Source organism: Triticum aestivum, chromosome 3B, assembly GCF_018294505.1.
Source record: "Triticum aestivum cultivar Chinese Spring chromosome 3B, IWGSC CS RefSeq v2.1, whole genome shotgun sequence".
Taxonomy (NCBI): domain Eukaryota; kingdom Viridiplantae; phylum Streptophyta; class Magnoliopsida; order Poales; family Poaceae; genus Triticum; species Triticum aestivum.
The window spans coordinates 16,671,504-16,743,592 of NC_057801.1; the positions used below are offsets into that span (position 1 = coordinate 16,671,504).

Sequence of the window (72,089 nt, forward strand, 5' to 3'; positions counted from 1 at the left end):
TCTCCGGTGGCTGAATATCCCCAGCATTCTTAGCCTTTAACATTTTGAATTCTAGCTCTTTTTTGAATTCACCGACCTTTGTATCTACGAACCGTCTCCAAACCCTACGAGGCAAAGAAAATTAAATGAACAAGAGAGTTATTAATTAGTTACTTGATATTAGGAAATGAACGAAATAGGCCGATCGATATAGAGCGCAAATGAATGAAAATAATTACTTCTGCAGCATTCTTCTCATGCCGCCCCAAAGCTTTGGATCCATATTCACAGAGTCGTGGACGAGACATTCTGAGGTGTTAACTTTAATTACTAGCAGAATCCAGTGGAACCTGCGGACACGATACATGCACAGTACGTCATGCATAACTCATCGATTAGCCGGCCACATACCATGCATGGAGTAAACAAAAGAGAATGTGCTCAAGACAGAAACACTCACTCAAAATGGTAAGGAAATAGAATATCACTTTTGAGTTCCTGCTTTGTAAGAAACTGCCACAGGTCTGCCTCCACGTCGGCGGGGTAACGCTCCAACACATGTCCATTAACGATGTGTGGGTCAATGAACCCAACATCATGGATGTTCCTTACTCTGCATTCCTTAATCTTCATTCTGCATGTATAATAGCGGACACAACAATATAGTTAGGACATATATATAGTGCAGGCAATATGAACGAGATGGGGTAGAAATTAATAAATCACTTACAGAACGTAGCAACTGATGATAGATTTATCGAGCTCGCGCAGATTGAAAAGCTGGAACAATTCACTCAGTTCAATTTGTACATAGTAATGTTTGAAGTGATGCTCATGTCTAACTTCCGCATAAATATATTCTTTGGCGTTTTTATTTTTTATGTAACCCTTGTACCATTTCAGCAGACCTTTCATTTGTGGAGGTAGATCATTTTCCTCCGCAGGCTCGACGAGAGGCCCATTCTTGACATATTTATTACTACCTCCTTCACTGGCGCCTCATCAAGGCCTAACAGTTCACGAAGAGTAATACCTAAGTTGGCCGCTTGTTCTCTGGCACTCGTTACAGTCAATCCCTGTGCTGCCGCAGCTTGTATGATCTCGGGGTCATCCGGACAGAAGGCTTCCACTATAAGCGGGGCAATCGATTGTTTACTTTGTTCCCCGAGCTGGGCAACTTGTTTCCCGCTTTTTTTACTTTCGGCCTTCTCCCGCTCTTTGTTCTCCTTGAACATGAGTGCCTGCCTGCGAAGTTCACGTGCATAGTCGTTAGGCAGATTCTTCGCGGCTTGGGACGGTGTGCTCAAAAATGACTTAGCCCACTTCTTTTGCTCATCAGAAAATACTGGCTTGGGCTCGGGCTCTCTTTTCTTCTTGCAGTCCGCCTTCCATTTCTCCAAATCAGCAGCCGCGGCCGCGTCGACTTCCTCGGCACTACGTTCCCAAGGCCTTGTGGGGAGAGGCTTCAGTGATGGCTCCGGTACCTTTGTGGTCTTAGGTACATAAGGGTCCGGGTTAATAATCCAGGACTGCTTCTGCTTCTTTGCCGGAGGTGGATTGGGGGGCGGCGTCTGATCACCCGCCGGACGAGGACTGGGGGGCGGCGGCTGATCACCCGCCGGACGTTGTGGACTGGGGGGCGGCGTCGGCTGACGTGACGGAGGTGTAGGTGAACCGCCGCCACCACCACCACCACCACCACCACCACCACCGCCACCGCCACCACCACCACCGTAGGGGGGTGGACTTGTTGTCCTTGGCGCCTCGCCTGGAAACTTGATAAACTTCTTTTGCCATAGAATGAAATGGCGCTTGACATCTCCAAGTCTTTTCTCCCCTTCAGGTGTAGCAATGTCAATCTCCAGGTCCTCAAACCCTTGGACTATGTCCTCCACCGTGACACGAGCATAGCCATCTTGAATGGGGTTGTTGTGGTGGAGTGCTCCAGGTAAACATGGTAAAGCACTGCCGATGGCTACCTTCATGGACATGTTCCCGATAGGATAATACAGATGACATTCTTTCATCTCCTTTATATCGTCCACGGGGTAGCGAGGATGCTCCGGTGAAGTAATTTCGACCACCAGAGGCTCCGGTGCAGTAATTTGGACCACCAGAGGCTCCGGTGCAGTAATTTCGATCGTCGGTGCATCTGCACCAGCCGGTGGGGCCTCCGTGGAAGCCACGCTGCTTCTCCGCTGCTGGCTTCCGAGATCCGCTGGATGATCTTCATGCTGCACCCGAGCTGCATCTCTTTCGGCTACTAGTACACTCATGGTTTTCTTCATCACATCCATTTCCGATGCCAACCGCGCCACAACATCTGCTTCCCGATCCATCTTTCTCTTACGGCTTCTGTAACCGTACGGGTCATCGTTCTGGGGGAACCCTATTTTCCACGGAATGTGCCCCATGCCTCGTACACGTCCTCCGTGTTCAGGATTCCCGAGGGCTTTTGTCAGCGCGTCGTTCTCTCTGTTGAACTTGATCTTCCCCTGTTGAGCATCCCTCATTGCGTTAATAAGGGCTTGGGTGGGTTTAATTAATTTGCCCCGGTAAACACACTCCCCTGTCTCCGGGTTCAGCGTTCCCCCACGGGCGGAGGGTGGAGGACGGCAGGGCACGGGCGGAGGACGGCAGGGCACGGGCCGGCGGCGGGCGGAGGACGGCAGGGCACGGGCGGAGGGCGGCGCTCACTGGGGACGGGGGCGGCGGCGCGCAGGGCTTCGGCGTCGGCGTCGGCGTCGGGGCAGGGCTTCTGCGTCGGCGTCGGCGTCGGGGCAGGGTTCGGCGTCGGCGTCGGCCGGGGCAGCGCTTCGGCGTCGAGAGAGAGGAGAATGGGAAGTGGCAAAACTGCTAAGTGCAGTATTTATAGACGCACCTTTAGTCGCGGTTGGTGTGGCGGACCGCGACTAAAGGTACCCTTTAGTCGCGGCCCGCCACCCCAACCGCGACTAAAGGGTGCCCTTTAGTCGCGGTCCGCCTCCCCAACCGCGACTAAAGTGTTTTGGCGCCGCCTCCGTTCCCGCGCAGAAAGACCCTTTAGTCGCGGTCCTCCTCCCCAACCGCGACTAAAGGTACCCTTTAGTCGCGGTCCTCCTCCCCAACCGCGACTAAAGGTCCGTGCTAGAACTGGCGCGGTGCGGTGGGATGTTTAGTCCCACCTCGCTAGCCGAGAGGCTTCGACAGTGGTTTATAAGCGCGGCTGCGCTCACCACTTCGAGCTCCTCTCAAATGCAGGCTTACGGGCCTATTCTGTCACTATGTGCCTGTGGGCCTACTGGGCCTTCTGCGGGCCTGAATCCTGGCCCTGTAATGGGTTTCTAGTCGTATTCAGGCCGTGGTGGCCCAGTAGGTGGCCTGAATCCTTTTTTCTTATGTTTTTCTTCTGTTTTTTTCTTCTGTTTTTTTCTTGTGTTTTTTTCTTCATTTTCAAATCTTAAAAATACAATTATATATCAAAAAAATCAGAAAAATAAAACTAATTCATTTTAAAACCCCTTGAAGGTTTGACAAAAGGTTTGATACAATAAATTATTACACATCATTTCTTCCCTTGTGTCCCTGCTTGCTTACGATTGTGCCGTATCCATGGAGCATCCTCATCATTTAACTTAATGCTTGGGTCGGTGTTCACTTTGAAGGGCGGAATTTCAGCAAACATATTATAATCTTCTGACATGTCTGTCTTGTCCTCCACTCCCACGATGTTTCTTTTCCCTGAAAGAACAATGTGGCGCTTTGGATCATCGCATGATGCACTGATCGTTTTCTTATCTTTCCGTTTCCTCGGTTTGCTACTCATGTCCTTCACATAGAAAACCTGAGCGACATCTTTCGCTAGGACGAATGGTTCGTCAAGATAACCAAGATTGTTGAAATCCACCATTGTCATTCCGTATTGCTGGTCCACCTTTACCCCACCTCCTGTTAGCTTGAACCATTTGCACCGGAACAAAGGGACCTTAAAGGAGGGTCCATAGTCAAGTTCCCATATCTCCTCTATGTAACCATAATATGTGACCTTTTGCCCATTCTCGGTTGCTGCATCAAAGCGGACACCACTGTTTTGGTTGGTGCTCTTTTTATCTTGGGCGATCGTGTAAAATGTATTCCCATTTATCTCGTACCCTTGGAAAGTCGTTATAGTCGAAGATGGTGTCTTGGCCAACATGTACAGCTGATCTACAACATCATTGTCATTCATTAAATGTTTTCTCAACCAACTGCCGAAAGTCTCCATGTGGGCCTTCCTAATCCAGGATTCAGGCTTCCCCGGGTTGTCCGAGCGTAAAATATTCTTGTGTTTCTCAAAGTACGGAGCCACCAAGCTGGAATTGGTCAGTACAGTGTGGTGTGCTTCAGTCAGAGAATGGCCGTCCATACATATCGTTGATTTCCTTCCGATCGTGCCTTTTCCACTTAGTCTCCCCTCGTGCCGCGATCGAGGAAGACCAATCGGCTTAAGGTCAGGAACAAAGTCAACACAAAACTCAATTACCTCCTCATTTCCATAGCCCTTGGCGATGCTTCCTTCTGGCCTAGCACGGTTACGAACATATTTCTTTAATACTCCCATGAACCTCTCGAAGGGGAACATATTGTGTAGAAATACAGGACCGAGAACGAAAATCTCTTCGACTAGGTGAACCAGGAGGTGCGTCATAATATTGAAGAAGGATGGCGGGAACACCAACTCGAAACTGACAAGACATTGGATCACATAGTTCTGTAACCGTGGTAGAACTTCTGGATTGATTACCTTCTGAGAGATTGCATTGAGGAATGCACATAGCTTCACAATGGCTACTCGAACATTTTCCGGCAGGAGCCCCCTCAAAGCAATCGGAAGCAATTGCGTCATAATCACGTGGCAGTCGTGAGACTTCAGGTTTTGGAACTTTTTCTCCGCCATGTTTATTATTCCCTTTATATTGGACGAGAATCCAGACGGGACCTTCATACTGCTCAGGCGTTCAAAAAAGATGACCTTCTCTTCTTTGGTCAGAGCATAGCTGGCACGACCTTGAAACCATTCCGGATGCCGGTCATCAGGGTCTTTCAAATGTTGCTGGTCCTGCCGTGCTTCCTTTGTATCATTTGTCTTCCCATACACGCCCAAGAAGCTTAGGAGGTTCACGCAAATATTCTTCGTAACGTGCATCACGTCGATTGCAGAGCGGACATCTAGGACTTTCCAATATTCTAGCTCCCAGAATATAGATTTCTTCTTCCACATGGCTGCGTGCCCGTCAGCTCCCTTCGGAACTGATTGTCCGCCAGGACCCTTTCCAAAGATGACTTTCAAATCCTTGACCATATCAAATACCTCAGCACCAGTGCGTTCCGCAGGCTTCGGCCGGTGATCTGCCTTGCCGTTGTAATGCTTGCCTTTCTTTCTTACTGGATGAATTTTCGGAAGAAATCGACGATGCCCAAGGTACACGTTCTTCTTACAATTTGGCAAATGTACACTTTCAGTCTCATGTAAGCAGTGCGTGCATGCATTGTATCCCTTATTTGACAGTCCCGAAAGGTTACTAAGAGCAGGCCAATCGTTGATGGTTACGAAAAGCAACGCTCGTAGGTCAAATTCCTCTTGTTTGTGCTCATCCCACACACGGACACCACCCCACAGCTGTAAAAGTTCATCAACTAATGGCCTTAGGTACACATCGATGTCGTTGCCGGGTTGCTTCGGACCTTGGATGAGCACTGGCATCATAATGAACTTCCGCTTCATGCACAACCAAGGAGGAAGGTTGTAGATGCATAGAGTCACGGGCCAGGTGCTATGGCTGGAGCTCTGCTCGCCAAAAGGATTCATGCCATCCGTACTTAGAGCAAATCTTATGTTCCTTGCGTCAGCTGCAAAATCTTTGAACCATCTGTCGATCTTTCTCCATTGCGTTCCATCTGCGGTGTGTCTCAACTCCCCGTCCGACTTACGGTCCTCTTTGTGCCATCGCAACAACTTGGCATGCTCTTTGTTCCTGAACAGACGTTTCAACCGTGGTATTATAGGAGCATACCACATCACCTTGGCGGGAACCCTCTTCCTGGGTTTCTGGCCCTCAACATCGTCACCAGGGTCATCGCCTCTGATCTTATAACGCAATGCAGTGCATACCGGGCATTCATTCAAATTCTCGTATTCACCGCGGTAGAGGATGCAGTCGTTGATGCATGCATGTATCTTCAGAACCTCTAAACCTAGAGGGCAGACAACCTTCTTTGCTTCGTACGTACTGGCGGGCAACTCGTTATCCTTTGGAAACATATTCTTCAACATTTTCAGCAAGTTTTCAAATGCCGAGTCAGCTACACCTGCCTCTGCCTTCCATTTCAGCAAATCCAGTGTGCAGCCCAGCTTTTTCAGACCATCATCGCATCCGGGGTACAGCGCCTTTCTGTGATCCTCTAACATGCGATCCAAATTCTCCCTCTCCTTTTCAGTTTCGCAGCGTCTCCGTGCATCAGCAATGGTCCGACCAAGATCATCAACGGGATCATCACGTGCCTCTTCTTCACCTTCCCCTTCACCTTCAGCATCCTCCATGAAAGTATCACCGAAATGAGCAAGATAGCTTTCATCGATGAAATCATCCCCTTCTTCATCTTCTTCCATTATAACCCCTCTTTCTCCATGCTTGGTCCAACAATTATAGCTTGGCATGAAACCGTGCCGAAGCAGATGCATGTGAACATCTCTTGAGGAAGAGTAACCCTTCTGATTCTTACAGATAACACATGGACAGATAACAAAACCCCCCTGCTTGTTCGCATTAGCCACTACGAGGAAATCTTTCAAACCCGTAGTGAACTCGCCGGAGAGTCGGTTACCGTACATCCATTGCCGATTCATCTGCATTATTATAATATAAAATATATAATTAACCATCATGCATTTGTTAAACTAACTAGCTACAAACAATATAAATTAAACAATGAACTGCACACATGCATATTTTATCAATGACACACATGCATGAAAGGTTCAAGTTGCTAACCGCGATCGAGGAGGAAAAAATAAATGAGGAACCTCAAGTGTGGCTCCAACACTTCATATCATGTTTGTTTCACCCTCTTAGGGTATTTCATCAAACACCTTGTGTGCATAAGAGGAACCAAAAGCAAACCTACACCCCCTTGTGAAGCTTGTGAAGAGAAGTGACACCAAATGGCTAAGTGAGTGTGCTGAACTGGTATATATAGGGGAGGAGCTTTAGTCGCGGTTGGCCTGGCCAACCGCGACTAAAGGCCTTTGCGCACCTTTAGTCGCGGTTGGCCTGGCCAACCGCGACTAAAGCCCCTCACGTGCACCAGCTGGCCACCGAGCGCCCTGGGCCCAGGCCTTTGGTCGCGGTTCGTCTGCCGAACCGCGACTAAAGACTTCATTAGTCGCGGTTCCTACACTTTCGCGACTAATGGGGCTGGACGGAAGCCTCTTTTTCTACCAGTGTAATTAAGTGGTCATCAAGAAAGCAATCACTTTTAGCTGATTTCATCGTCATTTAGTATGTCGATGACATTCTTTTCATACGGCAAGTTGATGGCTACCAACTGCAACATCTTAATAGTTAAAGGGATTTTCCTCCACACCTATAGTCTCTCTCTCTCTCTCTCTCTCTCTCTCTCTCTGTGTGTGTGTGTGTGTGTGTGAAAGGTTAATTATTCCAAATCCAATATCTACCCCATCAACACTCCTGAAGAAAGAATACATATCTACACCAATTTCCTACAATTAATGGCAGCTTGGCTCCTTGCTTTCTACTTATCTTCCTGGACGGATTGACGAACTAGCAACCGTGAGCACAGCCAACACCACCGTCTCTTCCACAGTCCCACTATATCTATACCGAAAAAGGGTTTCCTCCTGCTTTGTATTTCAAAGCAAACCATCAAGTACACATCGCAATACTGGGGCAAGCAGCACAACAAACCCAAAGAAAAAGAAGAAGAAAAAATGCTAACAACGGCAGCTCGACAAAGCGCGGATGACCCGCGACCGCTGCGCCCTCCGGAAACAAACCCCCACAGCCCGAGGCTCCGAACTACCGCGAACTAATCAGCACCTCCAAGAAGGGATGCGACGCCGACGACGCTGCTGCCCGGACAAGTCCTAGGGTTTCCCCCAATACGCGAAGGGAGGTGGGGGATAGCTACTGCCGACACCCTCCAAGAAGGGATAGTGGCACCCGCCGGTGTCACCGCATCGGAGCCGGACGAACCGGCAAGGATTTCATGCCAAACCCCACCAGCCAATCGGAGCCGACCAGCCAAACCACCACCCAACAATGCGCCACCACGGTTGCGCCGCCACCAACACCGACTCGCTGCGAACACCACCACGAGGCCAAGAAGAGCGGAGAGAAGATCTGAGCGACGGGAGCAGCAGCATCCAGGCCGAGCGGGAGGGAACCACCTCCACCGCCATCATGCGGGAGGCCCGCGCCTCCGGTACCGTCGCGGTAGCCGTCCGGACACGGCAGCGGGGCATACTAGGCCACCCTGGCCCGACCAGGCCCGAAACGGGCCCGCTAGGCCCCGCCGGCCACGCTGCTGCAAGCTGGCGTCGATGCCGCCACCCCCGCCGATCATCGCCGCTCGCCACCGCCTCCTGAAGGCCACGCCGACGCCACGCCTGTCGCCGGCCCGCCCCGACCCAGATGGAGCCCGAAGTGCCCAGATCTGGGCCGGGCGGGCGCCGCCGCCGCCCAAAACTCGCCCCCGCCGCCGCGCAGGACCGCCGCCGCCTGAAGACACCGCCCGGAGCCGCTCTGTCCCACGCCCGAGAAACCCTAGACGGGGAAGGGCTGGGGGCCGCCGCCACCAACGTCGCCCGGGCCAGGCCCGAGGCGGGCGCCGGTGACGGCGGCGGGGAGGAGGAGGAGGGAGGGGGGACGGGCGCGGGGACGGAGGGAAGGAGTGGCCGGCCGCCCGCGGGGGCGGCGCGGTTGCGGGCGAGGAAGAAGTCCACTATATCTATATCTAATGGCATGGAATGTATGTTTAGATATAGTAGTCTCAGGCCTCCTTTGGTTTGGAGGAATTTTGCAGGATTTTCATAGGATAGGATTTCTATAGGAAAAATTCCTTCAGAGCTCTTTGGTTTGTAGGAATGAAATCCTATTTCTATGGAGGAATTCTTCCTATCCTCCATATTTCATAGGAAAACAAACATTAGCCTAGACTCAATGGAAAAAAATCCTATGGTGTGAATCAAAGGGCATCTCTTTTTCTATTCCTATGCATAGGATTTGAGATGCATGTCATCTCATTTCCTATGACTTTCCTATTCCTATGATTTTCCAATCCTATGAACCAAAGGAGGCCTCAGTGGACTATATATCTTAGTGTTGTATCTAAAACAATCTCATTTAACGTCTTTTGTGAGAGAAAAATTATGAGCAGTCTCAATTGCTTTCTTTTTCTCCATTAAAGAAAAGATATATTTTAAAACTTCTTTAAAAAGAAAAAGAAGTAACCTTTTTTGATCCTGCAGGAGGGGGAGACCCAATATTATACCAGGTGCCACGTCACTTTTTTACCTATAAAACTATGTTAAGCTATAAGCACTGGAAGTGGCGTAGTATGTGTAGTAAAATTATTTACCACGATCGACATGACAAGGACCTACCCCGGAGCTCGATGAGGTTTAAAAACACACCTAGCTAGCTATAGATGATGTTTTGAGGTGGAAATTATGGACAATTTTAAAGGCTGTGTCCCATTACCTTTGAAAATAGTCTTAGTGCATGCATGCATGAATGTTAGGTAGCCCACGTCTTTCCTGTCACCCACTTGCTTCATTTCCAAGTCATTTTGAGAGAAAACCCAATGAAGAAAATCACTATATGCTTAAATAAACAGCTTTACATCCAATGTATTTCTTATGCAGAAAAACCCGACAAGGCGTATAATTCTTCATCTTAGGACATGAGTGGTTCACCTAACCAAACCTCAAGACTGAATTGTGTTAAGTTCTCTGGTGGAGCACGTTGTAGATGCCAGGCCCAACCACCGCATCGCCCGAGCCGGGTGACTAGGGGAACCATAGTCACCACCGGCACCCACCCTCCGCCTACCCCTGCGCGGCCGCTGCTAGAAAGCCGGCCAGCGAAGCCACGCCGGGCCATGAGATGGCGGCAGCAGGGCCACACTAGTAGGAAACAGGCCATCGGTCCCGGTTTTAGAGGGCCTTTAGTCCCGATTCTGCAATCGGGACTAAGCAACCGGGACTAAAGGCCCCCACTTTTAGTCCCGGTTGTGTTACGAACCGGGACTAAAAGAGCTCCACGTGGCCATTGTGGGGAGCCCATGCATGATGACCTTTAGCCCCGTTTGGTAACACTGGACTAAAAGGCAGCCACGCGTCAACACCTGCAAAGCGCTGGTGTTTTTGTTTTTGAAAGGAGGGGTTTAGGGTTTTGGAGGGTTTAGGGGTTTCATTTTGTGTTTCCTTCTTTTCTTTTTGTGTTTACCATTCAATTCTTTTACATGTAGGGTTTTCATTTTCATTTTATTTTTTCCATTCAACTCGACGCTAGCTAGCTACTACATATAGCAATAAAGGAACCATTACATCAACGTCGTCATGAATATAGAGAGAAGTGACCTCTCTTTCTTCATGCTTGGTCGAACAAAAAGTTTTCGTATATCTATTTCGACGCTACTACATATAGTACACATTCATGCATAAGTACAATATAACATCTCTTACGATCCTAGCTAGCTAATATCTAATTACCAAAATCGAACTTCATATCCCGATGGTATTCTCCGTGTGTAGGTATGACCTCTTCAACAAAGAATCCCGCCAATTCCTCTTGAATTGCTCGTATGCGATCATGTGGTAGGAGTTCGTCCCGCTTCCGTAGGATCTAATTTAAATGGGGGGGGGGGTCAATATATATATGAATGAAACTCAACACAATTGATGGTAGTAAAATAAAATTGTGAATATTGTTTAGGTACTTCAAGTTGTTGAAAAGATTTGCCCTGGTCATAGGTCGTCTGGCGAATGAACTCACAAATGTAGTATCCCCATAAATTATTCCCGGGTGCCTGCCTCAAGCACTTTACGAGAATAGAGTTCAATCAAAAATAATAATCAAGCATGATAATGATATTGAAACTAGAATCAATGAGAGATGCGCGGAACTAGCTAGTACTACTTACTTTGGGGGTGTGAAAATCGTAGCTCCTTTTTCGATTCACCCCTAGCTTCTTTGTGAACTTTTTCCAAACCCTGTACGGCAAAGAAAATGATTACTTGATATCAGGAAATGAACAAAAGTTGCCGATATGATGCGATAATGATTAATTGAACTTACTTATGGAGCATTTCGGTCATGTCCACCCACTCCTTAGACTCTTTACATCTCGAGTCCAAGACAACTACTAGTCCCGCGTCAAGCTGAATGACTAGCAGAATAAAGTGGAACCCGCGCACGCATAACTCATCAATTACAGTTAACCTTGAGTAAGCAAAACAGAATGTGCACAAGACAGTAATACTCACCTAAAGTTGTAAGGAAATAGTATTTCCCTTCTGGTTTGTTGTCGAATTAACGCCTTTAGGAAGTATTTCTCTGTATCCTCGGACATGTGTTTTACTGTATATTCATTTACCATATTTGGGTTAATGAACCCAATGTCATAGATTTGTCCTCTTTTGCATTCGATGATTTTCAATCTGCATAATTAGTGAGGATAATTATACATGCAATGAACGAACTGAGCTAGAGACTTTACTTACAAACAATAGCAATTGACGATAGTTTTTTCGAGGGCGTCTTGATTGAATAATTGAAAGAATTCATCAAATTCAATGTATAACGACTCGACTCCATTGGAAAAAATGGTCATCTTTAATTCCTAGGAAGATACTGTTGCTCCCATCCTTGCAGGCTTTCATGTACCACTGATGCAATTTTAGCATTTGTGTTGTTAGATTTGGGAGCTCCTCAGGTCTGACGAGAGGCTTCCCGTGCTCGAATCTAAAGCCTAACTCAGCCATTTCGAATTGTATCTCATCACCTAAGTAATCATCAAGAGTGTAACCAGGATGAGTGGCCGCTACCCCCGGATCATTAGCGATATCGGTAAACACCTTGAGCGGAGGGCATGATTGTTTTTCCTATTCACCGAGCTAGGGAATTGTTTTCCCACTTCTTGCACCACTGCTACTTCCCGGCCGCTTCACTTGATCAAATGTCTTTACAATACATCGGTCATAGTGTGATAGTGGCGGCGGTGGTGGTGGTCGCGTAAGGTTATCCAGACAGCGGTTCGTTTTTATCGGATCAATTTTCTCCTTTGGATCTGGATGTTTCGGTGCAAGCTGGTGTTTCACATCGGCACCCACAATCCCATTGTTTTCCTCCTCAGTCATGTCGTATGGTAACTTGGCAGGAGCCTTCTTGATGCTTGTACCTGCTCTAGATTTCTTCCTGTTGTATTGCTAGACGCCGGAGCAGCGGCAACTCTCTTCAGCCGGTGCCGAGGCGGCGGAGGAGGCGGAGTCAGCTGACGCGGCGGATTCTGCTGAGGGGCCTACTTCGACGGAGTCCGCTGACATGGCGAAGACAGTTGAGGTGGCAAAAGATTCTGCTGAGGAGCCTCCTCCGGCGGAGTCCGCTAACGCGGCAGAGAGATCTGAGGTGGCGGAGTGTGCTGACGTGGCGGAGACGACTGAGGCAGCGGAGATAGAGCTGGACTATGAGGAGTCTGTTGAGGGGCCTCCTTCGGCTGAGTCTGCTAGAACGATGGGCAGTGTGGAAGCACGATGTGTTCCTTTCTCCATAAAATGGTTGTCCTTATGGCATCTCTCAAATGAGTCTCCCCTTCACCTGTAGGGTACTCAAGCTCCTCCAATCTGTTCATAACTCCATCTACCCAACAACGGCAAAGCCATCTGGAATCGGAGAGCAATGGAAAGTTCCATCATGTCCACGAGGTAAGGCATAACCGACCGCCACCTACAAGAGGGTCGGTTGGAATACACACCTCCTAGATAAAAACAAAACATCTATGTCATGTTGGTCGTCATAATTGTCATAAACACTAAATGAAATTATAAAAGATAATATACCACATCGGAACCATAGACCGGACGAGAGCTAACAGTGGCGGATACCAAAACCATGACACTATATAATAACAGACAATAATACAAGTAAGAAAATTATACAAGTAGCTATATAAATCATACAAGTAAGATTTTTTTCTTTTAAAAAGGAGATAAGAACAAGATGCTCATCACGGTGGTATCGGCGACGAGATCGGCGTGGGCGATTGACGGCGGTGAGGACGGGGACGGGACGGCACCCTACACATGTGCAAACTCTAAGAAGTTAATTTAAGTTCAAATTGTGCATCTAAATCAAAAGAACTCCCACATACACTCCTCCACTAAAAACCACAAACCACTCTACTTCTAGAGTATTTTATATGAGCTAAACTAGCAGTGAGAGATAAAAGGATGAAGTTGCTAACCTTTTAGAACACTTGTATAGTTGGTGCACCGCGAAATCTAGACAAATCTTGGGGAAAATGGAGCTTGGAGGTCGAGCTTGGAGAGGAGAAAGCTTAAGTGTGGCTCGGGCATTTCATCGAACACCTCATGTGCATAGGAGGTGAGAACAGAGTAGCACACACCTCCCACACGCTGGTCGGCTAAAAAACAGAGGAGAGGGCGGGCAGGGGCGGGGTATATATAGGCATTTTTTTAGTCCAGGTTGGTGTCTAGAACCAGGACTGAAGACTGACCTTTAGTCCCGGTTCCAGACACCAACTAGGACTAAAGAGGTTACGCCAGGAGCGAGGCCCTTTAGTCCCGGTTGGTGTCTGGATCAGGGACTAAAGGTCCCAGCCGAACCGGGACTCGTGCTTGCTGAGGCCTGGCCGGCGTCTTGGCCGCTCAATACGGGACTGAGGCACGCATTAGTCCCGGTTCGTAGGTCGACTGGGACTGTTGCTCTGGTCTGGCCAGAACCAAAGCCCTGTTTTCTACTAGTGCCATCTTTCCTTCTTCCTTCTTCCGCCCCAACCCACCTCAGATCTAGTTTGGTGGTGGCGGCAACGACCTACCCTGGCTCCCCTACTCGTCAGCGGCGCAGGTGGCCTGCCTCGACTGCAGCTACCCCTCGTTGGCTCCCGTCCAGCTTGGACACGATTTGGGTGGCCTTTCCATCTAGTTGCAATACGTTTGGCCATCCGGCTTGCTAGCTGCGGCTCCTGCCCCTCGACCCCCATCCTTCTGCTCGATCTTCGGGTCGGCCTCTTCCGGAGGTGGCTGGTTGTGGTTGTACCCAACGCTAGCTACCTCTTCCACTGCGCCGGTTGGTAGTTTGGCTGCGCACGAGACCCCTTTGATACCACCCACCCCACCCCCAGGGGCGGTTATGGCTCGGCGGGCATGGACCTACGTCCCATTTCTATGTTCATTGTCGGCCAGTGTGGCTTTGGACCCGACCAGCCCTAGGAGCTGCGCTCTTTCCATCTCCCTTGACTCAGTGGCTCCTCGACGTATTCACACAACCACCACACTACGAGTGCCTTGGTTGGATGTCCACCCCAGTGCATCTTCGTCTCTGACACGCTCTGGGAGCTACATCCCCTTCCAACTCCTTAGGCCCAGCGGTACCCCTCCTGATCCGATCCTGGTGGCCCAGATACGTGCTCTCGTCCATATCTTGGCTCGTCTGGGTCTACGACCACCGTCCCATCCCCGCTGCCTCTCATTCCTCGCAGCCCCGCAACCTCGACCTCCTCTCAAGTTCGCACGTACCGTGAAGGTGTAATCCATGGTGAGTTGGATCTTAGCTAAATCCATATCCGCATGGTACGTGAAGAGGAGGTCGGCGAAGGCGAGCCTCACCTAAATTTGCGCCTCCTCCGCGAGATGCCTCTACATCGACACCTTGCCTACCATGTCAGTATCCCACAATGACGAAGGAGGGAACACCCGCATCGGGGATGGCAACGAGGAACCTCTGGAATCTGAGGTACATGACGAATCCGGCGAGGCAGCCATCGGGAGGATGACGAGGGTGGCGGCCAGGGGAGAGGGAGTGGGAGGAAAAATTGGGGGGGGGGGGGGATTCGTTTGTAAGAGGGTCGATAAGAACAATTCACTATTGGATTGAGGGGGTATAATAGTGCCAATCTCGCTTCTTTTCTTTTTATCAATTCTTAAAAATATATGTAAACGTCATCTGTACAAATTGATACGTGACAACCATTAACATGATTACGTAATTAGACAGTTCACATGAATCACATAAGAATATGTAGGATGGCATGATATGACGTGACAACTGGCAACACGACTTTGGATTTGAAATTAAACACCCTCAAGACACCATCACACTTGGCATGATCATGTTCATTGTTGAAGTTACATGCATGATTACATATATGAGTCATACTTCTATATATATAGGGAAAAGCATGGCAAATGTGTTTCTTAGCAGAGAGTGTGCTATCTCGGCCACATGCAAGCATTGGGATCTGTTCCACCCCTTTCCCCGTTTGTATTTTCGTCATTTTTATGTCTAAACTTGATTTCCTCTTTGAGCAGAAGTTAGACCACATGCACATGTGCATATGCCATAGGCCCAGCTTGTAGGATGGCACTCGGCCTGCACGCTGCAGCCATCGGGCCGTGCGTAAGGTTCTGAAGATGGTACAAATGCGACACTACAACCAAAGACTCTTCGATGAAACTGCGTGCGATGCAGTAATCGCAAATGGTGTTGTAAGAAAACCGTCAAAAATGATACAAACTGTCTGCGATGCCGGAGACATCAAACACAATTCAGATTATAGTGCGATACGTGGCATACATTTCACTCGAATGCACTGTTTGCGATGAGCATGACAATAGAAACGGTCGGCCAGATGAAAATGTGTGCGATATACGGCAATACAGTTCACTCGGATGAACTGTTTGTGATTAGGCAACACGACAGAAATGGTCAGCCAGATCTAGGTGTGTGCGATAGAGGGCATACAATTCACCTCGATGAACTATTTGCGTTGACGCAAGAGAACAGAATCGGTTCAACTTAACAAGATGCGTGTGATACGCGGCAAATAGGTCCATAATCATAAATGTGTGCGAAGACCGATAATAACAAAGACGATCGCTACTAATAAACCGTGTGTGTTGTGGGCAAATGTTTGCTAGTATACAATTGTCAACGATTGATGAATTCATTACCGACGGTTTCCCTAGTATGGTCCGTATGCGAATGTGTTTGCATAACAACAACATATATACTTATAAGTACGTGATTGCATAATCAAATTAAAGGTCCAATTATATAGGTGGCTAGTACACACATGACATGTGCACACACCAAAGTAAACTAGTACATGCATAATTAATTAGGATAAGTGATCATCTGATCATCATCTACTTCATCTTGTGATGCTTGTCGCCACTGCTCTGCTGGTGGCTCGATCCCTCGTCGATTAAGGGAAGGAGGCACTTTCTCATGTCAATGATCCGCCTGTGCATCTCGTAGCATGCGTACACGTTCTTGGCCGCGAACTTGAGGTAAGCTTCATCTAGTTTCCGCATCCAGGCCCCGTGCCAGGATACTGGATTTCTCTTGGCATCCTCCTTCATTTTTTCGTAGTAGGGGTCGATGATGGCCGAAGCGAGTTCAACTAGGGAGTCCTTCTTCGTGCTGCCCCAGACCTTGTAGTGGCCACGGATTTCGACAAGGTTCTTGCATGCCAAGCCCGTAACCTTGAGCGCTTTTACATCATCGATGGTTTCCATCGTAGCAAATTTGCAGTCGGTGTTGTTGACAAACCTGGCGAAACAGTCACAAGGCTTTGTGGTCATGCAGTAGTAGTAGATGAGGACATGATGGCGCACGCACAACTGGGCGACGACAACCTTCTGATATATCCCGAGAGGACCGTCGGTGTACTGGAGTCAATTCCGATCACTTAGTACTTGTCCCGAGCAAGCAAGTGCTCCACGGTGTCGATGCAGTCCTCCACCACGGTTGGGTCGATGGTGTACACCACCAGGAGATCCGCCTCCCTCGTGTGGGTCTGCACTTGATGCACTCTGAACTCCATTGTATTGCCGCTAGATATCCTCCATGTATGTGTCGTCGTGGGTGTGCTTATTGTGTTGTGAGGTGCAATCGAAAGGTTGAAGAGACTAAGATTATAATGGCCCTGGGAATTAATGGGGAAGCCGGACGGCCTGGAATATCGGCACGCCGGAGGCGACGCGTGCAGCGCAATCGCATGGAGGGACGCGAGCAGAGCGCGTCGCGGTGCCTAACGGCGAGCATAGCGCACTGAGGGACGCGAGCAGAGGCCGACATGGTGAGGTGAACGCGGACGATGGACAAGGGTGCACCGGCTAATTGTGTGGGAAGAACGATAATAACAAAGACATTTCTTGCTAATAAGTTGTGTGTTCTTGGCATACGACGCTTGTTGGTAAATTATTGTCTGCCATTCTTGAAATCATCATCGATCTGTTCTTTAGTTTAATCATTTGCCATGATTTGCTCAGTCCACACAACAAATATGCACTTTGTGTACAGAACAATATTCTTTACTGTGAATACTGTGCTCGCTTGGGCACACAAGTATATGGATCATAGTCTTGGCTTATAAATGTCCACACAATAGAACACAATAGAACATCTAGAATCAACCAAAAACAATCCTAGGGTACAAAAGATTTAAATCTAGTTTAAAAATATGGGTTATTTGAATCAAATAATGCGACTAATCGAAAGCTATTTGACTAAAACTAATTTGAGGGATAAGAGGAGATTACTTTTCTCGTTTCGGGGCCATCTTGATCCGCAAAAAACGGTGAAGAAATGAAGAAGATCTGAAGGGGGGAGTGGAGGAGATAAGCGAGGGGGACGAGAGAAAGAACTCCTCTGTTCTTGGGGGCGGCTGGATGGGGGAGAAGGGGGTGGGGCGGGCAGCCCGCGGCTTATAACTGCCCACACCCTACCGCCAGGAGATCAGACAGGCTACCGCCAGGACCAGCGGCGGTAGGGTGGGACGGAGGGGGGCGGCGGCCGTTTACGCTGCTGACGTGGATTAGTCTCCTATGGCCGAAGGTCATGGCGATAGGATATGTAATCCTACCGCTGAGCCCTATGACGATAGGAAAAAGGGTTAGATTTCAAACAAAAAAAATCGGGGTCAGATCTGGATAAACTTCAACAAAAGGGCAAAACACGAAAATTTGCCCTGAGGCGCCGCTCAACTCTACGGGCTTCGCATGCCCCCTCCAAGTCTCAACTATCAAGAGCTACCATAGCACGGCCCATTGCTTGCCGGAGCCCTTCTTCCCCGCTGGAAAATCAGCCGGCCGACCGTCCGCCACAAGGTAAATCCTCTTGTCTCGATTTGCAGATCGCCCAAGCAATTCTTTCTTGCTCTCAATCCGTCGTCGCTGCTCGCCCCATCTCCTATTTTCGTTTTCTTTTCTACTATGTTATCGCCGACGCTAATTTTTTTGCTTCATCTTCTTGCGCCAAATCCGTGCTAATACTTCTTTTTCTTTTTTATTCTCTTGCCAACGCAGCGAGCAGCCAGCATGCCGGACAGCAGCGGCGCCACCGTGCTGGACGACCTCCCCAAGTGTCTCGTCGCCGACGAGATCCTGGTCCGGCTGTCGCCCAAGCACGTGCTCCGCTGCCGCGCCGTCCAAAAGTTGTGGCGCGCCGTCACTTCCACCGACAAGTTCATCCTCGACAACCACCGCCGCCAGCCGTCGCTCCCCATCATCCAGCGACACAAAGAGGGCATCTCCCGTTTCGCCGCCGCCGGAGATCACAAGATATGGCCCGTCATCCGGTACACCCGCCGCCATACAGCTTCCAACTTCTCCACCATACACCACGCCGCCTGCGATGGCCTCCTCATCCTGTCGCGGCACTCCAGCTTCTACATCTGCAACCCGGCCACCCGCAAGTGCGCTTCCTTGTCACATCCTCCACTGCGGCCAGGATTCAGCGCCGCCACCGTCGTCGCCTTCTACCGGCACCAATTGTCCGGAGAGCACCGCGTGCTCTGGGCGATATACTCGGCACCCATGGCGAGGGGCGCCGCGGTCAAGCCGCCTGCTTACTTCGTCCTCCCGGTGGGATCGGACCAGCCAAGATGCGTCCAATGGCCGGCAGTTTTAGAGATTTTTCCGGCTACCCGGTCCTCTGACCATCCACCAGTACACTATCGTGGTGGCCTGCACTGGGCACTGGGCCTTAGCATAACGGTATTCGACACCGTGACCGAGACATTCCGGCAGATGAGCCACCCGGCACAGTTGCCAGGTGACATGGTGTTATTGTTCGATCTTGGTGGCGACCTTGCTTTGGGCCGCACGTCCGGTGACTGCGTCACTCTAGACCTGTGGGTGCTGCAGGAGTATGATGCCGAGACGTGGGCATTTCGATACCGGATTGACTTGCGGGTGATGGAGGCATCACCGCCGCTTAATTTGAGTGTGAAGCATGACCCTGTGATGGCTGTGGTCAATGGCCGTGAGCTGTTGATCCAGCATGGTCCTTACCGTCTATTGCACTGTGGCATTGATGGTGTGTTTTTAGGAAATGTGGAAAGCAAAGACAATGCAAACATTTTGAGTCAGTTTGCAAAACCTTTGACACTCACTAGGCATCGCCTCCAGGAGAGCATGATTTCGCTTCCATTGTTTGAGACGCGACAAAAAGATGCCGTGAACGAGGAGCCTCCGTTCACCATACTTCTATAAGATGCCGTGCTCCTATCTATAATACTTTGGACTCCTTGCTTGCTGTGCCGCTGGAGTGTCTTATCCCATATATGGGCCATGTTCTTACTATGTCGTAGTAGAACTGAACTATTAGGACTGAGGAGGTGGCGCTTGTGCTATCAACATTTGGTACTTGTTATGCTATCTTCAGTATAATGTATATGTTATAAACAAAACAATGGAGCTTATATGCTTTAGAACTGTTCTACACTTCTACAATTTTCTCCCCTGTTTACTTTCAGTTCTCCATTGTCCAAAAGCACAAAATTCTGCTATCATCATTTGGGAAGCAATCAGTGTTTTGGTGCTCAGCGTAGTTTTGTGTTTGATTGTTTACTACAGCGACAAGTAATTTGGTCACTAGCTACCACTGTCATGTGTCTGATTCCTACTTCAGTACAGCTATTGTTGAAAAAGTTAGCAAGAACTTTGTTGCACTGGCTTTCACCATTTCAGATAAAAGAGCTTTGGCTGCTACATTTATGTCCAGGATTTCGAATTTATTTGTAGGAATAGGTTATTGGAGTGCTATCTTAACCAGCATGCTGTGGTCTGTTGGAAGGCTGGTGACCGTCTATTTATGCTGCCATTGGCTAGTGTAATATGGCTGTCTCTTTTGCCTTTTTTTGTGTGGGTTTATCGGTTTACTGCTGGCGCTTGGCTCTTCTGTTAAGCTGTTCATTGTCAGTTTTACTCAAAATCCTATCGTTGCAAGCTTGCAGCATCTAACCAAAATGAGTGATGTCTTCTATTCATTCTTCTTCCTATTTTGTAGTAGAACCGAACAATTTCGATGGCGGAAGTAGCGCCTATGCTTCTTGTTATGCTATCTTGAACACCATGTTAGTGTTATGAAGAATCAATGTAGCGTATATGCTTCAGAACTGTTCTCTGTTTTCCCCTGCTTACTTTCAGTTTTGCATTGCTGAAAAGCACGAAAGACATGGTTTCAGTTCGAAATGCTAATTATGCATCATTTGGGAAGCCAGCTGTGAGTTTTTTCTTTTTTTGAGGGAGGAAGCCAGCTGTGAGTTGGTGCTCAGCAATGCCTTGTGTCTGATTGGTAATACAGTGACAACTGACAAGTTATTTCATTACTTCCAATGTCTTGGGTGTCAGATTACCACTTTAATACAGCTATTGTTGAAAGAGTTGGCAAGTAAAATAGATACAATTGCTCTCCCACATGTATTTTCCACGGGAGCTAACCCCGTAAATGATTTTTTACGCCCTCCCACCATTGGTTCTTTCGTGATTCACATATATTGGAAATCTCTTTCTTAAGGAAATAGAACGGCATCCAATTATGAATTAGGGATTCTGTTCTTCATGGTTATTCATGAAAAGAAGAGAACGCCTCTTCAGCGCTTCAGGTCCTCCCACCGAAGGTGGTGCTCGCGCGGTATAGAGGTGGTCCGAAGCACGGTAATAGTCGTTGATTACCTACGCTCGTCATTCCATCGCTTGGTACTATTTTGTGCTTTTCCTCATCTGGCTTGCTCTAATTGATGAAAAAACTGGCCCGAGTTTTCCTATGGGTTTGAAGAAAGATACCACGTGTGCGGTCGCTCGACCAAACTTTTTCAGGAGTTGCTCTGTTGCTTGAAAAACAGCTAGAGGAATTATAGTAAACAATTTCACAATTTTCAAAAAGGGTTCATAGATTTGAAAAAAAATGGTCCAGAATTTGAAAAACTTGGCGAATTAGATAAAAAAGTGCACAAATTTTTAATAGATTTTGAATTTGAAACAGTTCATGAATTTGGAAAAGTACATGAATTCAAAAAAATCATGGGTTTCAAAAAAATTACCGGTTTTGAAAATTGTTCATGAGAATTTGAAAAGCTCACATAAGAAATTCATGAATTTGAAAACGTTCATGCATTAGGAAAATTTTATAAATTTTTAAACATATTGGCAAATTTGAAAAAGTTCATCAATTTCAAAAAAGTACATCAGTTTGTTCAAATCTGTAAACATGTTTTTTGTTAACAGTTTTTGAGTTCATGAATATTTTCTTAATCCATGAACGTTTTTGCAAATTTGCCAACAATTTTTTAGTTCATGGACAATTTTGAATTCACGAACATTTCGGACACTTTTTAAAATGCACGAGGAACACTTCTTAAAATACAAATCAAGTAACCTATGATACAATTAGTATAGGAGAAATAGTTTTTCTAAAAAAATAGTCCATCCATTCTAAATTACTTTTTGGAGAAATTAATGTATCTAGACGTATTTTAAGTTCTAGGTACATTGACTCTATGACAAATAATTTGGGACGGAGGGGGTAGTATTTAGAACATTTCTAAATACTATCGAGAGAAAAAAAATGACTTTTCTTTCCTCTCTTCCAAGGCGAATTGGGAAAGCCTTCCTCCCCTCACTCTCCACCAGGAGCCCGTGGATTCTCCTCCCTCTGCCTGCCGCTCCGGCGGTCGATGGCGGGGAGGAGAATCCTGGTGTCTCGACTACCGCTAGTAGATAGGTAGGGTTTTAGTCCTCGTCGGGGCGGCGTTTGGATTGATGGCGGCACTCCTTCTTCGAGTCAGTCTTCTGGGCTCTGAGCCTCCTCAAGCTCATCCATTGGGACGTATTATACTAAGCTCCGACATAGATTCCTGCCAGCTCTTTGGGACGACGAGGTTAGGGTGCCAGGCTCTTCAGATCGATTTAAGGATTCAACGATGACAACTGCGGCTCCAGGGCGCTGGTTCTTAGGGGCGTGTGCACGAAAACTTCCTAGCTGTAATCGACAAGGTCATGCCGGCTCCGGTATGGGAGCGGCGATAACGGCGCGTTAGCGGCTCATTCTGGCAGCGGCAATGGTCGTTCGATGGTCCATGGGCCTCGATGTTGCTTCATGTTTGAGATGCTTTGTACGTTCGGTGAATCTTTATAATAGGTATGATTTTTTTGCAAAAAAGAAGAGAGAAAAACAGAAAAGTAATAATTATTAGAAAATGAGAAGTGGACGCATGGACCGGTCTAACGCGAGTGAACTTAGTGACAGCTTCGACCCGAGCAGAAGTGCGATGAGCTCAAGCAGCAATGCCCGAAAGCTTCACACCAAATCACCAGAATTTCCATGAGGTGATCGTCGATCCACACCCACACGTACTGCCGTGGAAGAAGGCGACCTCAGATCCGCCTCCGACCGAAAGGCGCGACAGGAAGGCCTTCCATATCGATCGGTTGTACCAGCACATCGACGACGTCGGTCCATCTATCGCTGCTGCCCGGCCGGCCGGCCGGGTCCTGTACGGCGCTGCCGCGAATGTCGGATCGATGGATCGATCGACGACATGGGCGCGCCCGTGGAGTGTGATAGATAATACAGTCGTCGTCTTCCTTCAGAGGCCAGACGTCCATGCCGGATCGCTTCGAGGGTGACAGGTCGTAGGAGCCTGCCGGGCTAATATCCAGCGGCCCTATCCTAGCTAGGGAGCAGGGTCCGTAACCTGTCAGTGTCATGCCATCCTCGCAACAGGAATGGTACCTGCACTTGCTAAACACCAACAAGATCATTGCAAGGCTAGCACTAGTACACCACACTAAGTCCCAATCTGTATTGAACTCTTGTGGTTAGCATATAGCTACGTCCAACGTAACCAGACTCCAGAGGCATGGCAATGTCGCCGTCTTTCGTCATGTATTTTCTTTTTTAAGATCCGGTGAGCGCCGACTTCATTGATTTAGCAGAGAGCATGTGGAAAACATGGTGATCAAGCTATCATGGTACACGGACAAAGTGAAAGAAAACAGAAAAAGGGCAGGGGAAAAAAACCCTAGGGTGTTATCTCGCGATCTTATCCCTAAACGTGGACTCTACGTCTCTGGTGCCTGCGGTTCCCCATTGCTCCATGTTGCGTCTAATAGCTTCGGTCATGCTTGATGAATTTGGTATCTTGTCTCTAAAAACAGCAGCATTTCTTTCCTTCGAGAGCTCCCAGGCCATCATGATCTTGAAGCCTCGCTTGCGATTGGGTGTCGCCCTGCGGACGATGGCTTGACAAACTCTTATTGCGGACATAAGCCAGTCACCTCGGGCCAATGCAGAGCAGCCCATCCATGTAGCCACCTACCGCCATTTGTCGTCATGTCTTGAAGTGATCTTGGTGAAATGCTGCCATTCTGGTGGACGGCTATCATTACACATATATTACCTTCGTCCAAAATTGTTTGTCTTAAATTTGTCTAGATACATTCATATCTAGATAAATATAAGACAAATAATTTGAGACAAAGATTATTAAGCTATGATACTAAACATTACCTCTCCATTTGCAATGCTTAGAAAGCATAGGAGTCCTCCTATTGGACGCTTGCAGGCATCAAACAGAAGATGTGACGCCTGAGGTGATTCGCAAATCGGGCGGCCCGCACTCCTTCAGGTTTGCTTTCCTTTTTCCTCTTCACGTTTCTAGTCAGAATTTTCCAAAAATCCGACTATTCATTTTGTGAGCGGTCTAGATAAAAATAACTATGTTAAAAAATGTAAGCAATATTAAGAAAATATTCAGTGTGTATTTTAAAAAAGTACAGTGAGTTGGAGACAAAAGTCCACCGTATATTGAAAAACTTTTACCGTATATAAAAATGTTTAAATATATTAAAAACATTCAATGTGTATCTCACAAAAATGAATTCACTGTATATATTAAAAAACAAATCTGCGTGTACTTGAAAAATGTACACCATATATTAGGAAAATAATTATAATAAATAAAATGTGCAAGAAGAAAAACTGAAACGAAAAAAAATGAAACGGAAAAAGAAAAAAAACTACACAAGAAAAAGAAAGAAAGAAAAATAAGCAGTAGCCAGCCACCAAAAACAGCACAAAAAATGCATGTGAACAGGGCAGCCCACTTCGGTCCGCTGCAAGCGTGGCTGGTCTATGTGCCGCCTGTGCGCGACAAATAGGTTCTACCAAAGCATAGGTAACATAAAGGCTATTGGATAATCTTAGGGCGGGCCACTGCCCACCTCCCCCCCTCCCCTCCCCCAGACCCGCCACTAGAAGGCTGTCAATTATATATGACACGATGTTATGCGATATTTGGATTTTATTGTTGTGCATAAAGTAGTCGTATTACTCAACCACGGACATTGTGGCCATAATTACAGAAGTTCACGGGTTCAGTAGGGCCAGAACCTAGCCAAACAATAGTTATAGGTCCTGATTCCTGCAACATTTGAAACTGGCATCACTCCCGGGCAAGCTTAACGCCTTCCATTATAGCCATCAGTTCAGCTTCCAGAGGATTGTGCCATGTAAATAATTGGCGACAAGCAAAAATCATGATGCATCCTATATGATTCTGCCCGATCATCCATATTTCCTCATTGGCACAAGAAAATAAAAAAAAATGCTTTGCCCACCACTCGGGTGGAGGTTGCCACGATGTAGCTGCCTGCAACCGAAGATCCTTCACCACATGCGATCGACGTGAAGCCATCACCATATGATATAACACCTCTGCCCTTGACCCCATCCTTCAAGGGATGTTGAGCGATGGATAGAGGCGAGTCAAGGAAGCTGCATAAAAATCTTGTCATTACTTCAACTAGTGGGTTTAATTTGTCATGAACTATCTCGTTTCTGCGGTGCTAACTACGCCATAAGACCATGTAGAGTATGACCACCTCCATCTCCGAAAGATCACCGGCTACACAAAATAACCATTCAACGTCGGTGTTCCTGACTTGTGTTGGCATTGGGAGTCACCAAAGTTCCACCATCACACGCCATAAAATGACAACATGGGGGGGGGGGGGGGGGGGGGGGTACCACATGTATGGCATACATTAATATTGTTTTTGCGGGGAAGGGCAGACATTATCTATTTCCATACTCTCAGAGAACTTTATTTCCCAAGTGGGGAGGGAATTGGTACCTAGCCACGAAAAAGGCGTACCTTATGTGGAGTAGGGCACCTCCATTATTCATTATTCAAATGGTGCCTATTTCAGGACATTTAATTCCTGTAAATTAACCTCGACAACTCTGAGCACGAGATGGCTTGTTTTTCATATCAACAGACATGATCTGATTCCATGATCCATAGCAAAAGTCAAGGCCATGCTCAACACCGCCTCTTCTCATGAAATTGCTAGATTTGTTATACTCAGTATGAGCTAGGGATGAAGCTCGGCGTAGCATGGCCGGCCATCCATTGATTCACGCATGTCTCATTCGTAAATCGACGATGTTGTGACGAAATTCGTTGCGTCGAGCTGATTTGGTACTTCTCTTAAGAAAACTGATTTGTACCTTTGGGGCATCATTCTTTGAGTCGACGTTGATCGATGTCGCTGAACAGCATGAACATGTTGGCAGGTGGTAGGAGCCTGTGGGCGAGCACCCTAAGGGAACACGGCCCGTAACCTGTCCTTCCATCCATCGTCACCAACAGAATTGATGCAAATCAGTACCACCGTTAGTTAGTCTGTACGCACTCTTGTGTCCCCGTTGCTGTTCTGAGACAGAGGTAGACCCACATGACAATGTCGTCGTCAAGAACGTCTTAATTGATTTGGGTGGTATACATGTATACATTCTTATAGACAATCGACCATGAAGAAGGTGCAGCTAGCAGCATTGGCAACCGGCGTTATGCTGATAAAGATGGACTCATCACGGTACTCCAAAAGGTGAGCACATCCTTTAATGCAACTATATAAGCAAGCATATTAGTTTGTATACTATGAAATCTTATTGGATTATTACATATTCTCTTGTGACAAAAAAAAGAAGTAAAACTGAAAACGTTCACCTAAGGGCATCTCCAACGGTGATCACCTATTCGCCTACAAATGTCTGGACCTGACGGTCCGGACTCTTTTGGCCATGCAACACAGCTCATAGAAAATGTCTGGACATGTCCAGACGCCCGAAATTCCACAAACCATCATCAAGTGGACGAGGTTTGGGAGAGTCTGGACGTCCGTCACATCGTACTCTAACAGAGAGGACCCATTCGAAACCACACCCGGAGCCCACGCATTTTCACAATCCTACTACCCCTTCTGCTCAAAAGTCGCCCCTCTCCCGTTGACCATGCCACGATTGCCCCCGCTCTAGCCCGTGCCCATTCCACCGTCCGCCGCAATGATGGAGCCCATTGCAATGCACAAGGATCACTTAACCTTTATTTTAAAGTTTCTTGATTTTCCTTTTTTGTTTTTGCAAAATCATCTAATCATTCAAACCCCAACCATCATTAATTAAGTGTTTTTGAACATAATTAAGCTTGCTCTTTATTTTCCCTTGTCAACCTAAGCGTACATCCCTTGCATGCAAAGGGAGGATGCAAATCCCATGACCAATGATGATCAGACCAGTGATGAAGGCCCCTGCCCCTACGTACCAAATAAAGCGTACGTGGCCTTAATGGCACACGAGTGAGTAGCGCATGCGTGCACCTGCGATACTACAGCTGAAACAGTGCTTAGCTTTATATGTACAGCGCGCGCGAAGGAATGGGGGTGGAACAGGAGCGTAAATGCGGTGCGTCACATACAGGGATGCACCGCCAACCCGATCGGTCGCACGCTCCAAGCATTGATCGCCATCAGGTGATCCCATGGCACCAACCCACCAGCATCGATTGTCCATGCATGCATGCATTTACGTACATGTTCGTCGCGCCCATTGATCCATCGATCCATCCCCACGGGCCCCATGCATGTTTAACACCACGTACGCACCAACAATCTACAGGACCTGTGGACCTTAACCTAAAGTAGTCTGGTCTGAGGAACGAGTACCGACAATCCGACTGTATGGGGAAGACATGACGTGTGAGATGGGTGTCGCTGCGGCCGTCAATCATTTAGACTAGGTTAAAACAACCTAGTCCGATATACTTTAGTTGAAGTATGTCGACAATGTAATAAATGTGCTCTGCTTTAGATGAAAATCATTCGCTTTACATGTAATTCATCTGGTTTATTGAAACCCGATTTGAAATGTATGCGAGCATGGTTGAACGAATGGCCCACTGTCCACGGATGCAACCGTACGTGTCTGCGGATGAATACGGTGTCTGATTTAGGGTAAGTCATTGGAGATACCCTTACACAGCACTCATACTACAACAGTACACCACAACAATGCAAGGCTCGGACAAGCACACAGAGCATATACTCCCACTTAATAGCTAAATGTCAGTGGACTAACTTTAGCTATTGTGGTCAATCGATTTTGAAGGAAAGGGAAGGAAGGAGAAGGAAGGGGCTTGCTGGAGGGCTACCCCATTATCTATATTAGGGTGAGGGGTGAGGGCGGAAGAACAGCGGTGGTGGGGGCGATGGTGCAACTTCGCTGGAGAAAATCTTCGTCGGTGCTAGGGCTAGAGGGATGGCCGGGGCCGGCGGCAAGACGACCGGCAATGCCGGGTGGTTCCGTGAAGGGAGGGGCGGTGAGGCTGCGCGGGAGCGCCACTGGCCATGGGTGGTGGATGCAGGCGGTTCGACTGGCGGCCCGTGCGGAGGTCTGGGAAAGAAGAAGAAGAAGAAGAAGAAGAAGAAGAGCTCTAGGAAGAAGAAGAAGGGCCAGGCTCCGTTGGATGTGCATCGTACGTCCCAAAACCATCGAATGGCCCAAATTCAAAAACCAGTCGACTTACATCTAGCCATTCCCGTACTCCCAACTACAGCAGTACCAAGGCGCAAGGGACAAAGGACAAACCAACAACCTGATGGTAGCAAGGATGATCGCCATGAAATCCATCATGCATGGCATCCACCCAATCATTCATGCATTCACGTACATGTTCATCGCAGATCGCACCATTCATCGACCCCCATATTTAGCTTGCCCCCTTAATTTCTTCAACAGACTCATATTAAGTACTACTGTGACAAGAGGTCTAACCTAAATTAGTTTGGTCTGAGGAGTACGTACGTGAGATATTCCATCACTCCATGAGTTAAGTACGTGAGGCAGGGCCACACGCCATGTGCTAGTGTTGCACGCACGTACGATCGATATGACCTCATTCGGACCTAGATAGCAGCTCTCTCACCAGCCAGCATCAATGCTAGTTATGCTCCACGAACGCACGGCACAAACCAGCTTGATTATTCATCCATCCATCCACTTTGTGCTTGCTAATTATGATATCAAACAACTTTCACATAACAGAAGAACTAATATGCGTAAAGGTTACACTCACTTTATTATATAATTTCAAGTATGTTATATTTTTACCTTATTTAGGCATATATCAAATACTAATGCTAAAAAGATAAAGGGATAGCAAAGCAATAAGCTAGCCTCATGTTCTACCAAAAAGGAGCATTCGTCTAGTATTTCAGGTTGGGAGTCTCTCATCAAATATCCATCAAGGGCACCCGTTAGTGATCGGTCTTTGTTTCTTCCTAATTCTAGTAGACATGATGAAGATTCAGAAACAAAATCTAGCAAATTATAAGTGATCATTGATCAAAGGGAACCTAATCAGTTTCAAATAGTAATGATTGCTGCATGGCAAGATCATTCAAATACAAAGGAAATACATTAAAAAGAGAACCTTGCTCTTGTGGAGATTAAAACACATTCCGTAGTCTGGCGTCGATGTATTCCTCAATCCTGATCAAAGCAATGAACTGAACCACAGTCCCCACCTGTTGCGTCTCCACAGTAGCAAGATGATCAGTCGATGGGATCATTGTTCATTGTTTTTGAGATAGCTCACCACGCGTGTCAAGTGGTATCAGTCGATGGGATCAGATGGGAGGCAACTGCGCGGGCGCCGGCAAGATTGCTAGGGCCTCGTGTAGGGCGAGGGTTTGGTACTTCCTCAATCGCCGAGGCGGCAGTTCACTGCTGTTGTGCTGCAATCGCTGGAATCGGACGAGCTGTATCTACTCTTTTCATGGTGCCATTGGGCCTCTAACCATTGTTGTAGTCTACAATTTGGGCCTCTAGCAGCCCAGACGCCCAGTAAGCAACAAGGAAACCACGTAGTCACGACTCACGACTCATGTACACGTACTTTTGGCTAAAAAAAATGTACACGTATTTGGTTTCCTGGTTTTTCTTTTTTTTGAGAACTGGTTTCCTGTTTTGTAGCGATCCTTCAGCGGGAGGGAGGCATCTCTATCTCTACTACTATTAAACAATCAAACATAAACTTTCTTAGATGCACCCCGTAATTAGTCCCACAACATCACACGAACCAATAAGCACCACACGATTAAGCCCACAAGTCTAAATCTAACCGCCATCATTGATTGAATATCTTTTTGATGTGCACTTAGCAATTTCCAATGACTGACCGTACTCCACCACGACGAGAGGAGTACTCGAACTACCGGTCCTCCGCCCCCAAATCCCGCATCCCCTACAATCATGGAAGGCAATCGTCCCGATCCTCAAATCACACAAATGATTTCCTTCCATGCATCATATCCTGCCTCCTGCCGCTTCTAAACTCAAACACACGCACAAGAAGCCTCATCGTGGATCATGTAAAAATTGCAGGTGCTACAATCAGGGGCCCAGCTGCCGTCCTTGGGAGCGGCTCGCCGCCCGGCGCTCCTGCACTCGGCCGCCGCCTAACGCACACCGGCCCCTCCTTAAGGGCGGAGTCTGCGACTGCTAGGCCATGTGGGAGTGCGGGTGACTCGACTCGAGGCGGTCGGGATGCGGGATCCAGGTGTCGGCGGCGCATCTCGCGAGATCAGTGGAAGGCGCCGACGGCGACAACGAGGCGACATGGAGGAGCTCGGGGACGACGCCGGCACTTCTGTAGATGCTGGGAATAGGCAGAGGTGACCAGATCTGGGGCGGCGGCGACAGTTGCAGACGACTTCGGTGGTGGCGTGATGCCTCCTGCACGGCTGCATCGGTGGTTAGAGAATGAAGGAGGAGGAGAGAAAAGAAAAGAGGAGGGCGTGGTGGCGTGGCTCACCGTTTGGTCGCCGGCGGCGGAGGAAGACCCGTGTTTTACCTTCGACGGATTGTGAGGCCCAAGAAGTTTCAATGAAAAGAGGAGATAGCGTTCGTACACATCACCAGAACCATAAAGGTAAACATTCATTTATGCATTTCCTCATAAATTTGTTTCCTGGCAATTTTTTACATATTGTTACGAATCATTATAGAATTAGCTAATTAGTGGATCATGTCTTTACAGTTCGCTGGATATATAAGTGTAACATATCCATTACAGTGGGGAGCACAAGCTTTTGATGCTGGTAAATTCTTTATCCTGGTCACTACTTTTTTTTCTTGCTCTTTTGGAGGTACTGTGAATAAATGATGATAATTAGGAGGTACAGATCATTGCTAGATCAGAATATGGGATGACATGCAAGCATCTTCCTTCATTTGTTTGTGTGCTCTACGGTGGGGGTAGTATTTTGCTGGCAGCCTATTTGGAATCGATAATGGATCGTCTGTATCTATGTAACTAAATGGGTGTTTGTTCTTACTTGACATTTGTGTTCAGCACCATAAGATTAACAAACCATGGTGCTATTATTTTAAATTTAGGCCATGTCTCCTTCAGTCTGCAGTTCACATTGTCGTAGTATATGTAAACACTGTTTCTAAATGCCAAGCTAGATAAATGTACCTATACCAACTTTGTTGTCGCACTATTTTGTTGCTTAGGGACAAAACAACGATGAAGCCCCATGCTTTTCTAACCCAGTGACCGCTTCTGGCCTCGCCAAGGTGACGGGGGATGAATTATCCATGTTAGTGCTGTTAATTTTGACTTGCAACATCTAAGATAGATTCTGATATTAAAACTCCATTGCTCAAATTTTATCTTTTCCCCTAAGATGGTCAGAATCTGTGATGCTGAATTACACCCAGTTGGTATTTCTTCCTTATATAGGTGTGTCATCAAGGCTTAGATGTACTAGAGATGATGCGAACAAGCTCCTTGATCCCTTACGAAGTTACAATTATATCTCACAGGTCTTGGCATTTGTTGGCCTTGCTCAACTGAAGTCTTCTCCGGCATTGTGTGTGTCTTAAACTCTTAATTTAGGTCCAACATTTGGTACGCTCACAGCTACTTCCTTTGCAGCTTTCATGTTGCATGCGATTAACCTGAAGATCTCCATGTACACTCTATGGCATGGTTTGCAAGAACTCATCTTGCAGTTTTGTTTACACTAGAATACGCTATATAAAAGCTTGTTCCATATTAATTTTTAAATTCAGATTGTCACATTCCGATATTTTTTTTTTTGTTAATGATGAGATATTTTGCCATGGTCAATACATAAAGAAACATGTCTTGATTTTTCTCTTGAATCGTACCTGCAAGTTTGTCAACTGTTTAGTGAAGCTTTCCTTCAAAATAATTCTAAATACTACAGGAAGTAGAGTAAGACAGTGACAGTTACTTTCCTTGCTGATGTTATTGCTCAGGTGAAGGTATTGCTATCCATTTTTTTAGGTTGAATCTATGTTCCGAGCACTGGTCATCAAAATGGAGTTTCTGCGTTTTCTTCGTACTGGTGATCACGTGTTCGACCTAATGCTTGATCGCTAGCAGTTCTATTTAACTCCACTAATTAACTTCTATGTCAATATTGGCCTGCAACTTGGCAACAAATGGCAGAAATGACACAACTATGAGGGCGCCATTTTATCCTCCGTGCTTTCTGTTTTTGATGATCATAGGTATGTGGATCACACTCCTTTGTATACTTCTTTCCAAGGGAAGTGAAGATTTATGTTTTTTAATGTCATCCAAGCTGCATTTCGGTTTTGTTAAGAGAATGTTAGAACTGGACTATTTGTTTGGACAAAAACAACATGGGAGCTTCTTATTGCACAGATAAAAACTAATTAAGCATTACTTTTTTAATGTCATCCAAACTGCATTTTGGTTTTAGCATTACTTACTCATAATATGGGACCTCGAATTTGTGATTTATTGCATGTCTGTTTATGTTCCTTCTCAAACTTAAGCCATTTTTTCTCCTAATGCTATATGCCGTATCTCAAGATTTTGTTGCTCTTCGTTCCAATTTTTTGATCTGCAGAACAGTGAAAGGGGACAAGGCTGCACATAAATTTCATGCTTAGGAATGATTTCAATCTTTCCATTCCTCATAACAGTGAGAAGGGCAATAAGGCTACACTTACAAACTGTGTTCATGAAATCAATATCATCAACCAGCAACTCCAAGATTCAAGTGTGGATGCGAGGTATAATAATTACAAATGTGACTGGCCCTACTTTGGTCATGTTATCATTTTCTTAGCATGAGCATTTCTTATAGGTTGTTTTTCTTCTTCTCATTGACAAGATGCTATTCAGTGTGTTTCAGATTTTAGTCTTCATACTCCCTTCAGGCTGTTATCTCTACAGTCTGACGCTGGCTGCTTCTCACTTTTATGGATGACGGACTTGGTTTTCTCATAGTGAAAGTCATTTATTGAATTTTATTGGTACTGAAATGGTATTTGCATGTGTGTCTGCGCAAATGGAGAATAGTGGTGAACCCTTTAAATTATTCATTGTCCAACAAGGGAATCGAGCTTCTATTGGATAAAATTGTAATAATATGACTTGCAAATTTTGAATGATTGTATATTTGACGAAAAATACGATTGCCTGAAGTCTTAATATATGTATGTTTGTCTAGACGTGCGTTGCACGTGCATGTTTACTAGCCGAACGAAGCGGTTTTCCCCTCGACGGTGCCCCCACGCTCACTTTGGGGGCCTGTGCGGTCGCTCACATCCGCTCCCCCTCATCGACGGGCCTGTATTTAGTTGATCCAACGGTTAGTATGGATCAGTCAAAATTTTGCTCTAGGTTATATTGGTAATTCCCTATCAGGGGTAATCGCATCCGGCGTCGCGTGCGTATGTCCTCGATGAGATCGGATCAGCGTGTGTTCTCGATGCCGACTGCGTTCTGTGTATCAATCAACCTGCTTGTGCTCGCTTCGTACATGCGTTCTTTGCCAGAAAGAAATTGCCGCGATGAGTCGCGCCTGCGCCAACATTTCAGTTCATCCCGGGCAACAAAGTAAGCTTCAGCCCCCCAAGCCCATGGAGTTCTCCGTTGACATGCATGCACGCCCTTCTTGGCCGGCCGGGCATGGACGACGGCAACGAGGAGGATCCCTTTTGTATGGAGGCGTTGGGCTTCATCCAGCCGATGAACGTAGACGGCAGCAGAGGAGCGGACGGCAGGGCGGACCCAGCTGGAGATCTACGCCATGCGTGCGGCCTCCAGCAAAGAGCCCGAGGTGTCCGGCCGGCAACATGCTCGACGTCGACTTCGGCTTCTCAGTTCACCTCAGGCCACCTCCCGAGGAGGCCATCATGGGAGCTCGCCGTGGCTGACAACGAGAGGTCGCATCTCAAGCTTGGCCATAGCAACTCGTTAGAGGATGACACTTGGACAATGGGAGGAAGGCTTGGCCATGGCGGGAAGAAACCTGCATGCGTGAACCTGCCTAACGAGATTGATGAACAGAGTGAACTACCTAAAATGCCTCTAATTGATCAATATACTACTGAAAATCTACTGTAGTACCAGCTAATCTGGACCCTCAACCCACAAAAAAATGAACGGCCCCCATAGACCTGATGTACCGTAAAAGATCTTGAGAATAGATTTTATAAATAAAGCAACATGAGACAAGTACATTTGATTACCAAGCTCTCGTTAATTACCGACAGCATTAAGTCAGAGAGGTATATGGTCAGTATCTTCATCGGTGAATTCATCACATAGCAAGAAAGAAAGTTAGGGTTCGTGCCTCTCGCCGGCGCCGGCGCAGGTCCGCCTCCTCTCCGGTGGCCCTAGGGCCATGGAGGCGCGGTGGATCCTGGCAAGGGCCGGCGGGAGGGCTCCGTTTTTAGTCGGGTTTTTTTTAATCTTGTTAGGGTTTGTGTCCTACTCAGGAAGGCGAGACGGCGGCGGCTTTCTGAAGATGGAATAAAGGTCTCCCCGCCTAGCCCCCCGTTCCGGCGGTGCGTTTAGCATCGTTGGTGGGCGTGTGGAGGTGTGTCTCCAGCAGATCTATCTTTGGTGGATTTGCTCGGATCTCGTCGTTGTTCATCTACGTTCGTGTGTCTTCGGTTTGGATCCTTCCGATCTACGTTATTTTTCATCGACGGCGGTTGCTGTTCCGGGGTGCTGGTCCTTTGGGGCCTTAGCACGACGACTTCCCGACTGTCTACTACAACAAGTTGTGCCTGGCTCCGGCGATGGAGGGGCGATGACGGCGGCGCGCCTGCGGCTCGCTTCGGTGCTTGTAGTCGTCGCTAGGTGGTCTACGAATCTGGATGTAATTTTTATTTCTGGTATTCTTTGTACTGCCATGATTGAAGATGAATAGATTGAAAGTTTTTCCGCAAAAAAAAAGTTACCAACAGCATTGACTCAACTAGTGTGTATTGCAGATTTACCGCATTGAACAAAAAATATTCGGTTTATGTGTTTCAATGCGTTCTTTAGTTCGTTCGAATCATTAAAAAACAGTAATGATAACTCCCGAACGTTCGGGAGTTAAGCATGGCAACCCGAATGGGTTTAGATGGCAAGTTTAGTTTGCGTGAGACTAAAAAAACATGGCAATTTTCTGGAAAAAAACCCCGAAAAAGGACGAAGTTGCCATCCCCTATCAACTAAAGTTGCCATCCTCTATGAACTAAAGTTGCCATGTAAAAACGTTCGGGACGAAATGCTCAAAATCCGAACGTTCGGGAGTTATTGGATTCCTTAAAAAAAACATGGAACATCCACTCGTTTGGGTTAAGATTTACCTGGTTGAAGCTTGGACTAATTTCACACTTATTGGCGATGAACGCTACATCCTGGTCCATTGCGTTTTATCAGTTAGAGCATCTACAACCGGCACTTTCAAATCCTCCACAAACGTCCACAAACACGACTGGTCAGTGACCGGATAGGGGAGAGAAGGAAAAAAATTGACACAACAGGACCCCTCATATATATCATTCCTATACGTTCGGGCTGTCCGCGAACCCTCATATTGAGGACAAACTTTGGGAGAATATGAGAGCTTGTGGACGTGCCCGGCCAGTCCGCTACATAGGACGCGGCCCACCGCGGATCATTTTTTTTCTTTCTTTTCCTTCTCTCTCTTCATTTTCCACCAATCATGTGCAAGTGACCGGACATATGAGAAAGAAAATGAGGAGTGTGGTTATATACACGGACAAATAGGGGCTCAAAACAGACACACCTGGTCACAAGACACACCTGGATAGATAGGGATCAGGTTTGGTAAGTCCAGCTGTAGATGCTCTTATATATAATTTTTTGACGCAAAATAGATGCTCTTACATGCTTAACTTGTGTGTGCTGCCCTGCTGGTCGTTATTATCTGCCACAGTTTTGACCTAAAAGTTTGTGCTTTCTTACGTGGCCACCTCACCCATCTTGTGATTCTCTCTTCATTCATCTTAACTGAGCAAACACAAAATAATTATCCACGCAGGGGAAAAGTCCACATAGCTACTACCTATTCGATCCATATATTTCTCGCCGTCCATGTCATCGGACAGACCACTCATGCACAGTCACGATCACACACCATGCGTCTCGAGCTAGTTGATCCCAAGAGAATCACGCAGGGATTGCAAGACGATGAAGAGGATAATCTAAAATAGACCATTCCGAGAACGATGCAGGAAGCATCGAATTCAGGTCGATGCTAATCCCTCTTAATTTCTCCAACGGACCCCTATGAAGTAGTAGTGTAACAACTAACAAGAGGTCTAACCTAAATTAGTTTGGTCTGAGGAGTACGGACGTGAGATATTCCATCACTCCATGAGTTAAGTACGTGAGGCAGGGCCACACGCCATGTGCTAGTGTTGCACGCACGTACGATCGATATGACCTCATTCGGTGGGGCTGGGACTTGCTTTAGAGCCCAGGCCTTTATTTTCTCTTAGCGACACTGCTTCTGGGGGCTTTAGGAGGGGGAGGGATGGCTCCCCCTCCTCTTCATTAGTATAGTGCGATGCTTGTCTCAAAAAAAAATTAGTATAGTGCGATGCTAAAGGGAGTTTATTGCTTTAGTAGTTTAGTCTGGTTTCTTAGTTGTACGACTGAATGATTTCTTTTAATGAAAATCGGAGAGGACACTCTCTTTTATAAATAATAATAATTGTTGGATCACTCGATCAGTTAAGTACTGGTGCAGCCCACTAGCATGCATGCATGCATGCTGCATGGGACCTTCTCATCTGATGATCTCTGTCTGCCACGCAGGAGGCCTTGATTGATCGATCCATCCACCATCCTACCTTGCATTAGCTTGCTTAATAATCATGATAAAAATCCAAGACACAAAGCCATGAAGAAAAGAGACGAGCCAGAGGAAGAGAGGTCGCAGTTGCATGAGGTGTTGCCACCGGAGGATCATGCGCTGTCGTCGCACAGTAACTATATATATATATATATATATATATATATATATATATATATATATATATATATATATATATATATATATATATATATATATATATATATATGCCTATGAGACTCAAGCAATACATCAACAATTTCACCAATTCTCTTTATCCCTTCTAACATGGTATCAGAGCACCCTGTGAGCGACCTGAAGCGGCGGGCGGCGGATATCGACCACGGCGTTCTTCGCACGGCTACTTCGAGCAACAGGTTGCCGCTACGTCGCCCCGTTGGGCAACAACGCCGCCGCCCCGTGGTTCTTCTCCCGGCTGCACTGACCCACGTCACCGCTGTGTCGCCCCTTCGGACTGTAGTGCAGTGGCCCGCGGTCCACCACCGCCCCGAGGCCGTTCGCTCCAGGGCGTCTCCGTGGTTGCACCGACCCTCGCGCCGCCGCTGTGTCGCACCGTCGGGCCGTAGCGAGCGTGGCACCCTCTTTGCATACCCAGTTTGGGTCCACATCTCGATAGTTCACGTGAGTTTTTCGTACAAGTATCTCACGACGCCGCTAGTCAGGCCTAGCACAAAGAACTCATGTGGCCTCTCCTTGCTCCAACGCATGGGCACTGGAATCTCGAGGATGGCGAAAGTGATCTTCTGGTTGTAGGTCCAACAAAGACCGTTGTTGAGCTAGAAGGATAAGAGCCTCATCAGAGTTTTCACATTTTCCACATCTGTGACCGTCGATGCTAATGCAGGGGTGTCAACCAAAATGGCTGCTTTATCGAGCCACCTGCACATCGTAGTAATGCTCATAAGAACATGAAAACATATTAGGCTGAAACAACGGACAAGCAATTGTAATCTACCTAAGTCTATCAACCATGAAAGACTATTTAACTTAGGACTATCGGGGGTTGAGCCCTTCCTCCCCACCTTATGTTAGAGCGTGGGAGGGGGGCGCTAGCCCCCTCCCCTGCGCGTCACCGCGCTATATTTATGTATTATTTCTTTACATTTGATGGGTGCGGGTTTTTACCATCTCATTCCATTCACAACAGAGATCTCACCGATTCTTTCACCCATTGTGATGAGTGTTGCACCCACGTTGTGGCGGTAACTACATCCTTCATCCTCTCTATCATTGGCATCCTTCATTACGCCGATTTTTACCATCTCGTTCTTTCGCCAATTGTGATGAGTGCTGCATGCAGACCCAGACGAGGTGGGTCTACTCTAGTGTCTCGTATTTCATTTGACTAGTTTTTTCTCCCACAACATTTCCATCACGTGGCACCTACACGTATCTTCAACCCTCCTATTATTCCTTCCTACCAATACAACAGAGTACCCGGGTGGCTACACTAGAGAAGGCGGAAGCTCAATAATGTCTCCGGATTTTGCCGACGACACTGTTGAAGGAAGGAGAAATCTCTTCGGGTTAATTATTAGTATGCGTTTTTTTTATGTTTTTGAGCTATGGTAACATTCTGTATGACTTTAACTAAACTTCTTTTTGTGGGGAGCTAAGCTGAACTTGTCAAATCCTTAATTATCTGCTACAGTTTAGCCGAGCAGTTTTAACATAGTTCCTCTTACCCCTTTCTATCACATAAGACATAAGAGATTATAACAGATCTAAACCGTTGATTTCATGAAGTAGTGAGTCCGAGCTCGGACGTGGACGTTTGGTTCCTGGTTGTATCTACACCCTATATGGATTTTCTTAGTAATTCAACAAAAAGTAAAAATAAATTGAAAATATTTTCAAAATAAACTTGAGCTTCCATTGTACTTGTGAGAGAAAAATTCAAAACAAGGAAAACCCCCCTTTGACTTCTTTCAGAAAGAAGACATTATTTAGCTAAAATAGTGTGAATAGTGACCTATAATAGCAAATAAATTTTGTCTTTTTTGGGCTGAAGTCAACATTGGTTTTTTTCGTGAAAATTTTGTATACTTGTGGAAAAGAAAGTCAAGTTTATTCTAAAAAAACTTCTGAACTATTTTGACTTTATGTTTAATTATTAAAAAAATCTCATATAGAGTGTGTATGCAACCAGATTCCAAAGTGTATTTTCCGTCTGAGTAACTCTTACCTTCCTACTTCCCATGTAAAAAGGGGTGCTAAGAGCGACCATGTTAAAATTTGCCCAGCCTCAAAGTTCCTGTTTCTAACCCGGGTCGGGCCATCTCACTCATCTCGGGTGCTTATTTGTCGATCGTTGCGGAGGGAACACAAAGCATGTGAGGAGAGAAACTCCAACCATGCTTGATCTCTTGCCGGCTAATGGATAATCGTGGTCACACCAAACACTTTCGAACTATTCATAATTAATCTTGGTAGTACGAGGATCGTCAGAGGTAATAAAAATTATAATCAGGTCTCTTGATCTTCTAGCTATTACTACAAGCACTGGAGCTAGTCGAAGACAATCATGACAGTACATAAAACACTAGAGGTAACAAAAAAACAACCAGGTTCGTGGATTACCTAGCAACGACTACAAGCAGCGAAGTGAGTCAAAGGCGCATCGACCTCATCATCCCCTACCAGAGTTGGGCAAACCTTGTTATAGTAGACAATCGAAAAGTCATTGTGCTAAACCCCAAAGAACTAATGCACCAGAGCAACAACCATCATCGATGAAGAGAGTCCTAAATAGAAATGATCAAATATGTAAACACCCAAACAAAAATGAACAAAGATAAGATCCAAACAGAACCACCGCAGACCAGCGCCGACCGAATCCCAGAAGATTCGACGCACCTCTACATGTCTTCCAATGATGGTAGATGCACCCTCGGGGCTGGGATCAAATGTGTGAGACATTATTCCTACCTAGGGACATTGCCGTCGCCACACAACCCTAACCAAGATGATGAACTTAACAAAATCGAGAACAAGGTCCCTCCCACCATATCTAGTTGATCTCAAAAGAATCACCACAAAGCGATCTAAATAATAGAGTACAACTGACACCGCCAAAGAAAGATGCGACAAACTGTTGGGGAACGTTGCAGAAAATAAAAAAATTTCCTACGGTTTCACCAAGATCCATCTATGAGTTCATCTAGCAACCAGTGATAGTAGTGCATCTACATACCTTTGTAGATCGCGAGCGGAAGCGTTCAAGAGATCGGGGTTGAGGTAGTCGTACTCGTCGTGATCCAAATTACCGATGACCAAATGCCGAACGGACAGCACCTCCGCGTTCAACACAAGTACGGAGCGGATGACGTCTCCTCCTTCTTGATCCAACAAGGGGGAAGGAGAGGTTGATGAAGATCCAGCAGCACGACGGCGTGGTGGTGGATGCAGCAGGGTTCCGGCAGAGCTTCGCCGAGCTTCTGCGAGAGGGAGAGGTGTAGCAGGGGAGAGGGAGGCGCCAAGACTTCAGGGTGCGGCTGCCCTCCCTCCCCCTCCTTTATATAGGGCCCCAGGGGGGGCGCCGGCCCTGGAGATGAGATCTCCCAAGGGGGGCGGCGGCCAGGGGGGTGGAGTGCCCCCCAAGGCAAGTGGAGGCGCCCCCCACCCTAGGGTTTCCAACCCTAGGCGCAGGGGGGCCCAAGGGGGGGGGGCGCACCAGTCCACTAGTGGCTGGTTCCCCTCCCACTTCAGCCCACGGGGCCCTCCGGGATAGGTGGCCCCACCAGGTGGACCCCCGGGACCCTTCCGATGGTCCCGGTACAATACCGGTGACCCCCAAAACTCTCCCGATGGCCAAAAATGCACTTCCTATATATAATTCTTTACCTCCGGACTATTCTGGAACTCCTCGTGACGTCCGGGATCTCATCCGGGACTCCGAACAACTTTCGGTTTGCTGCATACTCATATTCATACAACCCTAGCGTCACCGAACCTTAAGTGTGTAGACCCTACGGGTTCGGGAGACATGTAGACATGACCGAGACGGCTCTCCGGTCAATAACCAACAGCGGGATCTGGATACCCATGTTGGCTCCCACATGCTCCTCGATGATCTCATCGGATGAACCACGATGTCGAGGATTTAAGCAACCCCGTATACAATTCCCACTACAGGAATCTGCTACTTTGCCATCTGCCACGGCGGATGTCAAAGGCATAGATGGCGGACGGCAAAGACCTTTGCCGTCAGCCGCGGACGGCAAAAGGTGACGGCAAAGTAGGGGACGACAAAGAGCTGCGTTGTCGTCTGCTTCGGCCAGCTGACGGCAAAGGGGCCTTTGCCATCAGCAGCGGACGGCAAAGAAGACGGACGGCAATAAATGCGTTGTTACTCCGTTAGGTGGTTAACGGCAGGCCTTTGCCGTCCGCTGCGGACGGCAAAGCCTTTGCCGCCAGCTGCTGATGGCAAACTGACCAAATTGGTCAGCCTCCCAGGAAGCACAGTTGTCTGCCACGTGGCCTCTTTGCCGTCCGCTGCTGATGGCAAAGGTCTCTTTGCCGTCGGGGGCAGACGGCAAAGATCCTGCATATTGTCTCTCTTTTTGGTTTTATTTACTCCAACAATTTTCACAGCAAATATATATCACTTATCCAGCACATAAGTTTCATATCAAATATCCAGCACATAAGTTTCATATCACATATCACATCAGTTTCATCCATACACATTGTTCATACATAAGCAAGTTCCATCCATACACATTGTTCATACATAAGCAAGTTCATGATAGCAAGCTAGATACAATGCAAAGTTTCATCAAAGGAAAAGCAAGCACTCCATCATAGCAAGCTAGCTTCCATGAAGTGAATGAAATCTACAAAGTAAATAAGAAAGTTAGGAATAGGTGACATGAACAAGAAGAAGACTAGAACAAGAAGTATATGTCATTTATGAGCTAACTTAGGTGAAATGGATCATATATGAGCTAACAAAGTTGAAATGGGTTGTTTATGAGCTAACTTAGTTGAAATGGATCATTTATGAGCTAACTTAGTTGAAATGAGTTGTTTATGAGCTAACTTAGTTGAAATGGATCATTTATGAGCTAACTTAGTTAAAATGGGTCGTTTATGAGCTAACTAAGGTGAAGGGCATCCTTTTTGAGCTAAGTAAGGTGAAATGGATTGTTTTTGAGCTAACTTAGGTGAAATGGATCATTTATGAGCTAACTTAGTTGAAATGGGTCGTTTATGACCTAACTAAGGTGAAATGCCACGTTTTTGAGCTAACTAAGGTGAAATGGATCGTTTTTTAGCTAACTTAGGTGAAATGGATCATTTATGAGCTAATTTAGGTGAAATGGATCGTTTTTAGCTAACTTAGGTGAAATGGATCGTTTAGGAGCAAATCTAGGTGAAATGGGTCATTTTGGAGCTAACCTAGGTGAAATGGGTCATTCTGGAGCTAAACTAGGTGAAATGGGTCATTTTAAAGCTATCGTAGGTAAAATGGATCAATTAGGAGCTAATCTACGTAAAATGGATCATTTTAGAGCTAACTTGGATAAATTGGAATACTTGTAAGCTAACTAAGGTAAAATGAGTCATTTTAGAGCTAACTTTAGGTAAAATGGATCGTTTATGAGCTAACTAAGCTAATTATGCAATTTTTGACATAAGTAACCTAAGTACATATCGTTTTAGAGCTAACTTAGGTAGAATGAATGGTTTATGAGGTCAGTAAGCATATTAAGTCATTTTGGAGGAAAAGAAGCTAACTCTAGGTCATTATGGTAAGCATATTGGAGGAAATAAAGCTAAGTCTAGGTCTTTATGCATTTGTTAAGCAAAAGACTAGAGAAACTTACCGTGATCAGGGAGGTGTACGAGCGGGCTGGCTCGCGCCGGTAGCTGGAGAAGGATCGTGCGATGCGTTTCTGAGTTAAGCTGCACCAAAGATCATTTCCGATGTCTCGTTAGCATTATGACACTCAAATGTTAAGACTAGCAAGTAATGTCCATTCTAATTAAACTCACCGTGCTCCCAGCAGCAATCACTGGCATTGGCGGAGCGGTCTGACCGGACTTCTCGCACACAGACTGCACATTTGGTTTTTACAACAGAGTCATACTAGTTAGTAATGAGACTCAAATGTTAAGACTAGCAAGTAATCTGCAGAAGAAACTTACCACAAGGAGCTCATACATGGCCCTTGTCTGCATGTCATTCCGTGCCCTGTCCTCCTCCAACATCTTTGCCGTCCTCTCCTCCAACTCCCGCTGCCTCTCCGCCGCCTCCGCCAGAAGTTTCTCCGTTCTATCTCGCTCACTCTGTATAGCAGCCTGCAACACCACTCACATGACCATTTGTAATCATTGATGGAAGCGCACACAATCTAATGGAGAAAGATAGTTGAGTACATATAACTAACCTTGATGGCGAGTTGGACTGGCCGTTCACGAGGCCTTATCTCAGGAGCGGAGCTCGACTGGCGCGCCTTGATCTCCGGGAGAGTGCTAGGACAACGGATAAGTCCATCTCCCATGGCTATGGAGCCATGGGACCTCCCGCCACCAGATATCATCAGCAACTCTGTATCAATGGGACCCTGGCTCGGGTTAAAGTCCTCCCCTTTCCTCGCCTTCCCCTGATCTCTATATTGCACGAGCTTGTCGTGGGCGGAGATGTTGGTGAAGTTCTTTGGATCATCGAGGTCAGACGCAGAGAATGCCTTGACTTTCTTGTAAGAGCCAGTGTGGGCCATGGCATACAGGTCGTACACCTCTGGCACCTTATCCGCCTTATTGTAGCGTGCCTGAAAGACAGAAACAAAGTAAATTAGTAATTAAAGGGCTAAAGCTAGCATGATGAATGAATTGCATGAATCATGAAGCAAACCACATACCCAGTTCCGCCCGTACTGAAAAAAGTTGGAGCTGCCTTGGTGGTGTGGCACACCTTCCATTTGGGCACGTTTGTCCTTGGCCTCGTTGTGGGTGGCCCGCCATTCTTTTGAGCACCACCCATCGACCAACACCTCCCAACAATCCATCCGATCCGCACACCATCTCTGAGGGGCCTAAGTTAGCAAATAGAAACTTCAGCGCTACGGCTATGAATTACTAAATGAAGGAATTAAGTACAAGGCCTTAAGAATTACCTTCATGTACTGCTCCTTACTCAAGAACTTATCGCGGCAATCCCGCTTGGACTTCTTGATACCACGGTCGACGTAGTAGTCTCGAACAGACTGCACCCGAGCCTCATGTCGTAAGTTCTGAAGTAGGCTCTTGCACTCCTTCTGGATAACATCTGCCGCCTCCTCCTCGTATCCCTCCTCACACCGGTAGAATGTCTGCAATCAAATGAGACAATATTGATTAGTACAATTAATAACTAGCTAGTTGAAGATTTTAGTTGTGTAAAGGAGAAATTACCCAGAACTTTCTGATCACCATGTCTGGCCTCGTCTTGCACAAGACACCGTCGATAATCTCACCCGGCGGGGTCGGGGCAGCCAAGTAGTGCTCCCAACTCAATCCAACCTCTGGAAGCCGACCCTCACCAGGCAACGTGACAAACCCCGGAAAGTTTTGCCGAATCAGAACACCAAGGACGGAGTTGGGCCGGCGGACACTTTCATGGTGGTCCCAACCCCTGCAGCATGACAAGGCCAACACATTAGTTATTTCAAGAAACGTGAATGCAGAAGGTACAAAAAGATTAAATGCACTTACCTCTCCCCATCAGGGAAAATCAACCACCTCTGCTCGCGGGTCGCCGACACGGACGGGAGCCGTGTAGCACCACACTGGTAGACGTTGCCCCCCTCCTCCCCCTCCTCCTCAAAATCAGTCGGCTCCCCACCATCATCAGCATGGCCACTCGACTCCCCGCCATCATCAGCATGGCCACTCGGCTCCCCGCCATCCTTAGGCTGGCCCGACCAAGTACCCCATCCAGACGTGTGCTCCTCCGGGGTCTTGTGGGCCCAACTCTCGTGGGCCGAAGGCCCGTCAACCCGAGGCTCGCTGGCCGAAGACCCGTGGACCGGAGGCTCGTGGACCGGAGTCCGTGTAGCCTCCTCCTCAGACGAGTCCACCCTAGCAGTCACGTGCTCGGGTGAAACAGCTAGGGGCGGCGGCGAGGAAGGCGCCGTAAGAGTCACCCTACCTCCTCTCCCGCGACCACGTGCTCCACCTTGCCCTTCTTCTTACCTCGTCCCCTGCTGGGCACCGCGGTCAATGAAGAAGGGCCCGGCGGTGTCACCATACTGTCCAGCAACGCTCGGCGGAGAGGTGCATGTGGAATGGAAGACCTCACACTACGCGCCGACGAAGAAGGGGCCTCGGCGCGCTCCCGACCTGCGCCCACCATCTTTCAACACCTGCCATGACAAAGAATAAACGAAATTAGTACAACATGAAAAAAAGTACCGACATGAATAATAATATGTATATCACTTAAGTGTATCATCATCAAGTACAACATAAACAACTGCACATTTAAAACTACCCGATCAACACAATTATATATGATGTTTTTCATAACAAAATCGAAAAATATATGACCTAACTAATAATTCACAAATATATGACCCCGTCGGCCTCTGGAAGGCCAACGAACACCTTTTCGGGAGGTGTCGGGGGTCGGGGTGTCGTGTCGGTGTCGGGGTGCCGTGTCAGGGTCGGGGTCGGGGTCTTGGGGTCGGGGTGTCGGGTCGGGGTCGGGGTGCCGTGTCGGTGTCGGGGTCGGGGTGTCGGGTCAGGCTCGGGGTCGGGGTGTCGGGTCAGGCTCGGGGTCGGGGTGTCGGTGTCGGTGTCGGGGTCGGGGTGTCGGGTCGGGGTGCCGGGTCGGGGTCGCGGTGTCGTGTCAGTGTCGGGATCGGGGTGTCGGTGTCGGGGTCGGGGTGCCGGGTCGTGGTCGGGGTGCCATGTCGGTGTCGGGGTCGGGGTGTCGGGTCAGGCTCGGGGTCGGGGTGTCGGTGTCGGGGTCGGGGTCGGGGTGTCGGGGTCGGGGTCTCGGGGTCGGGGTGTCGGGTCGGGGTGCCGGGTCGGGGTCGGGGTGTCGTGTCGGTGTCGGGGTCGGGGTCTCGGGGTCGGGGTGTCGTGTCGGGGTGCCGGGTCGGGGTCGGGGTGCCGTGTCGGGTCGGGTTTTTTTCCCTCTTTTTTCCTTTTCTTCTTCTTCCTCTTCTTCCTTTTCTTCCTTTTTTTCCTTCTTCTTTTTCTTCCTCTTCTTCTTCCTCCTTTCCTTTTTCCTCTTCTTCTTCTCCTCCTCTCCTCTTTTTTCTTCTTCTTCTTCCTCTTCTTCTTTTTTCTTCTCCTCCTCCTCTTCTTCTTCTTCCTTTCCTTTTTCCTCTTCTTCTTCTCCTCCTCTCCTCTTTTTTTTCTTCTTTTTCCTCTTCTTCTTTTTTCTTCTCCTCCTCCTCTTCTTCTTCTTCCTTTCCTTTTTCATCTTCTTCTTCTCCTCCTCTCCTGTTTTTTTCTTGTTCTTCTTTTTCTTTCCTAAAACTGAACTAAACCTAAAACTAAACCTAAATCTAAACCTAAATCTAAAACTAAAACTAAAACTAAAACTAAATCTAAACTAAACATAAACCTAAAACTAAAAAAAGAAAAAAAAGGAAAAAACTAAATCTAAACCTAAAACAAAACTAAAATTGAACCTAAACCTAAAACTAAACCTAAAACTAAAACTAAAACTAAATCTAAACTAAACATAAACCTAAAACTAAAAAAAACAGAAAAAAAAGGAAAAACAGAGGAGGTAGAGCTCACCTAGGCTGGTCGAGGAGGTGGCCGGTGGAGGAGGGGGGCGGGGCGGCCCGGGGCGGCGGCACCAGGCCTGGGGCGGTGGGGCGCGGGGGGGGGGGCACCGGGGGGCGGGGCGCGGCGGCGCCGAGACGACAGGGCGGCGGGGGCGACGGGGCGGGGGGCCGGGCGGCAGCGGCAACGAGGCGGGGGGCCGGTGGAAGAGGGGGGCGGGGCGGCCTGCGGCGGCGGCGCCGGGCCCGGGGCGGTGGGGCGCGGGGGGCTTGGGCGCGGCGGCGGGCGGGCCGGGGCGGGGGGGCGGTGGGGCGGCGGGGGCGACGGGGCGGGGGGCCGGTGGGGCGGCGGGGCGGTGGGGCGACCGGGTGGCAGCGAGTGCTGGGGGCGGCGGCACGCGTGTGGGAGCAGGAGAGAAACAGAGAGAGAGGGCGGGGTGGGCCGCGTCGTTATTTTTGTTGAATGTTTGCCGTCCGCCCTCTTTGCCGTCCGCTTTTTTGCTCTTTGCCATCTGCTAGCGAACGGCAAATAGGGGGGACGTTAAGTAATTTTTAAACAGCTCCTCAGTGGGGCCCCCCTCCCTCTTTGCCGTCTGCTAGCGAATGACAAAGATTCTTTGCCGTCAGCTAGCGGACGGCAAAGAACAGGCTGATGGCAAAGGCTTTGTTTGCCATCAACCAGTTCTTTGCCGTCTGCTTTCGGGTAGCTGATGGCAAAGAGCTTCTTTGCCGTCCGCTAGCTGACGGCAAAGAGCTGGCAGATGGCAAAGTAGCTGATTCCAGTAGTGCTCCCTTTGTCAATCGGTATGTTACTTGCCCGAGATTCGATCGTCGGTATCCTAATACCTCGTTCAATCTCGTTACCAGCAAATCACTTTACTTGTACCGTAATGCATGATCCCGTGACCAGACACTTGGTCACTTTGAGCTCATTATGATGATGCACTACCGAGTGGGCCCAGTGATACCTCTCCGTCATACGGAGTGACAAATCCCAGTCTCGATCCGTGTCAACCCAACAGACACTTTCGGAGATACCTGTAGTGCACCTTTATAGTCACCCAGTTACGTTGTGACGTTTGGTACACCCAAAGCACTCCTACGGTATCCGGGAGTTACACGATCTCATGGTCTAAGGAAAAGATACTTGACATTGGAAAAGCTCTAGCAAACGAACTATACGATCTTTGTGCTATGCTTAGGATTGGGTCTTGTCCATCACATCATTCTCCTAATGATGTGATCCCGTTATCAATGACATCTAATGTCCATAGTCAGGAAACCATGACTATCTGTTGATTAACGAGCTAGTCAACTAGAGGCTCACTAGAGACATGTTGTGGTCTAAGTATTCACACGTGTATTACGATTTCCAGATAATACAATTATAGCATGAATAAAAGACAATTATCATGAACAAGGAAATTTATAATAATCATTTTATTATTGCCTCTAGGGCATATTTCCAACAGTCTCCCACTTGCACTAGAGTCAATAATCTAGTTACATTGTGATGAATCGAACACCCATAGAGTTCTGGTGTTGATCATGTTTTGCTCGCGGAAGAGGTTTAGTTAACGGATCTGCGACATTCAGATCCGTATGTACTTTGCAAATATCTATGTCACCATCTTGAACATTTTCACGGATGGAGTTGAAACGACGCTTGATGTGCCTGGTCTTCTTGTGAAACCTGGGCTCCTTGGCAAGGGCAATAGCTCCAGTGTTGTCACAGAAGAGAGTGATTGGCCCCGACGCATTAGGTATGACTCCTATGTCGGTGATGAACTTCTTCATCCATATTGCTTCATGCGCTGCCTCCGAGGCTGCCATGTACTCCGCTTCACATGTAGATCCCGCCACGACACTCTGCTTGCAACTGCACCAGCTTACTGCTCCATGATTCAACATATACACGTATCCGGTTTGTGACTTAGAGTCATCCAGATCTGTGTCGAAGCTAGCGTCGACGTAACCCTTTACGACGAGCTCTTCGTCACCTCCATAAACGAGAAACATGTCATTTGTCCTTTTCAGGTACTTCAGGATATTCTTGACCGCTGTCCAGTGTTCCTTGCCGGGATTACTTTGGTACCTTCCTACCAAACTTACGGCAAGGTTTACATCAGGTCTGGTACACAACATGGCATACATAATAGATCCTATGGCTAAGGCATAGGGGATGACACTCATCTCTTCTTTATCTTTTGCCGTGGTCGGGCATTGAGCCGAGCTCAATCTTACACCTTGCAATACAGGCAAGAACCCTTTCTTGGACTGATCCATTTTGAACTTCTTCAAAATCTTATCAAGGTATGTGCTTTGTGAAAGACCTATGAGGCGTCTCGATCTATCCCTCTAGATCTTGATGCCTAATATGTAAGCAGCTTCTCCAAGGTCCTTCATTGAAAAACACTTATTCAAGTAGGCCTTAATGCTGTCCAAAAGTTCTATATCATTTCCCATCAGAAGTATGTCATCTACATATAATATGAGAAATGCTATAGAGCTCCCACTCACTTTCTTGTAAACGCAGGCTTCTACATAAGTCTGCATAAACCCAAACACTTTGATCATCTCATCAAAGTGAATGTTCTAACTCCGAGATGCTTGCACCAGCCCATAAATGGATCGCTGGAGCTTGCGTACTTTGTTAGCATTCTTAGGATCGACAAAACCCTCCGGCTGCATCATATACAGTTCTTCTTTAAGATAGCCATTAAGGAATGCCATTTTGATGTCCATCTGCCATATCTCATAATCATAGTATGCGGCAATTGCTAACATGATTCAGACGGACTTTAGCTTCGCTACGGGAGAGAAAGTCTCATCGTAGTCAACCCCTTGAACTTGCCGATAACCCTTAGCGACAAGTCGAGCTTTATAGATGGTAACACCATCTGCGTCCGTCTTCTTCTTAAAGATCCATTTGTTTTCTATCGCTCGCCGATCATCGGGCAAGTCTGTCAAAGTCCATACTTTGTTTTCATACATGGATTCTATCTCGAATTGCATGGCTTCAAGCCATTTGTTGGAATCTGGGCCCGCCATCGCTTCTTCATAGTTCGAAGGTTCACCGTTGTCTAACAACATTATTTCCAGGACAGGGTTGCCATACCACTCTGGTGTGGAACATGTCCTTGTGGACCTACGAAGTTCAGTAGTAACTTGATCCGAAGTACCTTGATCATCATCATTAATTTCTTCTCTAGTCGGTGTAGGCACCACTAGAATATTTTCTTGGGCTGCGCTACTTTCCGGTTCAAGAGGTAGTACTTCATCGAGTTCTACTTTCCTCCCACTTACTTCTTTCGAGAGAAACTCTTTTTCCAGAAAGGATCCGTTCTTGGCAACAAACATCTTGCCCTCAGATCTTAAGTAGAAGGTATACCCAATGGTTTCCTTAGGGTATCCTATGAAGACGCATTTTTCCGACTTGGGTTCGAGCTTTTCAGGTTGAAGTTTCTTGACATAAGCATCACATCCGCAAACTTTTAGAAACGACAGCTTAGGTTTCTTCCCAAACCATAATTCATACGGTGTCGTCTCAACGGATTTAGACGGTGCCCTATTTAAAGTGAATGTAGTTGTCTCTAGAGCGCATCCCCAAAATGATAGCGGTAAATCGGTAAGAGACATCATAGATCGCACCATATCCAATAGAGTGCGATTACGACGTTCGGACACACCGTTACGCTGAGTTGTTCCAGGCGGCGTGAGTTGTGAAACGATTCCACATATTCTTAAGTGTGTACCAAATTCGTGACTTAAATATTCTCCTCCATGATCTGATCGTAAGAATTTTATCTTTCGGTCACGTTGATTTTCTACCTTATTCTGAAATTCCTTGAACCTTTCAAAGGTCTCAGACTTGTGTTTCATCAAGTAGACATACCCATATCTACTCAAGTCATCAATGAGAGTGAGAACATAACGATATCCTCCGTGAGCCTCAACGCTCATTGGACCACACACATCAGTATGTATGATTTCCAATAAGTTGGTTGCTCGCTTCATTGTTCCGGAGAACGGAGTCTTGGTCATTTTGCCCATGAGGCATGGTTCGCATGTGTCAAATGATTCATAATCGAGAGACTCTAAAAGTCCATCAGCATGGAGGTTCTTCATGCGCTTGACACCAATGTGACCAAGGCGGCAGTGCCACAAGTATGTGGGACTATTGTTATCAACTTTACATCTTTTGGTATTCACACTATAAATATGTGTAACATTACGTTCGAGATTCATTAAGAATAAACCATTGACCATCGGGGCATGACCATAAAACATATCTCTCATATAAATAGAACAACCATTATTCTCGGATTTAAATGAGTAGCCATCTCGCATTAAACGAGATCCAGATACAATGTTCATGCTCAAACTTGGCACTAAATAACAATTATTGAGGTTTAAAACTAATCCCGTGGGTAAATGTAGAGGCAGCGTGCCGACGGCGACCACATCGACCTTGGAACCATTCCCGACGCGCATCGTCACCTCGTCCTTCGCCAGTCTCCGCTTATTCCGTAGCTCCTCCTGTGAGTTACAAATATGAGCAACGGCACCGGTATCAAATACCTAGGAGTTACTATGAGTACTGGTAAGGTACACATCAATTACATGTATATCAAATATACCTTTAGTGTTGCCGGCCTTCTTGTCCGCTAAGTATTCGGGGCAGTTCCGCTTTCAGTGACCCTTCCCTTTGCAATAAAAGCACTCAGTCTCAGGCTTGGGTCCATTCCTTGACTTCTTCCCAGCAACTGGCTTACCGGGCGCGGCAACATCTTTGTCGTCCTTCTTGAAGTTCTTCTTACCCTTGCCCTTCTTGAACTTGGTAGTTTTATTGACCATCAACACTTGATGTTCTTTCTTGATTTCTACCTCTGCTGACTTCAGCATTGAAAATACTTCAGGAATAGTTTTCACCATCCCCTGCATATTGTAGTTCATCACAAAGCTCTTGTAACTCGGTGGGAGCGACTGAAGGATTCTGTCAATAACCGCCTCGTCCGGGAGGTTAATGTCCAGCTGGGACAGGCGGTTGTGCAACCCAGACATTTTGAGTATGTGCTCACTGACAGAACTGTTTTCCTCCATCTTACAACTATAGAACTTGTCGGAGACTTCATATCTCTCGACCCGGGCATGAGCTTGGAAAACCATTTTTAGCTCCTCGAACATCTCATATGCTCCGTGTCGCTCAAAACGCTTTTGGAGCCCCAGTTCTAAGCTGTAAAGCATGCCGCACTGAACGAGGGAGTAATCATCAGCACGTGACTGCCAAGCGTTCATAACGTCTTGGTTCTCTAGGATGGGTGCTTCACCTAGCGGTCCTTCTAGGACATATGCTTTCTTGGCAGCTATGAGGATGATCATCAGGTTCCGGACCCAGTCCGAATAGTTGCTGCCATCATCTTTCAGCTTGGTTTTCTCTAGGAACGCGTTGAAGTTCATGTTGACATGAGCGTTGGCCATTTGATCTACAAGACATATTTTGCAAAGATTTTAGACTAAGTTCATGATAATTAAGTTCATCTAATCAAATTATTTAATGAACTCCCACTCAGATTAGACATCACTCTAGTCATCTAAGTGTTACACGATCCGAGTTGACTAGGCCGTGTCCGATCATCACGTGAGACGGACTAGTCATCATCGGTGAACATCTCCATGTTGATCGTATCTTCCATACGACTCATGTTCGACCTTTCGGTCTCTGCGTTCCGAGGCCATGTCTGTACATGCTAGGCTCGTCAAGTTAACCCTAAGTGTTTTTTGCATGTGTAAAACTGTCTTACACCCGTTGTATGTGAACGTAAGGATCTATCACACCCGATCATCATGTGGTGCTTCGAATCGACGAACTTTAGCAATGGCGCACAGTTAGGGGAGAACACTTTCTTGAAATTATTATAAGGGATCATCTTATTTACTACCGTCGTTGTAAGTAAACAAGATGCATAAACATAATAAATATCACATGCAATTATATAGTACTGACATGATATGGCCAATATCATATAGCTCCTTTGATCTCCATCTTCGGGGCTCCATGATCATCTTCGTCACGGGCATGACACCTCCATCATCATGATCTCCATCATCGTGTCTCCATGAAGTTGCTCACCAACTATTACTTCTACTACTATGGCTGACGGTTTAGCAATAAAGTAAAGTAATTACATGGCGTTAAATCATCGACACGCAGGTCATACAATAATTAAGACAACTCCTATGGCTCCTGCCGGTTGTCATACTCATCGACATGCAAGTCGTGATTCCTATTACAAAAACATGATCTCATACATAACAATATATTATTCATCATTCATCACAACTTTTGGCCATATCACATCACATAGCAATTGCTGCAAAAACAAGTTAGACGTCCTCTAATTGTTGTTGCATCTTTTACGTGGCTGCAATTGGGTTCTAGCAAGAACGTTTTCTTACCTACGAATAACCACAATGTGATTTTGTCAACTTCTATTTACCCTTCATAAGGACCCTTTTCATCGAATCCGCTCCAACTAAAGTGGGAGAGACAGACACCCACTAGCCACCTTATGCAACTAGTGCATGTCAGTCGGTGGAACCTGTCTCACGTAAGTGTACGTGTAAGGTCGGTCCGGGCCGCTTCATCCCACAATACCGCTGAAGCAAAATAAAACTAGTAGTGGCAAGCAAGTTGACAAGATCTACGCCCACAACAGATTTGTGTTTTACTCGTGCAATAGAGGACTACGCATAAACCTGGCTCTGATACCACTGTTGGAGAACGTTGCAGAAAATAAAAATTTTCCTACGGTTTTACCAAGATCCATCTATGAGTTCATCTAGCAACGAGTGATAGTAGTGCATCTACATACCTTTGTAGATTGCGAGCGCAAGCGTTCAAGAGAACGGGGTTGAGGTAGTCGTACTCGTCGTGATCCAAATCACCGATGACCAAGTGCCGAACGGACATCACCTCCGCGTTCAACACACGTACAGAGCGGATGACGTCTCCTCCTTCTTGATCCAGCAAGGGGGAAGGAGAGGTTGATGAAGATCCAGCAGCACGACGGTGTGATGGTGGATGCAGCAGGGTTCCGGCAGAGCTTTGCCGAGCTTCTGCGAGAGGGAGAGGTGTAGCAGGGGAGAGGGAGGCGCCAAGACTTCAGGGTGCGGCTGCCCTCCCTCCACCCTCCTTTATATAGGCCCCCAGGGGGGCACCGGCCCTGGAGATGAGATCTCCCAAGGGGGGCGGCGGCCAGGGGGGTGGAGTGCCCCCCAAGGCAAGTGGAGGCGCCCCCACCCTAGTGTTTCCAACCCTAGGCGCAGGGGGGCCCAAGGGGGGCGCACCAGCCCACTAGGGGCTGGTTCCCCTCCCACTTCAGCCCACGGGGCCCTCCGGGATAGGTGGCCCCACCCGGTGGACCCCCGGGACCCTTCCGGTGGTCCCGGTACAATACCGGTGACCCCCGAAACTCTCCCCATGGCCAAAACTGCACTTCCTATATATAATTCTTTACCTCCGGACTATTCCGGAACTCCTCGTGACGTCCCGGATCTCATCTGGGACTCCGAACAACTTTTGGTTTGCTGCATACTCATATTCATACAACCCTAGCGTCACCGAACCTTAAGTGTGTAGACCCTACAGGTTCGGGAGACATGTAGACATGACCGAGACGGCTCTCCGGTCGATAACCAACAGCGGGATCTGGATACCCATGTTGGCTCCCACATGCTCCTCGATGATATCATCGGATGAACCACGATGTCGAGGATTTAAGCAATCCCGTATACAATTTCCTTTGTCAATCGGTATGTTACTTGCCCGAGATTCGATCGTCGGTATCCCAATACCTCGTTCAATCTCGTTACCGGCAAGTCACTTTACTCGTACTGTAATGCATGATCCAGTGACCAGACACTTGGTCACTTTGACCTCATTATGATGATGCACTACCGAGTGGGCCCAGTGATACCTCTCCGTCATACGGAGTGACAAATCCCAGTCTTGATCCGTGTCAACCCAACAGACATTTTCGGAGATACCTGTAGTGCACCTTTATAGTCACCCAGTTACGTTGTGACGTTTGGTACACCCAAAGCACTCCTACGGTATCCGGGAGTTACACGATCTCATGGTCTAAGGAAAAGATACTTGACATTGGAAAAGCTCTAGCGAACGAACTATACGATCTTTGTGCTATGCTTAGGATTGGGTCTTGTCCATCACATCATTCTCCTAATGATGTGATCCCGTTATCAATGACATCTAATGTCCATAGTCAGGAAACCATGACTATCTATTGATTAACGAGCTAGTCAACTAGAGGCTCACTAGGGACATGTTGTGGTCTAAGTATTCACACGTGTATTACGATTTCCGGATAATATAATTATAGCATGAATAAAAGACAATTATCATGAACAAGGAAATATAATAATAATCATTTTATTATTGCCTCTAGGGCATATTTCCAACACAAACCACCTCTGATTTCATCAAGTCTCCCTTTCTTTAGTGGATGGGTTGGCCCATGCGAATGAGTTGATGCATTATCTCCCTTCAACCATTTAAGTGAAATGTAGCAAAAGGAGGGAAAATCGATTGAAGGCCAATTATTCTCAAAAAAATCAAAAAAAAAATCAATTGCCAATTGGGATGGTCTGCCGCATTATTCAAGGCCATTCTCATCAGCTCAGCTTACTCTTCTCCAACAGACCAGTTGCGACTTACAATGCAACTGCAAAAACATACAACCACAAAAAGATCCTCACCCCAACCATTTCCTACAAAATTGCAGAGCCATCTCTCTGTCATGATCAGCAACTTGCTTAACATTGCATCTCAGATCATTTTATTTATGAACAGAATCCCACATCATTATTGAAATCAAACATGCTTGGATACTCATGTCGCAGCAGGGCAGTTGATCATCAACCACACCAAGCATGCATCCTCCCAGAAATCAGAAATCAGCCTGTCTTCCATATGCAACTACCGTATGTACGTAGCTCCGTCCAACAGATATAACGGCTTTGACTTTGATCGGATCTGCTGCCCAGCAAAACAGAATATAAGTAGTAGGAGTAGCTTTTCCTGATCACATGCATGACAGATTCCGTTAAGAATCTTTTAACTTCTCCTAACGATCACATCACATGCCATCTCCCCTGCCTGTCCCCAATCTCCACCACCACTTGCACAACAAAACTAACATTAAATCTTACTACTACAAGATTGTGATTTTTTTTAGCATTGGTCTTAAGCAATCTATACATGGGCATATGGTAGGTGTGATGATTGTTTTTTCATACTCAACCTATCTGCAACATGTAACCTTGCTCCATGCCACACACACATACACAGCTAGGCACACCTCATGCGTATCCTGATAATTAACCTGGCCCCGTTGACCTGTCTGTCTGGTGATAATTTCTTGGTCTTCCATGGAGGAACACCCACACATGCAAGAGGAAGAAACCCATACCATGCCACCACCTCCTCCTCCCCTCTTTGCTGTCAATCTCACTCATTCATCAGACCACTCATGAACCATCATGACCACACCATCTCAAGTTGAAAAACTCATACCACAAAATTCGCAAAAAAAAAAAAAAAAACTCGTACCACACAACACACATGAATCATCATGATGATCTCTTGCCGTCCATGTCACCGGGGAGAGGATCAGACTGCCCATGAATCATCATGATCGTCTCAAGTTGATCGATCCCAAGAGAATCATGGACGCATCGCAAGACGATCAAGAGGATAAACTAAAATAGATCACTCCGAGAAGGATGCAGGAAGCATCGCAATGAAGTGGACAGGGATAGAACAGGGGTGCAGGGGGGGAGCCCTCCTGTTCAGTGTTCACTGATTGCGGGCTTGAAAACCCAGCATCCTGACCTGTCACGAACCCACTGCCCATCCACGAAACCATTTCGTCAAGTGGCAACGGCATGCATCCAAAACCCCTCCATGCCCACCAAGAACATGGAGTCAAAACCGCGCTCATGGTCGATCGCACAGTGCGTCGATCGCACGCACACCGACAGCGAGAAGAGGAGAGATCGATTGAAGAGGATGTAGCATGAGCATGAATGATCAATATTCAGAGTATAAAGCGATCTCAGTGCTAATTAACTGTTGGTATTTTATAATCTCGTGTAGGCCACAACACATCTCAGTCAGTACTCTGTATTGAAAATGGTCCTAGAGAATCAAAATAGAGTAAACGGTGAAGGAATAAAAGGCAAACAGTAGGTATGTACCATGTCTGTGTGGCTGCTGAGGGATGAACAGGTGTACTACTAATTAACTACACTGAATTGGAATGTCTGTACTCATGACTATGACTGAATTAGAATGTATGTACACATCACGTACTAATTAGCAAACAGTAGTATCTATTTATACGTGTGTGTGGATTCTGATTCAGAATGTAGACCGGATTTACAAGGATGTTCGTGCCATAAAGGTGCACCCTGCCTGCCTACATGGACAGGCGTACCATTTAACTGTTGGTATTTATTTATGGCCTCCTGTAGATCACAGCGCATTTCTGTTAAAACGTCCTGGAGAATCAACACGGCAGGTGCATCCGGTCAAGGAATAAAAGGCGAATAGTATATGTGCATGTCTGTGTGGATGCTGGGTGATAGAACATGGCACCAATGCATCCCCTAAACATTTCTGCTGCTGAGAATCAAATTAAGGCGACGCATCATGGGCTGCCCGCCGCAATTAGGCAGGCGCGCGGCGAGCGATCAATTTCGGTTGAGCTGTTGATCGGTGCTGGTAATCGGGCGTGCACGTGACGGGTGATGAATGGGTTAAAGCGATTGCATCATGGGCCTTGATGCAACACAATTATGTGAGGCATTAGGCCATGGACCAATTCCATTGCTGCTGCTGGTGCTAGAGAGAGAGAGAGAGAGAGAGAGAGAGAGAGAGAGAGAGAGAGAGAGAGAGAGAGAGAGAGAGAGAGAGAGAGAGAGAGAGAGAGAGAGAGAGAGAGAGCATTCATAATCATGCATGCACTTGCCAGGTCTCTATAGCTAGCGGTCGAGTTACCAGGACCATGCACGTCTGTCCTGTGTCCGTCTACTGCTCCACGACAGGACAACCACACCGGGATAGGTAGGAGAGGCCACCCAGAGGATGCGCTAGTGGCAACAATGGCGCCCACTATGGCACTATATATACCCCTGCACCCTCCAATTCCTCTCAACACAACCACAAGCAGTTAGTAATCTGCATTCTTTCTCTGTACGTAGATCACTGACAAGTTGTAGAGAGAAAGTGAGGAGGAGAGATGGGGAGGGATCAGCAGGCGGGCGCGGCGGCGGCGCACCGGGAGAAGGTGAAGCTGTTCATGGGCGTGCTGGCGCTGCAGTTCCTGCTCGCCGGCTTCCACATCGTCAGCCGCGCCGCGCTCAACATGGGCATCAGCAAGCTCGTCTTCATCGTCTACCGCAACGTCATCTCCCTCGCCCTCCTCGCCCCCTTCGCCTACTTCCTCGAGAAGTACGTCGCCGCCTCCATTCTTCTTCTCTGCTTCATCTTCCAGCAGTTTCAAGAAAGCTTCTGCCAGTCAGTCAGAAAACAATGGCGGTGTACAGTTTTTTGAATCCTGGCGTGTCTGTTCTTTTTTCCATCATTCAGGAAGGACCGGCCGCCGCTCACCTTCTCGCTGCTGGCGGAGTTCTTCGTGCTGGCGCTCATCGGGATCACGGCGAACCAGGGGTTCTACCTGCTGGGGCTGTACCACCTGTCGCCGACCTACGCCTCCGCGATCCAGAACATGGTGCCGGCCATCACCTTCGTGCTGGCCGCGGTCCTCCGGCTGGAGCAGGTGGACCTGGGCCGGCGGCATGGGGTGGCCAAGGTGGTGGGCACGGTGGTGAGCATCGGCGGCGCCACGGTGATCACGCTCTACAAGGGCCTGCCGCTCTTCAGCCACAACCTGCACGTGCAGGCCGTGCTCTCCTGGACCTCCGGCAGCCCCATCTTCAACTGGACCCTCGGCTGCGTCTTCATCCTCGGCCACTGCCTCTCCTGGTCGGGATGGATGGTGCTCCAGGTGCCCGTGCTCAAGCGGTACCCGGCGAGGCTGTCGGTCATCTCGCTCACCTGCGTCTTCGGGCTGCTCCAGTTCCTCGTCATCGCCGCCTTCACCGAGGAGGACATGAGCCGGTGGAAGGTGCAGTCCGTCGGGGAGCTCTTCACCATCCTCTACGCCGGGCTGGTGGCCTCCGGCGTGGCGTTCGCCCTGCAGATCTGGTGCATCGACCGCGGCGGCCCGCTCTTCACCGCCGTGTTCCAGCCCGTGCAGACCGTCGCCGTCGCCGTCATGGCCGCCATCATCCTCGGAGACCAGCTCTACACCGGAGGGTAAGTAGAGAGTAAAATCCACATACACCAACATTGTGACAGCACCATTGCACTCTTGTCTGACTGACATGATTCATGGCTGCTTGTGCGCAGGATCATCGGCGCGGTGCTGATCGTCATCGGGCTCTACTTCGTGCTGTGGGGCAAGAGCGAGGAGAAGAAGACGAGGAGCCAAGATCCCGAGATGGCGAGGCACCTGCTGGGGGAAGACGGCGGCGAGGCTGACAAAGATCAGCAAGTGAGCACCGCTGTGCTGGCGTGAAAGCTGCTAGCTGCTGGATATCCCTTGGAGATGTGTGTACTGATGTGGGTGTTTGAACGTACTCCTACCTTTTTAACTACTAGTGTTTCAAGCGTGCGATGCGACCAAGAAGAAGAAGACCCGTACTAGTTGACGATGTGAACTGCCAAACACACTCAGACATATTTGGTACCTACTGTGTATAGCCCCTTGTCTTCGAGTTGTGTGTGTCTATAAATACACTATGCTCCCTAATTTTGAAGCTCTCCCAGTCTAGTTGTGGTGTTCAATTTTAGAATTTTGGATTATGATTTTCACTGGGTCAACGATTTTGATTGAGGTTATTTTAAATTTGGTTTACAATTTTTCTTCAGTTAGGTGGGGGAGGGGGTTATATAATCCGACTGTTGAAACTTTTTTTAAATAGTTTAAATTGCTTACCACATGTGTCATGTGGTATCCGACTGTTGGCACTTAGTCTTCGTTTGAAATATCCATTGCATGATGACCTCTCTGGTTGTAACCTTGATGGGCCTGGGCCTTTGACTGGGCCATATGGGCCTACCCCGTAGGTATTCTCCCTTCTAGTTTTAATCGTGGCACGTTGCCGCTGTATGTGAAAGAAAGATGGCGTTGCTTTCAAGGACTTGCGTGCAATTTATTATTCATGTAAATGAGTTCTTGTAAGGGCTGGTTTCTGTTCCGCAACTCCTGCCGGCGAGTCCGGTCCAAGGTTGCGGAGCGGGAGCGAGCGTCGTAGACGAAGTAGTCGAACACGCGAAAGTAAATGACACAGAGAGATATGGAGGAGACCAGCTTTATTAATCAATGATCAGGGGTTACAATGATGGCTCCTCGGTGCTTTATATAGGGAAAAGGGGGGGTCAAGGGATAAGTACCCACTTAACGATACGAGGGGAACGGGAGGGGCTAGCCCGTGCGTTTAGCACGCGGCCGCCGCCACCCTCCGGATGACCCGGTTTCCCAACACTCCCCCTTGGTTAATTATCCGTATATCCATGCCTCAAAACTCCAAAAAACCCAGTGGGAAAAAATATGGAGAAAGAGCACATAGTATACGTTGTTGTATTGCACGAATTGCCTCGTCAAAAACCTCGTGTGAGAAACATCAGGAAAACTCACTCAAGGGAAAAAGAGTACAATCCACTCAACCATCAAGTTGAGTACTCGATCATCGGGATTGAGATTTTAGCGACGAGTTTGTGAAGTTTCTCCCCCTGAACCTTGCATCTCTCTAAGCTCATCATACCGATTCCACGCACACACCTCTCTAAGGTTGATGCCGATAATGATTTAGTGAACATATCAGCAAGATTGTCACAAGACTTAGTATGCAAAACTTTCACCTCATTCAACTGCTGCAGCTCATGTGCATAGAAGAACTTGGGACTAATATGCTTAGTGAGGTTACTCTTCACATAACCCATCTGGACTTGCGCAACACAAGCAGCATTATCTTCATAGATAATGGTAGGGGTTTGTACGGTGCTCAGCCCACATGTCTGCTGAATGTGGCCGATCATCCGCCGAAGCGATACACACTCTTTTGACGCTTCGAATAGTGCCATGATTTCCGAGTGGTTCGTGGAAGTCGACACAAGTGTTTGCTTGGACGATTTCCAGGAAAACGCAGTTCCACCACAAAGGAAAACATATCCAGTCTGCGATTTGCAATCATGCGGGTCCGATAGGTACCCAGCATCGGCATAGCCTACAATAGATAAGCCTTGGTTCCTTTTATAAAACAGGCCAAGATCTTTGGTCCCTTGCAGGTAACGGAAGACGTCCTTGACACCTTTCCAATGTCTTTTGGTAGGTTCAGAACTGTACCTCGCAAGCAAACTGACGGCGAACGCAATGTCTGGCCGTGTACAGTTTGCGAGATACATGAGTGCTCCAACTGCACTCAGGTAAGGAAATTCTGGTCCCAGAGTTTCCTCCCCCTCTTCCTTTGGCCTGAACGGGTCCTTGTCTGGCTGTAAAGACCTCCCGACCATCGGGGTCTTAGAAGGATATGCCTTACCAAATCATTATCTTTCCAACACCTTCTGGGTGTAGGCCGACTGGTACACTAGAATCCCATCAGGGGAATGTTCAAGTTGCAGACCTAGACAGAACTTGGTTTTACCCAAATCCTTCATCTCGAATTCCGACATCAGATAGGAATTCGCTTCCTCAATATCCTCAGGTGTACCGATTATGTTTAAATCGTCCACGTACACCGAGATTATACAGAATCCATCTTGGGATCGCCGTATGAAAACACATGGGCAATCTTTATTGCTCGTGTAGCCCTTCTCATGAAGGAAATCGCTTAAGCGATTGTACCACATTCTACCAGACTGTCTGAGTCCGTACAGTGCCTTTTGAAGTTGAACACTGTATAGACCCCTGTTTGCTCTATCATGGTTCGGAACAGGGATACCTTCTGGAACCTTTATGTATATGTTCGAATCCAAGTTACCATACAGGTAAGCAGTGACAATATCCATTAGTTTCATTTTCAAGCCCATGTTTACTGCCATCGAGATCAAGTATCTAAAGGTAACTCCATCCATGACCGGGGAATAAGTCTCCTCAAAATCGACACCTGGTCGTTGAGTGAACCCTTGAGCGACGAGCCTTGCTTTGTACCGTACTACCTTATTATTTTCATCTCTCTTTCGAACAAAAACCCACCTATGGCCAACAGGGCGAATGTGGGGAGGAGTTCGACAAACTGGTCCGAACACCTTCCTTTTGTTGAGAGATAATAATTCGGTAGTAATCGCCTGCTGCCAATCTTTCCAATCCGACCTTTTCTTGCAATCAGCGAGCGTGTTAGGCTCAGGGTCAAGATCTATGATTGAGGCAATTTTCATAGCAAAGTTGATTTCGACAATCACTGTTGCTTGGTTCAGGGACTCCCCCGTATAAATATAATTTATGGCCATTTCGTCATGGAGCGCATCCGGCGCAAACACTTGCTCTACCAAATTTCCCATTATGGGAGCAAGGTCCTTTAGATTTCCCGCGCCGATGTGTGCGCTCACATCTCCGCTGGGTGTTTCCCCTATGGGAAAGTTTAAGTCCGGAATTTCGTGCACTGAATTTTCTGTACTTGTGCCAGGTCTCGACTGGCTCCCTGTTTCAATTTGGGGTACTTTGGCGACAGGCTGCGATAAATCTCTCTTATCCTTTTTCGTCAGGCGTCCCCGAGTACTTGGGATTTGAGAAGCCGGATTTCTCGTCCTTTTAGGCCTTTGGACAGGAGCGGGTATACCATCATTTTTCTTCGGTATTTCAACCCTTTCTGGTGCATTGCGCGCGTGCACATGCGATTTTGTCACAGTCTTTAAGTCACTAAAGTGGTCAGGCAGTTGATTTGCTAAAGACTGCAAATCTATTATCTTTTGGACTTCTCTCTCAGTCTCAGCAGTGCGCGGGTCATGAGCGTGGATCCCCGTGGCTTGCCACGTGATTTCTCGACTTTTAGCATCAAGGGGTTGATTCTCTCCCCCTAAAGTCGGGAAAAGATCCTCGTCAAAAATGCAATCAGCAAAACGAGCCGTGTGACAGTCACCTGTCATGGGGTCCAGATACCTGATTATGGACACAGTCTCATAACCAACGTATATCCCCGACTTACGGAGCGGGCCCATCGCCGATCGCTGGGGGGTGGTATTGGTACATATACCTGGCAACCGAACCTACGAAGGTGGGAAATTTTCGGTGCCGACCCCTGCGCAAGTTGAACAGGAGAGTGGATGTTGTAGGCTGACGATCGAAAGTTGATAAGATTAGCCGCGTGTAACACCGCGTGGCCCCAACATGTAGTTGGTAAATTACAACCCTGAAGGAGCGGACGGGCAATGAATTTAATTCTTTTAATCAATGCCTCGGCAAGTCCATTTTGTGTATGAACATGTGGTACCGAGTGCTCAACTTTGATTCCCATTGCCATGCAATAAGCATCGAACGCCTTTGAAGTAAATTCTCCGGCGTTGTCCATTCGAATAGACTTTATACGATAATCCGGGAAATTATTCCTCATTTGTATGATCTGTGAGATCAATTTTGCAAAGGCATAGTTCCGTGTTGACAGCAGGCAAACATTGCACCATTTAGAGGAAGCATCAATTGTTGGGGAACACAGTAATTTCAAAAAAATTCTACGTACACGCAAGATCATGGTGATGACATAGCAACAAGAGGGGAGAGTGTTGTCCACGTACCCTCTAGACCGTAAGCGGAAGCGTTATGACAACGCGGTTGATGTAGTCGTACGTCTTCACGATCCGACCAATCCAAGCACCGAACGTACGACACCTCCGAGTTCAGCACACGTTCAGCTCGATGACGATCCCCGGGCTTCGATCCAGCAAAGCTTCGGGGATGAGTTCCGTCAATACGACGACGTGGTGACGATGATGATGCCAAAGTACTTTCATGATCTCTATCGTCACCGGCACGACACCATGATCTTCATCATCTTGATCTATATCAATGTGTTGTCACATGGTCGTCGTGCCAACTATTGCTCTTGCAATTATTGCTATCACATAGCGATAAAGTAAAGCAATTATTTGGCACTTGCATCTTATGCAACAAAGAGACAACCATAGAGCTTCTGCCAGTTGTCGATAACTTCAACAAAACGTGATCATCTCATACAACAACTTATATCTCATCATGTCTTGACCATATCACATCACAACATGCCCTGCAAAAACAAGTTAGACGTCCTCTACTTTGTAGTTGCAAGTTTTACGTGGCTGCTACGGGCTTTAGCAAGAACCGTTCTTACCTACGCATCAAAAAACCACAACGATAGTTTGTCAAGTTGGTGTTGTTTTAACCTTCGCAAGGACCGGGCGTAGCCACACTCGGTTCAACTAAAGTGAGAGAGACAGACACCCGCCAGCCACCTTTAAGCACAAGTGCTCGTAACGGTGAAACTAGTCTCGCGTAAGCGTATGCGTAATGTCGGTCCGGGCCGCTTCATCTCACAATACCGCCGAACCAAAGTATGACATGCTGGTAAGCAGTATGACTTATATCGCCCACAACTCACTTGTGTTCTACTCGTGCATATAACATCAACGCATAAAACCTAGGCTCGGATGCCACTGTTGGGGAACGCAGTAATTTCAAAAAAATTCTACGTACACGCAAGATCATGGTGATGACATAGCAACGAGAGGGGAGACTGTTGTCCATGTACCCTCGTAGACCGTAAGCGGAAGCGTTATGACAACGCGGTTGATGTAGTCGTACGTCTTCACGATCCGACCGATCCAAGCACCGAACGTACGGCACCTCCGAGTTCAGCACACGTTCAGCTCGATGACGATCCCCGGGCTTCGATCCAACAAAGCTTCGGGGATGAGTTCCGTCAGCACGACGGCGTGGTGACGATGATGATGCTCTACCGGCGCAGGGCTTCGCCTAAACTCCGCGACGATATGACCGAGGTGGAATATGGTGGAGGGGGGCACCGCACACGGCTAAGGAACGATCCGTAGATCAACTTGTGTTATCGTGCCTAGAGGTGCCCCCCTGCCCCCGTATATAAAGGAGCAAGGGGAGGGCCGGCCAAGGAGGAGGAGGCGCGCCCAAGGGGGGAGTCCTACTCCCACCGGGAGTAGGACTCCTCCTTTCCTAGTAGGAGTAGGAGAGAAGGAAGGGGGAGAGAGAAGGGAAGGAAGGAGGGGGTGCGGCCCCTCCCCCTAGTCCAATTCGGACTAGGCCTTGGGGGGGCGCGCGGCCTGCCCTAGGCAGCCCCTCTCTCTTTCCCATATGGCCCAATAAGGCCCAATACTTCTCCCCGGCGAATTCCCGTAACTCTCCGGTACTCCGAAAAATACCCGAATCACTCGGAACCTTTCCGAACTCCGAATATAGTCGTCCAATATATCGATCTTTACGTCTCGACCATTTCGAGACTCCTTGTCATGTCCCCGATCTTATCCGGGACTCCGAACTCCTTCGGTACATCAAAACTTATAAACTCATAATAAAACTGTCATCGTAACGTTAAGCGTGCGGACCCTACGGGTTCGAGAACTATGTAGACATGACCTAGAACTACTCTCGGTCAATAACCAATAGCGGAACCTGGATGCCCATATTGGTTCCTACATATTCTACGAAGATCTTTATCGGTCAAACGCATAACAACATACGTTGTTCCCTTTGTCATCGGTATGTTACTTGCCCGAGATTCGATCGTCGGTATCCAATACCTAGTTCAATCTCATTATCGGCAAGTCTCTTTACTCGTTATGTAATGCATCATTCCGTAACTAACTCATTAGCTACATTGCTTGTAAGGCTTATAGTGATGTGCATTACCGAGAGGGCCCAGAGATACCTCTCCGACAATTGGAGTGACAAAACCTAATCTCGAAATACGCCAACCCAACATGTACCTTTGGAGACACCTGTAGTACTCCTTTATAATCACCCAGTTACGTTGTGACGTTTGGTAGCACCCAAAGTGTTCCTCCAGTAAACGGGAGTTGCATAATCTCATAGTTACAGGAACATGTATAAGTCATGAAGAAAGCAATAGCAACATACTAAACGATCAAGTGCTAGGCTAACGGAATGGGTCATGTCAATCACATCATTCTCCTAATGATGTGATCTCATTAATCAAATGACAACACATGTCTATGGTTAGGAAACATAACCATCTTTGATTAATGAGCTAGTCAAGTAGAGGCATACTAGTGACTATATGTTTGTCTATGTATTCACACATGTATCATGTTTCCGGTTAATACAACTCTAGCATGAATAATAAACATTTATCTTGAAATACGGAAATAAATAATAACTTTATTATTGCCTCTAGGGCATATTTCCTTCAGTCTCCCACTTGCACTAGAGTCAATAATCTAGTTCACATCGCTATGTGATTTAACACCAATATTCACATCTGCATGTGATTAATACCCATAGTTCACATCATCATGTGATCAACACCCAAAGGGTTTACTAAGGTATGATCATGTTTTGCTCGTGAGAGAAGTTTAGTCAACGGGTCTGTCATATTACAGAGTCGTATGTATTTTGCAAATATTCTATGTCTACAATGCTCACGGAGCTACTCTAGCTAATTGCTCCCACTTTCAATATGTATCCAGATTGAGACTTAGAGTCATCTGGATCAGTGTAAAGGTTTGCATCGATGTAACTTTTACGATGAACTCTTTTATCACCTCCATAATCGAGAAACATCTCCCTAGTCCTCACTAAGGATATTCTTGACCGTTGTCCAGTGATCTACTATTAGATCAAAATTGTATTCCTTTGCCAAACTCAGAGCAAGGTATACAATGGGTCTGGTATACAACATAGCATACTTTATAGAACCTATGACTGAGGCATAGGGAATGACTTTCATTCTTCTTTCTATTTTCTGCCGTGGTCGGGTCTTGAGTCTTACTCAATTTCACACCTTTGCAACACATGCAAGAACTCTTTCTTTGACTGTTCCATTTTGAACTATTTCAAAATCTTGACAATGTATGTACTTATTGAAAAATCTTATCAAGCGTCTTGATCTATCTATATAGATCTTGATGCTCAATGTGTAAGCAGCTTCACCGAGGTCTTGCTTTAAAAAACTCTTATTCAAGTATCCTTTCATGCTATCCAGAATTTCCATATCATTTCCAATTAACAATATGTCATCCACATATAATATTAGAAATGCTACAGAGCTCCCCCTCACTTTCTTGTAAATACAGGCTTCTTCAAAAGTCTGTATAAAATCATATGCTTTGATCAACTCATCAAAGCATATATTCCAACTCCGAGATGCTTGCACCAGTTCATAGATGGATCGCTGGAGCTTGTACAATTTGTTAGCACCTTTAGGATTGACAAAACCTTCTGGTTGCATCATATACAACTCTTCTTTAAGAAAATCATTAAGGAATGCAGTTTTGTTTATCCATTTGCCAGATTTCATAAAATGCGGCAATTGCTAACATGATTCAGATAGACCTAAGCATAGATACGAGTGAAAAACTCTCATCGTAGTGAACACCTTGAACTTGTCGAAAACCTTTTGCGACAATTCTGGCTTTGTAGATAGTAACACTATCAGCGTCCGTCTTCCTCTTGAAGATCCATTCAATCTCAATGTCTCGCCGATCATTGGGCAAGTCAATCAAAGTCCATACTTTGTTTTCATACATGGATCTTATCTCAGATCTCATGGCCTCAAGCCATTTTGCGGAATCTGGACTCACCATCGCTTCTTCATAGTTCATAGGTTCATCATGATCTAGTAGCATGACTTCCAGAATAGGATTGCCGTACCACTCTGGTGCGGATCTTACTCTGGTTTACCTACGAGATTCAGTAGTAACTTGATCTGAAGTTACATGATCATCATCATTAGCTTCCTCACTAATTGGTGTAGTAGTCACAGGAATAGATTTCTATGATGAACTACTTTCCAATAAGGGAGAAGGTACAATTACCTTATCAAGTTCTACTTTCCTCCCACTCACTTCTTTCGAGAGAAACTCCTTCTCTAGAAAGGATCCATTCTTAGCAACGAATGTCTTGCCTTCGGATTTGTGATAGAAGGTGTAATCAACTTTCTCCTTTGGATATCCTATGAAGACACATTTCTCCGATTTGGGTTTGAGCTTATCAGGATGAAACTTTTCACATAAGCATCGCAACCCCAAACTTTAAGAAATGACAACTTTGGTTTCTTGCCAAACCACAGTTCATATTGTGTCGTCTCAACGGACTTAGGTGGTGCCCCTGTTTAACGTGAATGCAGCTGTCTTTAATGCATGACCCCAAAACGATAGTGGTAAATCGGTAAGAAACATCATAGATTGTACAATATCCAATAAAGTACGGTTATGACGTTCGGACACACCATTACGCTGTGGTGTTCCGGGTGGCGTGAGTTGCAAAACTATTCCACATTGTTTCAAATGTAGACCAAACTCGTAACTCAAATATTCTCCTCTACGATCAGATCGTAGAAATTTTTTTTTCTTGTTACGATGATTTTCAACTTCACTCTGAAATTCTTTGAACTTTTCAAACGTTTCAGACTTATGTTTCATTAAGTAGATATACCCATATCTGCTCAAATCATCTGTGAAGGTCAGAAAATAATGATACTTGCCGCGAGCCTCAACACTCATCAGATCGCATACATCAGTATGTATTATTTCCAATAAGTCAGTTGTTCGCTCTATTGTTCCGGAGAACGGAGTCTTTAGTCATCTTGCCCATAAGGCATGATTCGCAAGCATCAAGTGATTCATAATCAAGTGATTCCAAAATCCCATCAGCATGGAGTTTCTTCATGCGCTTTACACCAATATGACCTAAACTGCAGTACCACAAATAAGTTGCACTATCATTATTAACTTTGCATCTTTTGGTTTCAATATTATGAATATGTGTATCACTACGATCGAGATCCAATGAACCATTTTCATTGGTTGTGTAACCATATAAGGTTCTATTCATGTAAACAGAACAACAATTTATTTTCTTACTTAAATGAATAACCGTATTGCAATAAACATGATCAAATCATATTCATGCTCAATGCAAACACCAAATAACACTTATTTAGTTTCAACACTAATCCCGAAAGTATAGGGAGTGTGCGATGATGATCATATCAATCTTGGAACTACTTTCAACACACATCGTCACCTCGCCTTTTTACTATTTTTTGTTTATTCTGCAACTCCCGTTTTGAGTTACTACTTTTAGCAACTGAACCAGTATCAAAATGCCGAGGGGTTGCTATAAACACTAGTAAAGTACACATCAATAACATGTATATCCAATATACCTTTGTTCACTTTTGCCATCCTTCTTATCCGCCAAATACTTGGGGCAGTTCCACTTCCAGTGACTAGTTCCTTTGCAGTAGAAGCACTTAGTCTCAGGCTTAGGACCAGACTTGTGCTTCTTCACTTGAGCAGCAACTTGCTTGCCGTTCTTCTTGAAGTTCCACTTCTTCCCTTTGCCCTTTTCTTGAAACTAGTGGTCTTGTCAACCATCAACACTTGATGTTTTTCTTGATTTCTACCTTCATGGATTTCAGCATCACGAAGAGCTTGGGAATCGTTTTCATCATCCCTTGCATACTATAGTTCATCACGAAGTTCTACTAACTTGGTGATGGTGACTAGAGAATTCTGTCAATCCCTATCTTATCTGGAAGATTAACTCCCACTTGATTCAAGCGATTGTAGTACCCAGACAATCTGAGCACATGCTCACTAGTTGAGCGATTCTCCTCCATCTTTTAGCTATAGAACTTCTTGGAGACTTCATATCTCTCAACTCGGGTATTTGCTTGAAATATTAACTTCAACTCCTGGAACATCTCATATGGTCCATGACGTTCAAAACGTCTTTGAAGTCCCGATTCTAAGCCGTTAAGCATGGTGCACTAAACTATCAAGTAGTCATCATATTGAGCTAGCCAAACATTCATAACGTATGCATCTGCTCCTGCAATAGGGCTGTCACCTAGCGGTGCATCAAGAACATAATTCTTCTGTGCAGCAATGAGGATAAACCTCAGATCACGGATCCAATCCGCATCATTGCTACTAACATCTTTCAACATAGTTTTCTCTAGGAACACATATAAAAATAAACATATGAAAGCAACAACGCGAGCTATTGATCTACAACACAATTTGCAACTACCAGGACTAAGTTCATGATAAATTAAAGTTCAATTAATCATATTACTTAAGAACTCTCACTTAGAAAGACATCCCTCTAATCTTCTAAGTGATCACGTGATCCAAATCAACTAAACCATAACCGATCATCACGTGAGATGGAGTAGTTTTCAATGGTGAACATCACTATGTTAATCATATCTACTATATGATTCACGCTCGACCTTTCGGTCTCCGTGTTCCGAGGCCATATCTGCATATGCTAGGCTCGTCAAGTTTAACCTGACTATTCTGCGTGTGCAAAACTGGCTTGCACCCGTTGTAGATGGACGTAGAGCTTATCACACCCGATCATCACGTGGTGTCTCAGCACGAAGAACTTTCGCAACGGTGCATACTCAGGGAGAACACTTCTTGATAATTAGTGAGAGATCATCTTATAATGCTACCGTCAAACAAAACATAATAAGATGTATAACAGATAAACATCATATGCAATCAAAATATGTGACATGATATGGCCATGATCATCTTGCGCCTTTTGATCTCTATCTCCAAAGTACTTTCATGATCTCTATCGTCACCGGCACGACACCATGATCTTCATCATCTTGATCTATATCAATGTGTCGTCACATGGTCGTCGCGCCAACTATTGCTCTTGCAATTATTGCTATCACATAGCGATAAAGTAAAGCAATTATTTGGCACTTGCATCTTATGCAACAAAGAGACAACCATAGAGCTTCTGCCAGTTGTCGATAACTTCAACAAAACATGATCATCTCATACAACAACTTATATCTCATCACGTCTTGACCATATCACATCACAACATGCCCTGCAAAAACAAGTTAGACGTCCTCTACTTTGTTGTTGCAAGTTTTACGTGGCTGCTACGGGCTTTAGCAAAAACCGTTCTTACCTACGCATTAAAAACCACAACGATAGTTTGTCAAGTTGGTGTTGTTTTAACTTTCGCAAGGACCGGGCGTAGCCACACTCGGTTCAACTAAAGTGAGAGAGACAGACACCCGCCAGCCACCTTTAAGCACAAGCGCTCGTAACGGTGAAACCAGTCTCGCGTAAGCGTACGCGTAATGTCGGTCCGGGCCGCTTCATCTCACAATACCGCCGAACCAAAGTATGACATGCTGGTAAGCAGTATGACTTGTATCGCCCACAACTCACTTGTGTTCTACTCGTGCATATAACATCAACGCATAAAACCTAGGCTCGGATGCCACTGTTGGGGAACGCAGTAATTTCAAAAAAATTCTACGTACACGCAAGATCATGGTGATGACATAGCAACGAGAGGGGAGACTGTTGTCCACGTACCCTCGTAGACCGTAAGCGGAAGCGTTATGACAACGCGGTTGATGTAGTCGTACATCTTCACGATCCGACCGATCCAAGCACCGAACTTACGGCACCTCCGAGTTCAGCACACGTTCAGCTCGATGACGATCCCCGGGCTTCGATCCAGCAAATCTTCGGGGATGAGTTCCGTCAGCACGACGGCGTGGTGACGATGATGATGCTCTACCGGCGCAGAGCTTCGCCTAAACTCCATGACGATATGACCGAGGTGGAATACGGTGGAGGGGGGCACCGCACACGGCTAAGGAACGATCCGTAGATCAACTTGTGTTATCGTGCCTAGAGGTGCCCCCCTGCCCCCGTATATAAAGGAGCAAGGGGAGGGCCGGCCAAGGAGGAGGAGGCGCGCCCAAGGGGGGAGTCCTACTCCCACCGGGAGTAGGACTCCTCCTTTCCTAGTAGGAGTAGGAGAGAAGGAAGGGGAAGAGAGAAGGGAAGGAAGGAGGGGGTGCGGCCCCTCCCCCTAGTCCAATTAGGACTAGGCCTTGGGGGGCGCGTGGCCTGCCCTAGGCAGCCCCTCTCTCTTTCCCATATGGCCCAATAAGGCCCAATACTTCTCCCCGGCGAATTC

At 46.9% G+C, this 72,089-nt stretch overlaps 2 protein-coding genes and 1 long non-coding RNA gene across 4 annotated transcripts; all 3 read left to right on the forward strand.

Annotated features, from left to right (window-relative positions):
• Positions 1-18,258: 18,258 nt before the first annotated feature.
• Positions 18,259-19,971, forward strand: LOC123064368 (uncharacterized). The gene is made up of 2 exons (XM_044487858.1): positions 18,259-18,367; positions 18,566-19,971. Exon 2 carries the CDS (start codon positions 18,578-18,580, stop codon positions 19,751-19,753), a length of 1,176 nt encoding a protein of 391 aa, XP_044343793.1. The 5' UTR covers positions 18,259-18,367; positions 18,566-18,577; the 3' UTR covers positions 19,754-19,971.
• A 10,126-nt stretch (positions 19,972-30,097) lies between these two features.
• On the forward strand, positions 30,098-33,406 carry LOC123064369 (uncharacterized). 2 transcript variants are annotated; one of them, XR_006430688.1, is made up of 6 exons: positions 30,098-30,816; positions 30,925-30,985; positions 31,716-31,800; positions 32,175-32,429; positions 32,795-32,960; positions 33,073-33,406. It is a non-coding gene; the product is annotated as an uncharacterized lncRNA (long non-coding RNA). The 2 variants fall into 2 exon arrangements; XR_006430689.1 differs by having other exon boundaries at positions 33,083-33,406.
• Positions 33,407-58,017: 24,611 nt separating this feature from the next.
• Positions 58,018-59,700, forward strand: LOC123068293 (WAT1-related protein At3g18200). The gene is made up of 3 exons (XM_044490828.1): positions 58,018-58,330; positions 58,469-59,197; positions 59,291-59,700. The coding sequence occupies exons 1-3, from the start codon at positions 58,119-58,121 to the stop codon at positions 59,457-59,459; spliced, it is 1,110 nt and encodes a 369-aa protein (XP_044346763.1). The 5' UTR covers positions 58,018-58,118; the 3' UTR covers positions 59,460-59,700.
• The last annotated feature ends 12,389 nt before the right edge of the window (positions 59,701-72,089 follow it).

Bases quoted from the DNA above. Each gene is read 5' to 3' on its own strand.
- LOC123064368 (XM_044487858.1), top strand. From the start codon at position 18,578: ATGCCGGACAGCAGCGGCGCCACCGTGCTGGACGACCTCCCCAAGTGT.
- LOC123068293 (XM_044490828.1), top strand. From the start codon at position 58,119: ATGGGGAGGGATCAGCAGGCGGGCGCGGCGGCGGCGCACCGGGAGAAG. The intron at 58,331-58,468 runs GTACGTCGCCGC...TCCATCATTCAG, and splicing joins TTCGCCTACTTCCTCGAGAA to GAAGGACCGGCCGCCGCTCA. The intron at 59,198-59,290 runs GTAAGTAGAGAG...GCTTGTGCGCAG, and splicing joins GACCAGCTCTACACCGGAGG to GATCATCGGCGCGGTGCTGA.